Source organism: Lathamus discolor, chromosome 4, assembly GCF_037157495.1.
Source record: "Lathamus discolor isolate bLatDis1 chromosome 4, bLatDis1.hap1, whole genome shotgun sequence".
NCBI lineage: Eukaryota > Metazoa > Chordata > Aves > Psittaciformes > Psittacidae > Lathamus > Lathamus discolor.
In genome coordinates, this window is record NC_088887.1 from 36,962,601 (window position 1) to 37,034,303 (window position 71,703).

The 71,703-nt window shown below is 44.9% G+C and overlaps 2 protein-coding genes across 11 annotated transcripts in view; one reads left to right on the forward strand and one right to left on the reverse strand.

Annotated features, from left to right (window-relative positions):
* Positions 1–32,330: 32,330 nt before the first annotated feature.
* DIPK2B (divergent protein kinase domain 2B) lies at positions 32,331–51,437 on the forward strand. Its single transcript, XM_065677072.1, has 5 exons — positions 32,331–32,720; positions 37,653–37,917; positions 47,315–47,488; positions 49,012–49,300; positions 50,819–51,437. The coding sequence occupies exons 1-5, from the start codon at positions 32,497–32,499 to the stop codon at positions 51,157–51,159; spliced, it is 1,293 nt and encodes a 430-aa protein (XP_065533144.1). The 5' UTR covers positions 32,331–32,496; the 3' UTR covers positions 51,160–51,437.
* Positions 51,438–69,347: 17,910 nt separating this feature from the next.
* The window catches only part of KDM6A (lysine demethylase 6A), a 159,240-nt gene continuing 156,884 nt past the window's right edge, over positions 69,348–71,703 (reverse strand). For 5 of the 10 annotated variants that reach the window (XR_010612231.1, XM_065677076.1, XM_065677075.1 and 2 more), the window contains one exon: positions 69,348–71,630. Coding sequence is in view for 3 of the 10 variants with exons in the window: in XM_065677076.1 (XP_065533148.1) it covers positions 71,601–71,630 (30 nt within the window). In the remaining 7 variants the exon portion in view is untranslated. The other 5 variants (XM_065677073.1, XM_065677077.1, XM_065677074.1 and 2 more) reach the window with 1 other exon arrangement.

The window sequence follows — 71,703 nt, forward strand, 5'->3', positions numbered from 1 at the left end:
TTTATGTTTCACAGACAGCACTGACACCACAATGTAGTCATTTGATGTGACAGGGATCATATGCATTCCCAAAAGCAGCTCCTCGGGCTTACAGTCCTCGAGCAGTCATAAAAATAAGATGTCTCTTGAGACATTTCAAAGATAAGGCTGAAGAGAGAAGGGCCATGTGGTTTACAACACTCCTGGATAAATCCAGAGTAACTCTGTCCTCCCATGACGCACAAAGAAAGACCATTCGTAAAGCATCCAGTGGACAGAAGTGCTGTGCTAGGGGAACAAAATAGGAAGGAAGTATTTGGAGCTTTGGCAGTTCTCCAGAAAAATGATGGTTTTATGAAAATGCACTCATAAATGTCATAAGATTCTATTTTGGTGTTGGGTATTTTAACATGCAGCCTCAACACCCCCACCTCTACCCCACCAGCTTCTGCTCCTCAGGAGGATGGCTGCTCAGGGGCCTGCCCTGCAATATCCTCTCTCTGTCAGAAGGATCACAGACACTATACCAAAGATTTACACAGCCTTGTCAGTTTGTGCCTTTAGGGCATCTGGTGTTTAGTCACACAGTTGTATGAAGGAGGCCTATTAGGCTTAATTTCTGCCAAGTTTGCTGCATTTAGTAGAGATGCTCCTGCTTTTTAACATCTGTGCAAAAGCACATCCTGGAATGGCATTTTGTGTCCTTCTCCCTCACTTTCCCACCTCCTCTCCAGGATGTCCTCCTCCTCTCTGCACTCCCACAGCATCAAGACCCATGGCACACGTTAGCAAGAGTCAGCAGCGCCGGAGTGGCCCACAAGACCTGGGGCCACTGTGGTGGCCATGCCATCTGGGCACCCCTGGCATTGCCCTCCTGGCACAGCTCCCTGCAGGAACAGGGTGTGGAAGGCAAGGCTGAAGCCTTTGATCTGAGATCAGAGATGGAGAAGGATGTTACACATCGGTTCCTTTGCCAGCTGAGGTAGTTAATCCCTACCTGTACCCACAGCAGTAAAAATCAACATTTACATAACACTGGTGGTTCACCTTGGAAGCACTTTGCCAGCGTCAGTGAAGCCTGTCCTGGCCCAAGGTCAGGGGACACCCTCATCCCTGGGAGGGGAGCTCCTTGCTGCCAGGGTGCAACGAGAAAGGCCCCCTGCCCATTTTGGGGTGATGGCCCCAAAATACCCCAGTGAGGGGCTGCATGAGTTTGCCCTGAGGATAACATAGTGGTGGGGATCAGCACCCACCTGCTTGGGTCCTTGCCACAAGGAAAGACTACTGTAGCTACACAGGACTTAAAAAGTTGAATTAAAGTGGTCCCAAAGCAAATCTTTACCGTTTTCCCCCTCCTGTGCTGCAAGAAAACCTTAACGTGTTATTTCTTTTGCTTTAATATGTATATATATATATGCCTAAATATTAAGTCCTGGCTTCCTTATTTCTGCTGTAGGGGTCCTTGGAGAGCTGGGAAATGTGGGAAGCTGCAGCATTGCCAGCATCAAGCAGAAGAACCCTGAGCAATGGGAATATATTTCACATAAAATGCAGCTTGTGTTAACATCTCTTCAGCACAAATGCCTGCAAGAACAGTCCAGGAACAAACTCTCTTTGTGGAAATTTCAATATTGCTGCCTCTTTCTGTGCAGGCAAGAAAGCATTCCTTTCCAAAATGGGAAGGAAAAGTGCAATATTCTGGGTATTTCTAAAGGAGAAAAATAAGCAGGTAGCATTTAAAATGAAGTATTTAAAATATTCACATTATTTGGAATGTGGTATGTATGATAAATTAGTAAATGTTCAGAGAATTATCCAGCCATACAGAGAACTCTCTATGTCATATGTAGGTATGTCTGTGCAGAGATACAGAAAGAAATGCATTCCACAAGTGTTAGGGGGCGGTGTGACACATCGTAGGACGCTGGACTAGAAAGCACAAAGCCTGGGATTAAAGCCTGGCTCTGCCATCGCAGTTTGTTAACATCTCAGGAAAACTATTTCATTTCTCTCTGTCTTTGCTTAAACTGTGTCTCTAAGGACTTTCAATTAACAAGTGTTGGTACAGAGCTTTTCACTGTGGGGATCTCTAGGCACTGCTACTACCCTCCTTGGTTTGATCCAGTTCCCTTTTGAGGACTATCTCTAAATCTGGGAATGCAAACGAGAGACATACATTCCCTGTAGATTTAACAGCTTCCATATTGCAAGTCTAACAGTTTCAGTTCCCTCTAGTTTACAAAAGACTGTGCTTTGAAATGTGAAATTTCAGATTTAAGCAAAAAGCTTATGCCTAGGTAAGATTTAGAAATACAACAAGCAGCAAGTGTTTGTACCCTTATGCATCACAGGCATGCCTATTCGGTACCTCTGAACTGAGTAAGTAAACTCTTTTCACAAGATCAAAAGTAAGAGGTTCCCATGTCAAGACAGAGCTGTAAAGATGAGTGGAGTTTGCAGCACAGAAAAATGCATTCCTGGCCAGCAAGCTGATTTAATTGAGGATGGTTTAAAGAACTGAGCTTTTCATCATGACAGAAGCCTTTTCCTTGTATATCTTGGGAAAATTATTCAGCAGGTTTCAACACCAACTATTAGGAGGTAGTATACTTATTTAATTAACGGTATAGAGGGGGCAGGAGTGTAACTGCACAGCAAGCTCTTGCTAAGGGAACAGCAGGAACCCACCAGGGTCCCTGATCTTTCCCATTTGCTCTGGGCAGACAGATCAGCTCCAGCCTAGCTTTTTGGTGCAAGTGATGACCTCCACCAGCCTTGACTGAGTGGAGGCTGAATGGAGACAGTGCTCTCCAGTTCTACCATACCCATCCTCACAAGGTTTAGCATCGGAGAAGTAGTCCTCCACCAGCTGGGCAGACCTGTTACCTAAGCAGGAGCAAGGACGCAGTTTGGGAAGGAGAGAAGAGATTGGAATGCATATATGAAAATTTAATCCCTGGTAACAATGTCCACATTGAAAGCATTTGTAAGCATACCTTATAGGTGGGGATATAGCAGATAGCAGGGGATGTTTTTATTAATTCTTCCTGAATGCAAGGAAAGCAAAGATAATGGAACATTTATGCAACCTGTACCTGGTTTTGTCCATCTCTTAAAGGCTTAGATATTTAAATTCTAGTAGTCTGGCTATGGATTCTGTATTATAAATGCTTTATAAATTGCTTCAGGTATTTAAATGTTATGTTGTCAAAGACATAGAAGATGGAGTGAAATGTTTGTGGGTATGTGTGGTTTTTTGATAAGGGAATCAATTGTTTATTATGATTCAGCCATGATGCTTGTCAGAGTACCCTGGAGTACAAAAACACTCTGTGTTCAGATATGCAGTTCAGCTCCAACAACAGACAATTCATTTTGTGTATTGATTGCTCCTCTGAAAATTTTCTGGGAGGAATACATCTTCCCCATTAAAAAAACAAAAAAAAAAAAACCCCAAAAAAAACATAACAAAACCCCAACCGACCAACCAGCCAAACAAAACCCCCTAACAACATGCAACTTCAAAATAGTGCTTCAAAATTTCATCCCTGAATGGAGAAGAGCATACATCAGTTTTTCCGAGATACATGTAGGGAGGAAAAATAATTGTTTCTACACGACAACTCCACTCTGCTCAAAATGTCCTTTGCATTTGCTTTTTAGTTTGATTGAAACATCTTCATTTCTCCTGGAATGTCTCCTAAAGGATTTCACTCAGAGTAACTGTAATATCATCAAATGAGGAAAGTAAAAAAGGAGACAGCATATGTCCATATGTATGCATGCACATATATGCATATGTACATTTTGAAATAGCTAACCTCAGTATCTTGATGTGGCAGGGTTAATGGTTAAGAAAACATACATCAAAGGGAAGAATACTACCTAATTAACTAATACAAAATATATTCATTTTCTAAGGCCATATATGTTCCTTTATAAAGAAAGTGTACATATGCTGTAACTTACCCTACCTTATGGTACCTCCTACTTTCAAGAAAAAAAACCACCCAGAACTCATCCCAAATCTCAGGCTAATTCAGAACAGTCTACATCTGCTTCTTAGGTTAAGTACACTTTAAAAACTGAAAGTAGTTCCTTCTTTTGCAGAGCTCAAACTGGCTCCCTAATCCACCAGACTCCTGCCTCCAAGGGCTGAGCAGCAACTTCAGCCTTTGCTTCCCTGAGTGCATCTATTGCTCTCCCAGGCAGCGTCTGCACCTCTTGGACAGGCGCTGCTGAGAGCAGTTAATCAGATGGCAGCCCTTGCCAGCACAGCATGCAGTGTTTAAACGCCCAAGGAGGTGTCCATATTCCCATGGGAGCCAATAAGCCCTGCAGTAGGTCATGTAGCAGCAGGGGAGACCTGTCCAATGCACCCTGGACAACCAAGCATCTTCCCTTCCAGCTCAGGAGGGTGCCAAGCCCCAGGCCAGGACCTCCTTTTCTTTGCCAGAGTCAAGGGGAGCTTCTCAGCAGCTGAGGAAAAAAGGCAGGAGCCAAATACCAGCATGGGAGGGAGAGCAGACCAGTGCTTTGGATGGTGGTGACAAGCTTTGGCGAAGAATTCAAACTTTATGCCAGAAACAGAAACTCCCCCGTTCACTGCAGGAGTGCTCCTTCAAGGCTCATTCCTTTGCTTGCAGGCAAACATGCACACACTCATCCTCTCCCCTGCTGGAGCTCTTCTCAAAGGCAGCTGCAAGGGTGAGACCTTTCTGGTGACTTTGAGCACACCAGCATATTGTGGCCAGCCTGTAGTGCACAGAAGGCTGAGCAGTAGGGGTTGGTCACTTGGCCACTAAAGCAAGATAAGGCATTTTCACTGTTATCATCCAAATCAAATATTGGGCTGTTTGTTCAGATGATTCTCTGCTACTCCCTCTCTTGATTTGCTTCATAGCAAACTAAAAGAACTAAAAGAAAACAAGACAGCAGGAGAGAAAGAAGTTCGCCTCTTGCTTTCAATCTGCCATTTCAATACCAGTTGCTTCTCCACCATCAGCAGCACCCTGCTCTGCCCAGACTCAGATCCCCCAGTCTGCTTGGAACTGCATAATTGCCTAATTTCACAATAGCCTATGGCAGGGGTAAGAAGCTCCCAGGGTCCTCTGACAGGGAAGCGACTGGCTGGTGCCGGGAGCCAGCACCAGTCTTGAGACATGGGTGATCTGACCTAGCAAGAAAGCTAAGCAGCATGTGGAGAAAAAAACCTACCTACAAAGAATGGTATAAAAAAGAAAATGTCAATCTTTCTTTCAGATTACATTTTGTAGCCTGTGACAGTGTTTGTAACAAGCATGTCTTCAGATGGAAAGGCTCCAGGAGACATGGTAATAACATCTATGATAAATGCGCTGTCTGAAGGGCAGAAAAGACCAATTTGCCATCAGAAAGAGGTCTGTTTGTTAGAGAAAAAATGTGAGAAGACGTGGTGAAATAGCTGGGAATAACTCCGTTTGGGGGAAAAGCATTGACAGAGCAAGGGTTCTCTTCCAATTTTATATTTGAATGCAAAAGTTTGCAAGCAGTTTTTGGTCTATTGGGCCCTCCACTCCTAATGGTGCTATCAGTCAAGCTCAGCTTGCAGGAGCCGTTAAGAAAAAGCCCAGGAATGTCCCAGATGTGGCAGCTGATGCTCTGAACTGAAGCTGACATAAAAACCTGGCACTCCCTGAACAGACCTCTTGTGGTGTATGGAGTATGGAAGTCCTTCCAACATCAAATCTTTAACAGCGGTCTCTCCCAAGGAAGTTTCACTTACAGTATTTCCTACACCCACAATAAGGATATTTGTTCCTAATCCCCCTTGTAACTCTTAAGCTCTCTCCTATTATTTTAGTTTAGGCTAATTGCGAGTTAGGCAAGAGACGCAGGGCACAGCACAGTACCTGCCAACAGCACTACAAGCACAATTAGAGGACCGGTCTCCCACAGCTGAAAAACTGGTTTTGAGCCAATTCCTTCATCATTAGTGTCTTTGTACCACACAGGGAAGAAAAAAAAAACAACACTGATAAAATCCTTGCTTAGTGACAAAGTGTTTTCAGTCACTGAGATCCTTCTGCAACTTTTCCACTGACCCTCTAACATGACTTTGTGGAAACCACTTCACTGCTCTGTGCTTCCACTTCCCATGCTCTGTGTTTATACTGCAAGCTTCACCAGGTAACAGAGTGCTGAACGCATGTACCTCTTCGGACCCTGATGTGCTAGGGTGATGCTAGAGACACTTCACAGACTGGTTTGGTGGACATGGCTTAGTCCTTTCTGTTCTCAGTGAAAACAGTTAAAAATACTGCCATTTTAGGCTTCGTTTATAAGCCTAAAGATGGCTGAAGTTGAGTACAAATCTGAGCAACTATTTACTTGTGCAAGAAAGAGGACCCAGCCATACCTCCAACCTTGAGGCAGACAATTCTATACACTGTTTCCAGGCACATGGAGGACAAGAAAGTCATCAGAAGTAGTCAGCATGGCTTCGCCAAGGGGAAGGCATGGTTGACCAACTTAAGAAACTTCTATAATGAAACAACTGGCTTGATAGGTGAGAGCAGTGAACATTGTCGGCATAGACTTCAGTAAGGCATTTGACACTCACAAAAGATTCTCATAGACAAGCTGACAAAATATGGAGGCTCTGCTTGGATAAGAGTGGTTGGACCAGATGACCTAGAGAGTCCCATCCAACCTCAATCATTCTGTGATTCTACAGTCTGAGCCGCTGGCCAGGGGCTTATCAAGACCATCTCAGTGTTCAAGGCCAGGATGGATGGAGCTTTGGGTGACATGGTTTAGTGCAAGGTGTCCCTGCCCATGGCAGGGGGGTTGGAACTTGGTGATCTTAAGGTCCTTTCCAACCCTAACTATTCTATGATTTTATGATTTCAAAGGCTTCAATATTTGGTGTGTTCAAACACTGTGTATCATTCCTACCACTGGCTTCCAGCTGAGGGTGCCGATGTGAAGCATCATTTGCAGTAGACAGTTCACCTGACAAAAATATTGCCATGTTATGTTTTAGGCTGCTCAAATCTCTCTTTTGTGGTTTGATATTATAGCTAAGCTGATCTACTGACTAGCTGATCTGAGAGGGGCAGTTCTGCCCAGAAAGATGGAGACAGAGGGGTTATAAGACATACTCAACCATAATATCCTATGAAAACCCAGCTGTGACCAATAGATCTGCTCTTCTTGAATATCAAGGTGCACCTCAGGCTTCTTGGGCTCTGTCTCTTCTTGACCCTGAAAGAGGCACAGCAGGGTAATACATCATGGCTCTTCCTAGATGTTACTTACTCAAGACACCAAAAAAAGATGTGTCTGGTATTGAAATTTGGATACCTGGCATTTTCTTCTTCCTCTCTTACAGAAACATCACAATGATTAGCACTGAGTTTACAGTATTAGCCCCAGGAACATGCTGAATGAATATTTCAGTGAGGTGAATGGGTCACTTCACATGTCATGGTCCCAAGCTGTCTGCCTTGCTTACCCTAATTTCTCATTTTTGAGGTTTTCCTTCCCAGTCACAGCAGCTGGAACCTTGTCTGTGCTGTTAAATGAAAACAGTTTCCAGAGATTAAGGTTTTCTCCTCAGGAGAAAAGCACAGCTACAGCAAATTGGCATATATGGGTTATTTCCAAAGTTGTTTCCAGTAATTTTGCAGCTGTAAACACAGCATTGTGGTTCAGTCCAGGAAGTACCAGTTCTAATACTAGTCCTTGGAAAAAAGTAACAAAAGAGATGAGCAATTTACCAGCTCATATTTTCTTCATCCTAAATCACCTGCTCAAATCAGAACACTGGCAAGCGGCTTTGTGTGTTCCAATATTTCTACTGAAGGTCAGAAGGAACTGATATAGAACTTAAAATATTGAAATTTTAAGTTTGCAGTCATATTTTGACTGCAATTTTCCATTTGCCTACCTTATTGAGGGACGATCTTTATAAGCTTCTGCCTCTTGTGTAGAGATTAAATTCTATCTTAGTGAAAAAAGTTGCAAAGAAGAATATAAGGAGGAATTTGTGCTGCAGGTCTGAATAAATTCTGTTTAGGGGTGTTGGAAGACACCACTGTTCCTCAACCTATCCCTAGCTGCTTATCGCCACTTCTAGACAAAGGCTCCAGCCCCTCCGACCTACCAGCAGAAGAGGTCATCTGAAGACTCCTTCACCATCTCATCATAACAACCTGGGAGTGCTTGAACCATTGAGTTTTACAACTGCAGCTTGTTTTGCCTGAATCAGGTGAGAGAAACAGCTCTTGTAGCAGAGAGGATAATGAAAAGCAGCTGGAGACCAATCATGACTCACTTCTGGATGCAAACACAGCTGTTTGCTCACCCTGTATAAGGCTTGACTCTGTCACCATGAAGGGAAGGCATCACTTTCAAGACACATCTAAACAATGATGAACACGATGAAAAAGTGGTCCATCACAATCCCAGCAGCAATTGCTGGGCTGAGGCTCACATACAAGCTTCACTTCTGGAGGATTACAGGCCTTATACCCAGCACACTAAAAATATGATCCAAATCCGAATAACCACTGATATCTGGGGAATCCTTTCCAACTGTTGCCTTCCAGGCCTACTCCTGCTATCATTAATCTAATAAATGGTGATAATAGTTTAATTAATAAAAGTAAGAAATTAACAAAGCAAAACACGTATCACAGTGAAAACAGTAGACTTGCTGGATAAAGAAAATTACGTTGAAGGAGTACTGTGAAGTCTGTAAGACCATTCTCCTGTCCTGTCACAGAATCACAGGACTGTTGAGACAGAAGGAACTTTTGGAGATCATTTAGTCTAACCCCCTGCTCAAAGCAGGATGAAATACAACAGTTTATTCAGGGCTATTCCAGTCAGGTTTTGAATATCTCCAAGGATGGAGACTCCACAACTTCCCTGAGCAAGCTGTCCCAGTGTTCAGTCACACAGTAAGAAAATTTTTTCTCCTATGTTTAAATGAAATTTCCTCTATTTCAGTTTGCACCCACTGCCTCTCATCCTGTCATTGGGCACCACTGGGAAGAGCCTTTGAACCATCCCATCGGTTTTTTCTAGACAATGATAATATTCCCCAAGTCTTCTCTGCTCCAGACTGAACAATGCCAGCTCTCTCAGCCTTTCCTTGTAGTAGAAATTCTCAGAATCATTTAATCACCTTCATGCCCCTTTGTTGGACTTGCTCCAGTATGTCCATGTCGTTCTTGTACTGGGGAGCCCAGTACTGGCTCTAGGTGTGTCACCAGTCCTGAGTAGAAGGGAATGGTCACTTGCTGGTGACGTTCTGCCTGATGCAGCCTAGGAGGTTGTTTGGTCTTATCACAAAGGCAGTTTCCTGGCTTGTATCAAGTTGGTGCTCAACAGAACTTCCATGTCCTTTTCTGCCAAGCTACTTCCCAGATGGTCAGCCCCCAGCACATACTGGTGCTTGGTGTTGTTCCTCCCCATGTGCAGGAATTGCCTTTTCCCCACTTTGAACTTCACAAAGTTCCTGTACACACATTTCTCCAGCCTATTGAGGTCACTGTGAAAGGCACTGCAACCATTTGGAGCGTCGGCCTCTCCTCCCAGTTTTGTATCACCTGCAAGCTTGCAGAAGGTGCACACTATCGCAGCATCCAAGTCATTAATGAAAATGTTTAACAGTACTGGTGCCAGTATTGACCCCTGGGTACACCACCAGTGACTCTCCTGCAGCTCAACTTTGTAAAGCTGATCACAACTCTTTCAGTGGATCAGAGAAAACAGTTTTCAGTCTACAATACCAACCATTTATCTAGTCTGTACTTCATCAGTTTGTCAATAAAGACATTATGGAAGATAGTATGGATAGCCTTATTAAAGCCAAAACAGGACATATCTACAGCTCTCATCTCATCCACCAAGCCAGGTATCTCACCACAGGTGGTTATCAGATTGGTCAAACATGACTTCTTCATAAATCCACACCAGCTACTTCTAGTCACCTTATCCTTTGCATGTCTAGAAGTGTTTTCCAAGATTATTGGCTCCCTCACTTCCCCATGGATGGAGGGGAGGTGGACTGGCCTGTAGTTCCCTGGATCCTCTTTCTTGTCTTTCTTGAAGATAGGAGTGACATTTTCTTTCTTCCAGGAATATGATGAATAGTGGCTTAGCCACTTCATCTGATGGTTCTCTCGGGATCCATGGATGCATCTCATCAGGTACTATGTGCACCTTTCAGGTTCTCGAGCCTGATCTTCTTCTACAGGGGGTGGATTCCTGGAAATCCAAGATGAGGCAAGTTCATCATATAAAATCAGATAAAATTAACAGTTGCATTTAAAAATCTCAGACGAAGTCCTCTTTGTTGTAGAGTTCCAGAATATCTGGTGTCCACTTTATTATGAGTGGGTTTTTTTTTTTTTTTCTTGTTTATCTTCTGGGTCTGACTTAAGAAAGGTAAATGAGAAAAGCTCTTTGGCTTCATATATTCAGAATGTGTCATTATCCATACTTGAACAGTGAAACACTTGACTGTGTTAGCACTAGGTAGAACCTGAAGGCCATGATAAAAACAAGGAACAGTGTTCCTGACTATAATTTTTAGTTGCCATGGTGATACATTTGGACAGCAAATATACTTGTTGGTCTCCGCCTGACAGCATGGCACAGAAACAGCCACACAGTCCTTATCTGAGGCATCAATTAGTGAATTTGATGACTCTTTTGCTCAAGAAGGTTGAGAGGACTGGGCTGCACATGATGCATGAGAAAGTATTTTTTAAATGGCTTGCTTGAGTTCTAGTCAAGCAGCTGGGACTGATTCAGTTGCAGAAGCTCCCTGTGCCTGGTTCCTGTGCAACAGCAGCAGGACGAGTTGCACCTCCCTCTGTTCCTGTTTGCAGAATAATGATGCTGCTTTCCCTCACTGGTACTGCCGGTTTATTGGAGAGTGCACTGTCTCTAACTTTCTGTTTACATGGAAGCATTCATTCTGCTTTTGGTTCTAGCACTCATGCTGTAAGAATAAGGGTACTATAATACAACAAAACATTATTGTAAAACAATACTATAACAGCAATATGAGATATTTCCCTACAAGAATCTTTAAACATTTCAAGTGAGCAGAGGGCACATGAAAATATTAATTTTCTTCGACTTGTGTTACTGAGACAAGAAACATACATTGGTAGCTTCTCATATGTGCACTCAGAGGAAGCAGAACCAAAATGACAATACGGCTATTACGTCTATGGGCATAGAAAAGGCAGGCAGGAATTCAGTTATTTATTTTCTTATTGTTGTTCTGTACCTTGCATTTGAGCTAAGACTCTCACAGGAGCCTTCTGTTTGTTGCCAGTGGGGCAGATATCCAATTTTTGCAGACATCACATAAGAGAAGGAAAACTTCAGGTAGAAAAATGGAATCAGAAACCAGTTCTGGGTCCTTGAGAGGCATAGATGGCAGCTGATCTGAGAGGTACAGCAAGGACTCTCTACACAGGCTTCTTCTACAAAGGCTCACAGATGGCTTTACCCTGAGTCACCCCTTTATGTATGGATAACATACACCCCAGTCAGCTGTGCTGGCTGAGAAAGTTTATGATGACCACATTCTTCTCCCAGCACGAAGGATCATGTGTGCTCTCTCATCTGCTCCATGTGCAGTGTGGGGGAGAGGTCTGCCCATGGGCAGATGTCCCCGCAGCAAGCCAGCAGAGGCAGGGAAGGTGGCTGCAGTGTCAGTGGTTGCTCTTCTGCCCATCTTCTTCAGGTTTCCCATCTTCAAACCACATTCAGTCCCACTGGATTTGCATAAGCACTCTTTCCGACAGTGGTTACAGGGACCGTGAGTGAGCAGCACCTCAGCAGTTCTCAGGGCAAAGGGCAGGGTAGCAATTGCAGGGTACAGGCTCTAGTTTCAACGTTTGTCCCAGCTGTCTGCAGAGCATGCAATTGCCACCAAAACACCAAAGGAAGGGTGTTTTGCCCAGCAATGTCTTCCACCACCACAGCCATTTGTTCAGTGAACATCTCTGCCTTCTGCCTTATGTTCCTCCAAACAGTCCAGTTACAACCAATCTCCCTGCTTGCTGCCTAACACTGCTCACCTTGAGTAAAATCAGGTAGTGATTTAGTGATACTAGGTGCAGGCTGGTGCAGATCCTCCTGTCCTTATTCACTGTGAACTGTGCCGTAGGCAGTTCCAGTTCCAGGGATATCAGTGGGATAATGAATACTAATTAGTGGCAAGACACAGTGGGAGAATCTGGGAAAACATGCCCTTGCCCCAGGAATGGGAGTGACTCAGGCCCCTGCCATTGTCACGCATGTCAGGGGCCCTCATGATCCTGTGGAAAGCAAGATTTGAATATTTACAAACAGCATAAAAGTCAGTCCCAAAAATCGCTTTCTCATCAGTTTCACTAAGCCCTAATTATAATGTAAATTGCAAAATTGGAAGGAATTCAGAGATGAGCAACAAATACGACTAAGGGGATTGGAGGATTGATTTATGAGAAAAGATTAAAAGGCCTAAGAATTATGTAGTTTGACTAAATGATGACCGTGGGCCTGATCTTTCAAACTTTCCCAGAGATGGCTCTTCACATTAAAGAGGAAGAAAGATTTAGAAATACCTACCATGTCCTCCAGTGAGAAATTCTGCAAATCAGTATTCCAAGCTAAGGCAGAGGGGAGCATTAGTTTTCATCTTGCAGCTAGTGAAAGCAAATTTCTAGTGTCAAAGCTCAAAGAGTGTTTGCATTTTTTGGCAGTGTTATGCATGGAAAACCCCAGAACTTATTCACAACAGGTAGAAATGTGGGGGTATGTAAATACTCAAGATCTGGAAATGACCACTGTAACAGAAGTGATAGAAAAATGATGCTTTTCACTTGGAAGACTGTTAAACGCCTTTATTTGTAGCGTTCTAAAAATAAAGAAGAAATTTTCAGCCTTCCCCAAAAGTCAACAATCTGAACTGATGAGCTGTATCTTTGCGTGAGTACTCCACAGTTTTTTAATGCTTTCGAGGATCTACTTGTGCTTTAGAAAACACTATAGAGATACAAAGATGTCACAGCACCCAAAACAGTTCAAATTACATAAGAAAGCAACGGGAACATAGGAGATGCAGCACTGCGAAAGGAAAAGGAGAGGCACAAAACCAAGTCTGAAACTGTCCCCTCTCTCCACGGTGTGGCTGCCTCTCGGGGTACTGCTGCTCAGGATGGCCCTGCTCAGGGTTAGGTTTTCCTCACTGGCATTGTACCTGGCAGGGTTCATGAAAAGCAGATTTTGAGACTAACCGGGCAGAAAGCTACTCTTTTTTTCTGATAGAACTATTTTTCTATTTTTTTATTTTTGCTGTTTCTCTCTCCAGACCTCCTTACTATGCGCTTGGCCAAGTGTTGGTGCTGGCACAGGGAGAATGATGGTGCAGCTATAGACTTGACCTGTGGAAGGCAGAGGCTGGCAGCAAAGATCTTTCTGGAAACAGCTAGCTATTAGATTGCCAGACACATCATAAAAGTGCCCAAGTTACCTAGTAAGTCCTCTGATGGTAGAACATAGACTTCTAGGACTGAAAGTATCCTCTTGACTGTTTTGCTTAAAAGGTTTTCTTAGTGCCCTTGAGACAACCAGTCTGTGAAGACCCAAAAGTATCCATGTCTCTGCTCTTGCAGCTCTGCAGCATGGAAAAAGCAAGGTGTAGTATATCACTTACCAAAGCATACTTACATTACGGTTTTAATAATCATCACAAAATAAAAGAAATAGGATTTGTCATAATTGGCAAATAGCTTTTCCTGAATAAAAAAAAACCCACCATGAAGTAGTATTTTTCTTAAACTCAGTTTGAAATGCTTTACTTCTGAAAAAGAAATGTTTTGGGGGGGGGGGGTTTCTTAGATTTTGGAAACATCAGAACTTTCAATTTCTTTTTTTTTCCCAATTAAAAATTAACCTGCTATTTTATAATGTAAAAGTGTTATTAAAGTGTCAGATGAATCAGAATCAAAACCAACACTGAATCAAAAAGTAATGAAATCAGAATAAAAACTAGTACTTGGATTGATCAAAATGCAGTGTAATGGCTTATTCAGTAGTCAAAATAAAAAAAGTTTTGGGTTTTGACTCAATATAAACAAAATCCCACTCATTTTTTTCCCTGTCTGTCCATCTCCAAAATCCATTACTCATCAGACTCTTGCCTGATAGAGAGTCTTGGGTAGTTAATCTCCCTGTTTTGCCAGAGCCTGGCTTGGACACTGCAGCTGTGCAAAATAGGGTCCAAGCAAATAAGGTCTCCTATCTAGGCATAATAACTGAAGAACCAAACGACTAAACCTTGGCCAGAGAGATTTTTAATGTGTGTGTTCATGTTGCGATGGAGGCTAATGACAGGAAAGGATGCTGGTGTGATGTGACATCCTCAGACGCATCAGTCTGCTGCCGAAAGTGGACAGACCGCTGTGGCTTGCACAACATACCTGAGAGAAACAGCGTGTAAGAGACACAGACACCATTAAAATACAGAGCTGCCTACCTTGGGACACACCTGTACCAGCTCTGGAGAAGGCAGTTCCCAGAATTTCCAGGACTGACCTTGGTGATTCAACAGATTTAGATTTATTCCAGCATGCAGAGAAGAAACAAATGCTAGAGAAAAAAAAAAAAAAAGACCACTATCTTAATCCAGAAACCTCACAGCTGCTTATCGAAGCATTTCATGGCAGTGGAAGAAATGGATAAGTATGTCATGTAATGCTGCAATGTGATTTTTAAAGTCAGGCATGATTTCACTTAGGCAAGCAAGGGAAGGGTGAGTCAGCAAATGATTTCATAAGACTGCTCAGCAGCCAGCTCCAACACAGTGACACAGTGGCTATGAGGGTGGCGAGCAAAGCAGCCTGGCTGGTGGGCTGGGTGGTTGCCAGCCATGACCCTAACCTCATATAAGACACAGCCAAGACTGTGAGTCTCCAAAGTCAACATGGAGAGGAGCAACAGCCGAGGAAAACTGCTGAGGGAGGGAAGGCTCCTGTGAGAGGAGCAATCACTGTGACAGAAAGATGCCAAAAAGTCTTCGCAAGCCATGGTCACACATGGTGTCCCTCATGGCTGCTTCCTGTTCCCTCTCTGACTTCCACAAAGCTTCCTCTTGAGAAGGAAGAGGAGGAAGAGAGGGAAAAAGGCTCTGGGAGGCCTGGGAGCTTATATATAAGCTTGGGTTGAGGAAAGGTCTTTGTTACCCCATGGAACAGGGGTGTCTGCCTGCCTATGCCAGCATTTCACCACCACCACTACCATAGTGCTGGGACTGGAGCCAGCTTCTCCATACCTGCCCAGGAACCATGGCATAGAAGATGTGTCCAACCCCCAGACAGTGTTGAGGCAGTCTCTCTACAGCCACATGCAGGACTTCCATCCAGGAGTCAGGTGGAGATGCAGGGGACGGTGCTACAGTGTGTGAAAAGTAAAAAGAAAAAAGCTCAAGTAAAAAGAAAAGGAGCTCACATGGGTCTGGCAAGGAGTAGGTTAGCTCTACAGCACCCAAATGAGGGGCAGGTAGGATGTCAGGGCTTCTCTCTGTCACCATGCTGTATGAGGAGAAAGCAGGAAAAAACGTGGCAAAGCTGTCAGCGACTTTTGTTGTAAGTACTGGCACAGCACCTTCCAAGGCACACAAGTCACCTGTGGGAGGAGGAACTGAGAGGCACAGCTTTTCTAGACCATTGCCACCGGTATAAGCAGTGAACACACAAGTATTCTATACCACGACTGAGGCAAATCCAAGCAACACCTAGGCAAACCTCAGGATACTCATGAGGAAATATGAAAACATCCTCTGTGAGAGAAAAGGAAGTAGTGAATAAGGAACAGCAAGCAAGGAAATAAATGGATGAAGCTTCAAAACCCTATGGATTTGTTCACAACATTTGCTTTCCTAGCAACAATCATTTTTATTGCAATCAATGCTTTCAAGTAAATTTTGCCATGTGAACTCCATAGGCATTGACATCCTAGTCTGATATTGCTGTTCTACTTGATATTTGCTTTGGTTATTCCTGCACACGTTCACACTCACCATTAAATTCCTTTTTTATTTTTTTCCCTTGGAAGAAATTCATAATCAGCTTCCCTGAAAAACTCTGTAGTTCAAGAGTGCCATCTTGAGGTTTACTACATATAAGGACTAGTATGTTGATACTACTAGTATTTGGGGGATTATTAGTGAGCACTTAGCATTTAAAGTATCATTTTAAAAGGCATGAACATATGTACAGAAGGGCTGTTCATCTCTGCAGTGTATTACCTGGAGTTAAGGGATCTAGCTAACAGAAATGTCACTCCCAGTCAAGATTTTCAAAAGCAAATAATCATATTAAGTTCCCTGCTTTGGAGTATTCTTCTTGAAATGCCTTAGGAGATGCCTGGTGTTTAGACTGTGCTTAGTTCCAGCCATTCGAAAATCAATGAACTTTCAGAGTATTTAAAGCCAGGCACCCAAAATGAGTAATTATGATTTTTTTTTTTTTATTTTACATATACATATTATTGGGTTTTGCCTATAAGATGCAGGTTTGCTTGTATTCTTCATTTCAGTTAAAGGTAATGTCAGAGGCAAAATAAAACTATGGCTTTCAAACATATTTAAAATCCATATCCATTTAAAATCATATTGCTTTAGATATTCCCTTGTTTCAAAATAGAGACTTTCATGCTTTGGGGTATAGGTTTAGGAGGTATTATGAAATCATTTTCCTTCTGCAGCATTGTCCAAACACTAGTAATTTATCACAAATAAGTAGATTGATATGACAAATCTTGCATAGGTTGAGAATTTACCATTGAAAGTGGGATGTTGCTTTACATTCTTCCTGCGGCAACTGCCAGGTGGCTTTTGGCTTGGGAAAAGGATGTGTGCCAATACATTCACAACAAAGGGCATTAAGGATGAGGCACCACAGGAAACCAGAGACTCTCAAAAATATGCATTGTTAGCACCACAAATAACCCACGCTTCCTTGTGATATTTTTCATTTTGAAGGTGAGCAAAAAAGTCAGTCTTTCTGAAACCATCGCCCATGATGTATATTCGCCAGGTATCACCATTACCCAAATTGCACAAGCATGTTTCATTCTTTTTGCAAGAATTTTAGATTGTATTAGATGGGAAGTCCTGAACTGTAAATTTGACTGAAGTCTAGATGCAAAGCAATCTACCTCCAGCTACGTAACAGTCAATCTAAAGAAAGAAGTCCTTTTTGTTTTCCAGTGCAGCAGCAGACTGCAGCAGAAGGTATTTTTATCTTCAGCATTTGGTACAGCAACGACACATCTCACAAAAGAAATCCAACATCGGTTCTGATCGTATTTAAACTATCAGGAACTGAGTCATATCCCAGTCTGGAAGGAGGAGTGGGTAAGAAACCAATTTCCCTTTCACAGCAAAAAGAACTATGAATTTAAGTCATTTTTCTTGCTTTGAAGTCCTAAATACCTTGGCAATAAATTGTGCCATCATGTCAGACTGTCCAAATGGGATGGGAGCAGCCCACAGAGCCTACGGACCACGCTTCCTGCATGGACTGCCTCCTGCCTGCCAACCATGGCAGCACCAGGGTGACTTGGGCTTAAAGATATTTGCAGTGATCGAACAGAGGCTGAATAGGACAGCTACAGTCCAGGGGCTTGGAGCAAATGTGGTCTGTCTCCACAACAGAAGACCTTTTGAAGATCTAAATCATGTTAAGTCTATTCAAAGAGAATAATGCTTTATTCTGGAAGTAGCCTGTGTTATTTCTTGAGGAGTAATATGCTACTGAGCATGAACGAGGTGGCAGATTCTGTCTGTGTCAGTAAGAGATAGCTGAGATTGAGCTGTGAGCTGGTTCACTTGGAAACTATTGCTTGGGTATGAGCCAGGTGTCTATTTTGGGTCACTCCATAGGCAGGAGCTGCCTGCAGTCAAGCCGGACTCCTTCCTATGACAAGCCAAAATATTGCTCTGTCTTCTGGAAGGGCAAAGAGCAAGAATAATGCAAGAAAGAAATTAAAATTGAGCTGTCTCTTCACTCTAGGGACATTCAAATAATTTTAAGCTTGCTACTGTAATTTCTATGACAAATTCCCTGTGACAATTGGGAAGCCAATCAAAAGGTTCAAGAAGATTTATGCAAAAGTTAATTCCACAGTCTGATCAATTACTGAAAGATTTTAAATGTGGAAGTTTCAAAAAATATTTAGCCAAATGTTACAATTGCCAAAGAAGGATGAAATTCGTGTACATCTTTGCCAAAAATTACATTTTATACTTTGAACTGATCTGTTAATATTCTTTTGAATGTTTCATAAAATTTAAATCAGTCATTGTATTACTACGTTGACTCTGACGATTTTTTGTTTTAGAGCTATATATCTTACACGGGCTGTAAAAGAATGACATTGTGTCCTGTTGTGTCTTTACATTGTATTCTAAACAGAGGGTTTTGTCTGTTAGTATTACATCTACATATCGTGGGAAATGGTAATTTCTGGAGCCTTAAAATTGCTATTATATTTCTTCTATCAGGCCTCTTGTTCCTTTGTCTTCTTCTGTATTTTTATGAGATGCCTCAGGTACTTGACATTCGTATTTATGACTTTCTGCAAATGATCTATTATTATAACTTAAAAATAATTGCTGCTACCTTGTAAAATAAATCATACATTTAAAATTTAAAACATTTTTTTCTGTCAAAGTTAGAAAACTTTATTTTATGAAGAGATAAATGAATAAAAGGGAATTAAAACTGCCTTCAAAATAACAAAACCTGAGGAACAAGGTCTTTCAAAAAATACAAAATCACTTGCAAGGACAAAAAGTAAAGAAAAACAAGGTGCGGGGGAGAATTCAGAGGGGAGCTTCAGCAGTTGTGTATTGGAGAGAAATCCAAAACTAGACAGCAGAGCTGCTGATCTGAACTAGAAACGTTAGCGCCTTAACACTGCGGTACGGGAAAGCAGCAATTTGAGTCCTAAGACTCCTCTTGCTGACAAGCCCTTGCATCCTGCTTGCCTGTCTTGTGGGCCTCACTTTGTTTTCCAGCTTGATGCTCCCCAGCTGGTGCAAGTGCTCTCCTAGGTCGTAGGATGGGGCAGCTTCCCAGCACTTAGGTCCTTTGTTGCATCTGCTCTGTACCCAAAGCAATGTACGCAGGGACCACTGGCCAAAGACTAACTTGCAACACTGAGCAGGGTGGCTTTCCCAGCTTACATTCAAGAATAAGATTGAACCACACACGTCAGGAGAAAATAATTTTGTTGGAAGGAGGAGAGAGGCTCATCTGTCTTGAATTAAGCAATGACTGTAGTGAATTTGAATGGTAAATACAGGACATTGTATTTGCATATGGTTGTGAGGTAAGAAAACCATTAGCAGTTCCATAGGAGAATTCTGCAAGGGACATGCAAATAATTTTTTCATTTCTGCATGTGTTAAAAATATTTCCAGGAGAATTTAAATAGCATCACTTGCTTGAGAGCAAAGTGTTGAAGCTCAAGTAATGAAAGCATAATATAGAAATGAAAAAATAATAGAAAAGGAAACTGCTGTTTAAAAACACTCTAGCCAGGCACTGGGAAATGAATAGACAGTGCACCATCAGCGCTGCCATCAGCGAGTGCTAACTGCATATTCTGAGTTGCTGTGCATAGCTCTGTGATATACACATATTTCTTTGCAATAAGCAAAGAAACCTTAGAGTAGGACCTACAACAGGAGCAGGACCTAAAAGATGGAATGTCCCTGAATGAACTGTGAAAAAATAATAAAGCCATAAAGAACCTGTATGCAATTTTCTTACCTTTATGTGGTTTTGATCCAATTACACAGCAAGATACCAAGTTCACCTGCCAACAAGCTGAAGGTCTAGAGCTAGAGAAAGTTGGATTTTATTGTAAGCAAAGAGATCTAACCAACCTCATGAGCAAATGAGTATAAAAATCATTATAAAAAGAGCATGCAAGTGTATGGGCACAGGCAAAATTTTGCCACATGAATGGTGGTACATATAAATAAATAAATAAATGCTCCACTGCCCTGAAGGCATGGTTTTTCTAGAGTCAATCCTAAAATTATGTGCACAAATGGGGACTTGCAAGTGTGTGCAGGACATGAATCCCTCATGTTGTGAGGAGACACAATGAGAGTTAAGTTCACCTATACCAGTCATCAGCCAAGCCAACACTACCCAGGATACAAAGCCAACAATATCAATTCAATCCAGATTAAACCAAAAAGCGTAACTGTAAATCTGCCAAAAAACCCCAAAAACAAAACCACCGAAAAAAACCCAACAAGCCAAAAAACAAATAGTATTAAATGCATGGTTCTGTGTGCAGCATCAGTGACTTAAGAAGATCCACTATTTCCAAGTAAAACCAGCAATGTTAAAGCTATCCAAGATATCCAACCACATCTGTTGTGGCAAGGCTGATACCTTCACAAGCACGGCACTTTGCACCAAATCATATTGCAACTGTGGACATGGTGATGGGTGCAACAGCCATGGACTGAGGGCAGAAAGGATAAAACTATACAGAGAGCTCTGAATGCCATTTTCCTTTGCTTATTTTTGATCTTATGGCAAGGCAAGATGTTAAGGTTACCTGTCAGAAAGCTGAAGATCCAGATGGGAGCAAAGCTGCAACCAAGATGTCTGTGGCTACTGTTATTCCTAAAGCAGAGCCATTTAGACTTGTTCAAAACCAGTTTTGAACAGTGTTAAAATGATTGGAGGTAGAGGATGTTTGCTGAACTCTTCTTGCATCATTGGGGCTGATTGATAATAATTGTAGGAAATCAGTGCAAAAAAGCTGCTGCAAACATAGGCACAGCCTCAAGCTATCGAAGTGACTTTGGAACATTATTTTTCTCTGGAGAGGAATGTCCAATCTCCCTGGAAACCAAGTTTGTCTATATCCTCCTTTTGCCCTTCATGTAATGTGTCAATATTTGTTTATAATTGTATTTTTTTCACATAGAGTCAGAATACACAGTAACTCCTGACTGAAGCTTTTTCTTTTTGAAGACAGCGGAAACACAAGTTTCTATGTCCCCTGTCTTTCTGATTTACGTTAAGGTACATCCCCTTTGTGATGGCTCATGTGCTGTCACTTTTGAACAGAAAAGCACTATGGAACTTCCAACTTTGAAATTAATTACAGGAATAAGCCTTCATTGCATATTTTCTAATTATCCCTTTCTTTGTTAATGCCAAATAATGCCTTTAGCATCTTCCTGGAAAAAGTGTCATTGACCCTGCTCTGTGATTATGCTGCTTTTATCTCCCATCTGTGCTGTGAAAGCTACAGACCTTTCATTTTCAATGCTAAAATGTCCAGAATTAAAACCATTAGTGCAAACAATAAAAAAATTAAAAAGCTGTACAGGTATATGATACAAGCTGCACACAAGGCAGCCTTATCCATGGGTGAAGGAGGGGAATAAAAGGATGAAACGCCTTTTATTCTCTGACTGTCCTTATGATCTCAGCTTATGAACAAATTAGACTCCAAATTAACCTAAAACTTTTGCCGACACTGAGAAAATTCACAAGTCCATTGGTGAGATGTCTGGACAAAGATTGCATTCCAGTCAAGGCTGAGTTTTGGAGCAAAGCAACCATGCTGCTTCTTTGGTGACATTTGCTTTGTTAATAGTTGCCTCGGTTGCACATCCACTCTGATTTGCCCTAAAAAATCTTGCACTGAGAAGTAGACGAGGAAGGAGGATCCTGAAGGGCAATGAGCTTGACCTGAGATGGGTGTCAACCTGGGACCTGACCCAGGAAGAAAGGCTGGCTTCCCAACCACAGGGGCTAGGCCAGAAGCACCCTGAGGTGCCAGCTGCAGCAGGCAGAAGCAGCCCCACATCCTGCCTGCTTGCTTCTCCATGCCCAGCATGGGGTACCAGCAGGGATGCGTGTGATCATGTTTTTATATATAATTCAGTCACCATCCAACACTGTCAGGTGCCTCTGGGAAGATGCTTTCACATATAGTGACTTTTGGCCTGAGAACTGGGAAGGGAGATTCCCAGCATAGTGGCACCCTGTGCCCACAGCAAGTGCCTGGCAGCTCCTGCTGCTTCTGCTCCACATACCAATGAGATACCGCCTCCTGATGGAAGCAGTCTCTGCTCCAGGAACAGTCACTTTACAGGAAAAGCAGAGGATATCCTGTATTCTCTTTGGACATTTCCAACCCTCCTGCCACACCATGCTCTGTGCTCACCCACCATCCATCCTGGGGATGGCAGGGGACCAGGGACAACAGCACGGCCAAGCAGGCTGGCATATCGAATGCCCAGGGCAGTGCTGTGGGCACGCTCCACAGTGCCTGGTGCAACAAGGTTGATCTGCCAACGTTACAAAACTCACAGAGAAGTGCAGGCATGTAATTTTTGCCTCAAGGACCTCATGTCAGACCTTGCTCTTTCTTTTTTTCTTTAAACTTTTTACTTAGTTTTGGCTCCACAACTTGCTATTCTTGTAATTTGTTCTCATGATCCCTTGAGTCATGCTGTGGTGCTATGAGCTGTTCGCAGAAGAGCTGGCAAATAGCCCCTATTTTACTCCCTGTGTGATTTAACCATTGCAAGCCGAGGGGCATGACATTTATGCAGGTAAGTGACCTGAAGGCCTGGAAGCACTGGTGCAAGCCTGAAGGCTGATGAATTGTTGTATAATGCAGAATCAAAAGGTACATTTGAGAGTTTAAGTACAAGCACCTGGGGAGCAGTGGCTCTCTCAGTTCTCCCCTGTCCCCCACCTTAAAATGTATGAATTAGCTTGCCATTGCTTCCCTGATATCTTTTTCCACTCCAGCAGAGCCTAAAGCTTTTCAAGGGGAAATATTAGTGAAATGCCATGAGAATTACAGGCAACACAGCGCTGGGTTTCCCCCTTCAAACAGGACCCCAGAAGCTCAAAACCAGCCACGAAGCAATCACATCACAGCAGCAACAGCAGTGATAAATGTCTGATAAAGCAATCAGAGCAAGTTCTTTGAATTTTAAGGCAATAGGTACAGTAGAAAAGAAAAAAGCATTGCCTATGTTTTAAAAGGTTCCTTATGAAAAAAATAAAAAAAAAATCTATTTCTTTTTTTGGAAATTCCTTGAAAGTCTTGATGTTTCTTGGGTTTTCTTCAAAGAAGATCAACAGAAATCAGTCAGAAAATGCACACATTTCTTATAATGCCTAAAATGAACAACTGTGAGGCCCCAGCCCAGGCCTGATTCACTTCTTTAAAATTAGGTTGGCATGTGCTCTTCATTTATTTACTCCCTCAGCAGCCCAAGGGAATGTACTTAGTGTGTGAAGCACGCGCAAGAGCAAATTTTATGTCATTAAAAGGAAAAATGCAATACTGCAAATGAAGAAATGTCTCATTAGAATTGCATTTAATTCCCCACAAATGCCAGCTAAGACTTTTATTTTTTTTAACATATACCCGTACTTCTCGGTTGCAGATATATGCTGCTGCCAATAAATGGCCCACAAGTTACATGATCCATTGACCCCAGGTGTGTTTGAAGCCTACTAAAGAGATGCGTGAAGAGCATGTAAGCAAAACAGTTGTGGGGGAAGAGAGAGGTGAAAAATACCTGGGAACAATACAAATTTATGAGCAACTCAATGAATAATGGGGCTGAGGATGGGACTCCCATCTCTGTCCTCACACAATTTACCACCAAGAAATACTCTTCCCTACGGACAGTTCCACCACAGTAACAGCTAAGGATCAAAAGCCAACCTCCATCCTTGAAATAACTTTCTATTTGAGTCGGTTTTAATAAAATGAGCTTTGGATGAAATTTCAGTTCTTGAAATTACAGCAGAATATTTTTGGTTGGACTCTGTCCATATTTCCTTGCTTCTCCATCCATATTTTGCTGGAAGCAATAGGTTACGGTCAACTTTTATCTCAGTGAAATTTTGCCTTCTCGGATTAGATAAAAAAGAAAGTGGGATGTTTGTTGTAAAACACTGTCAGGAATTCCCCCACATAACCTTCCTTCACTTGTCTCAAAACTTTGAGGCACACACAACTGCTTTTAGGATGGGGGCAGATTGCATATTGCAATTCTGAGAAAAGCACAGCTTTTTCTGAACTCTTGGAGGCAAAGAGTCTAACGAGCCAGCTGCATGGTTGCTTTGCAAGGAGCTGTTAGTTTGGCCTCCTACAGACTAGTGTGACTATTCAAGATGAGAAAAATGTATTTTATTTACATCATGGTGGAAAGTTACAAAATATTTCTAAAAATCAGTAGCTGCCCCTTGAATTCAATCTCTACAAGCATTTGGCAGTTGAAAAAGCCATTGAAACTTTTCACTTCATTGCTGGCTTCCTGCCCTCACAAGCTATCTTCCCGACTGAGGTTAAATAAGGACAAGCCTTTAAAACTCTGGTATTTAAAACAAGTTACCTTGTTTTTTGCTGATTTGGCATCTATTTCCATGGAAACAGAAGCATGAAGTAGAAGCCAGCAGCTGAAGTTGGCTACACCACTGCTCTTGGCTTGTTCTACTTCTATTTCCATGGAAACTGATGTAAGAACAGTGCAAACAAGGCAAAGTTTGCTGCTTTCTTTTTTTCTTCTTTTAATTAATTAACCCTTTCTTGATTTGCCACTTCCAGATTCATTTGGTGCCAGAACTGGAATTGTAAAGAACAGCAGCCCACAGACCTTCATGAATCTGTGCAAGTGTGTATGTGTTTGTGTGCGTATACTCCATTTTCTAAAAAGAATCTTCAAAGCAGTCACCAATTTACTCTAAGGATGCTAAAAGTCACAAGAAAATAACTAATGTACAGGAGAATTAAGGAAGAATGGGAAAGAGCAGCTGGGTATGTCCCCACATTGACAGGATATCTTTCTGCTACGGGTCTGTAGTCTCCTGCGTGCAGAGATGCCTTTTTTTCCCTCCCAATCTGGCAATGTGCCGCAGCACATATCACAAACCTTCAAAGATGCCTATTAATGTGGAGCCAAAGTATTACAGACTATGTTATGGAGTTTGTATGGGCTGCGGTTGACCACTGCTCATGCAGTATAAGCTGTTCAGGCTTTCTTTTAGTTCATGACTGAACCTGATCCAAAATTAAGTCATGTTTAGGGAATTGATTCACTTACCTACCCCGCTTCATTAACAGAGAATTTGGTGCCTATCCTAGAAAATCTGGATCCAGACATGTAAACCCCAATGTAATAAAACATTGAATCATGTACCTGAGCCCTCCACAAGCCAAAACCAACATAATTTATGTACATCCCCTACTGCTTCACACTGTTGGACACCAGATATCAATGCTTACATGAAAAAAAGGTTTTCCAGATTGTACCAATCTTCTTAGACCTGGGGCGGTTTGGAGGAGTCCGCTTCATTTGATTGCTCTTTTTTATAATATGTAAGGAGGAGGCTGGTGGGAGAAAATGGCTAAAGAGAAGGAAGGTGGCCTTGTTCACGTCTGATTACCAAAACATTAAAATTCCAATTTTATAGCCACAAGAGAATAGAAGCAAGGGGTTTAAGAAAGAGATGGGGGGGGGGGGAATCGATACATTCCATGTCTTGATTCATTTTTCCTTATAATTAATATACTTCTAGCCTGTTCATGTTTGCACTGGATGCAACAGCACTCAGTCTGTATCACCTCTGATCCCAGCCAAAGAGAAATTGATATCTGTATATCAAAAATTGTTAATGCATGTGGAAAACGTGTCCACATTTTTATCACCTGCAAGTGTCAGTTGCATGATAACAAGAACATTCAAGAATATAGGTTGTGTCCTTTGTTACACGGGAAAATAAAAGTAACTGTTTAAAGTGCATTTGTACTGTTAAAATTCATACTTGAGTTCCCTAATCCTAACACTGGGTTAAGACCACTCCCAAGGTCAGTCAAAGCAGTCTTCACATGTTTCTCACAAACTGATCTCTCCTTGCATCCAGACGCTCAAATGATACAGCTGATAAAAAAATAGATTACCATAATCCCACTCAAAAATAATTAACTGGAGATTCCAATAGGATGGATAGAAACCAAATGGGACCGAACAACTGGTACCTAGAAAGAGTATGTGGTTTGACAAAGTTAGTAGACTGCCACTGGATCAAATATCTGTCATGTTTTATTCTTTCAGGACTTATTTAAGACTTCTTCTTCACCAGGTAACTAGTTCAGAAGGAATCTTTCCACACCCATATTTTAAATGTGTTTCCCTTTGGTCTCGGAAACCAGGCTACCATTTTAACAGCTGTGGTTCATTTGCCAGCCCATGCCAAGAGTGTCTCCCTGCCACACCGTTTCTATTGCACGTGCCTCTGTTTGTACTGCTTCTGCCTCACAAAGGAATTTGATTAGAAAATCTAAAGTTATAACACAAAGAAGTCTGCATTATTTTTAAACCTTTTAACTGCTGAAACACAGAATCAATAGCACATATCCAATAAAAATATTGTGGATAGGTATTTCAGTCTTTGCTTTCCAGAAAACTGCATGGCATGAAAATACTTCCTGTTCTCTATAGAAAGATTTATTTATTTTCCTTAGGAGGGATGCTTTTGTTTCTCTGCTGCAGTATTGTTAAAGAAAATCACAATGCAGAGAATCAGCAGTGTTTCAACTGCAGTCATGTGGACTTGGACCCCACCTAAGGAGCTGCTTTCCTGAATGAGTGGTCCAGGAGCACACACACCCCTGCCACTTGTATTTGCAAGGCCACTGTCAACAGAGGGCAAGTGCTTCTTGGCAAGGACTTTTTTTCCCTTTCCAGACAGCTCCCCCTCACCTCTTTCCTGCATGGTCTGTGCAGGGAGTGACCAGCCCACCCTGATCTGGTGTGCAGCTAATTTTCTTCTCACTATCATTTTCGTTTAGGCTCAAGATCTCTGTATCTCACTTTCAGTCTGTGGACACTGATGCACCAAAATCCAGGATCCTCTTCCATACTTTTCGCTGCTTGGCACGATCTCCTGTAAATGCTGCAAACACCACAATAGCTGATAGTATTTGTTGATATTTCAGCTTCACACAAACTAGAACTGGCCTTATCTGTTGGCCACAGTGCCTGATGCTTTTCTTCTAGCTGTCTTTTTCTTCCAGCTGCCTACCAGTATGCAAAGGCAGAGATTTCCGAACAACAGGTTTCCTCTGGTGCCGCAGAAGAATGGAGTCGGGAGAATCAAAAAAAATACTACAGCTACAGAACAATACCTATTTTCTTGTATTACTAATAGAGCAGAGTATTGATGCTTCTGATTAATTACATCCAGGCTTATCAAACAATAGAATTGTTTCCTGGTGAAACAAACAAACAAACAAACAAACAAAAGTCAATTTTTTATTCCTGTTTTGATACTTTCATTGATTCAAAATGTCGAAAAATCCATTTCTCATAGTGAATTGAAGTGCAGACATGCTCAACCAGCTCAGCTGTAGTGTTTCACACCACCCACACCTCAGTGGCCCCTTTTTCTGTCTGTATTTGTAGTCTGGGCAGTAGGGTTTGTTTGCTTGCCTTTTTCTCCTCTTCTCTCTTTCATCTTTCAGCAAGAGAAAGGGGTAAAGAAACAGGGTGGGGAGAATAAGAGTGTAAAACAGAAGTTGTCCATTACAAATCCAACTGGAACAAAAATTTTCTGTTGCATATCACTTCAAAACAGATGTTTCTTTCATAAGCATGCAATCAGGAGGGAAACACATTAAAAAGGAAGTGATCGCATCCTCCCAAATGTTAGGTGCTTTGTAGCATTCAAAAAGACACATTTTCCATTTTGAAAAAATTGAAAATGGTTTAAGCCACTCTAGCTATTAATCCACACATCCAGCCTGAACTGAGGCTGAAGTGATAAGAAGTTCGATATCAAGTCTGTACTGGTTACTTGGCAATAGTTTAATGATTATCTTGGATGTGAATAATGAAAAGCACTATTAAGAATAATCATGTTGCACCACACCCTGAGCTGACTTCCACCCTGTCCTCCGAAGCCACTCTGTGTGGCAGCCAAGGTCTTATCCGGGCCCTGCAGGCACCAAGATCCGGGCACGGCCAACCAAGGACCTCAGGAAGAGCAGGAGCCTCTCCTCTTCCAACATAAGTTGGATTTTTCCTCTGTATTGTTTCTTTCCCATGTGTGGCAGTGAGATGCAGCCCTCCCACAACCCACCAGGCAATACTCTGTTGCTCAGCAACCCTGTACTTGCTGAAAAGGCTCTTTTGCAGCAGTAAACCTGGGATGAAGAGGAAAATGAGGTGATGTGACACCCAAAACCTGCCATTTAGGTTGCCCAAGTGGCAAGGTCCCTATAAGAACCAGGTCAGCAGCAGCCAGGACCCTGGCAATGTCAGTTGAGTAGTAGCAGCAACACCAAATCTCCAGTTCCTCTGCATCTGACCTGTTCTGAAGCATTTAGTGGTGATTACCCAAATTCAATTAATTAACTAATTAATTAAAAAGGTTTGCTGCTCAGCAAAGCAGTTCCCAGTGTCCCAGTTAGAGCCAGAACATGGAGATGGCACCATGTTTTGCTTGGGGTGAGCTAGCCAGCAGCTCTGATGAGACGGGGAGAGAGCAGCTGTAAGGCTCTGGCAGCATGAAAACCACCCCTGGGGGCAGCTGGATTTGCTGAGGGGGAGGTGGGCAAGGGACCTGGGTGGAGAGAAGCAGTGAGGAACAGCTGGATTGCATCAGTGGGTCAGGTGAAGTCTGGAAGTTAGGTTAAGTAAAAGGTGCATTTCATCTCATGCATAGTTGGGAAAATCAGCCTGTCCTCCCCTTATCTCCTCCAGAGCTAGCAACACAGAGGGCAGGTCCTCTCCTGCCTCAATGAGGAGTTGGGGACCACAGCTCTACCCCTCCAAAACCTATAGTTATTGGCATCTGCAGAGACTGGGTATTTCTGGGACCTGGAGAGCTCCACTGCCCATACCGTTGTGGCTAAGAGTGGGACTGTGCTGCTGTGTGGGTTTCCACACCCCTCATGGCATATGGAGAAAGGAGGGATGAGGGCACAGAGGCTAAATAAGCCCTTCTACCTCTGTTAGCAGAAACCAATCCAAAAGCTTTTCTGTGCTTGGTCTGCCTGATATGGCACTACATGCATTCTGGTCCATGTTAGAAATTTTTTGAAATTATGTCTAGACAATTACCTAGGTTTCTCTGTTAGGGCCGCCATCTCCACAGTCTTGTGTAGTTAGTGGTATTGTGTGGAAACGCCTTGTTGCAAGGTTTGTGAAGGTCATTAGGGACTGTAGTGACAGGACAAGGGGTAATGGGTTAAAACTTAAACAGGAGAAGTTTAGATTGCATATAAAGAAGAAGTTCTTTACTGTTAGGGTGGTGAGGCACTGGAATGGGTTGCCCAAGGAAGCTGTGAATGCTCTATCCCTGGTGGTGTTCAAGGCCAGGTTGGGCAGGGCCTTGGACATGGTTTAGTGTGAGGTGTCCCTGCCCATGGCAGGGGGGTTGGAACTAGATGATCTTAAGGTCCTTTCCAACCCTAACTATTCTATGATTCTATGATTAGGGTCAACCTCTCAGCATCTCCAGCAGATTCCACTGCTATTAGTGCCCTGAAAATGAGACCTGCTTCTCATGCTTGGCACAAGCAGAAAATCTACAAGGCTACTGCGGACCTTGCCACTCACCACCTGACCACAATACTTACATGTCAAGTTACCAGAAGGAAAGGAAAACAAGTACAAACAAGGTCTGATATTAGTTCCTGAACCACCTCATTAAATGGAGGCTGCTTTCAGAAGTGTAGCTCCCCTTGCAATATACAGCAAGCCATGGTTTCCCAGCTACCATTTTAAGCTAGCTCAGAGGTATGTGTACTCATCTTCAAGCTGTTTTCAGTGCCGTGAACATGACTGAGAAGTTCCTACACGCATCACCTGTGCTCGAGGACAGCCCTGCCTGAGGAAGAATGCTTGACGGAACGAGGGGGCTCAGACCCTGGGGGCAAGTGCAAATGCCAGCAGCAAGCTTGAGGTGGGTATGATGGACTAGCTCCCACTCTTTGAATACAAAATGGCTTTCATAACACTTCAAGGTGATGCAGGTGTGATACACCATCAAAAAACACAATTACAAATGCTGTTCCTAGGGGGAGATGAATATTGCTTTGCATGTGCATAAACTACACAGAAGCGCAAGAACAACACAGCCATTAAGGCATCATAAACAGAACAGAAACCCTGCTATCCATCTAGTGGTTTTTCATGCCAAAGCATGAGGTTTGCTGTGGGAAAGGCCTGGTTACCAACTGTAGAGGCTGAAGCCCTCCACTTTCCATGGGTCACCATGAAGCAGTGCAGGCTGAGGCACTGGGAGACAGTAGTCTGGGTCTCTGCTCTTAAAATTACAACAGAAAACTGAAGACTAAAGACAGGCAATTAAATTATTAAGGAAACTGAAGGATATGTATTTTATATATTACGTAATGAAGATAAAGACAGATTGCTGGCGTTTAATTTTGGTACTATCCAGGGAATAGCTGGGCAGGGAGCAATGCGAACATGGCCAGTGTGCAGAGCTACTGGCAGGAAATAGTAGGAAGCGCTGATTTCTGCAGAGGAGAAAGGAGAAATGTGCTGGCAACAGAAAATGGCGGGGATAAACTTCTGGATGTGGGAAGTGGTTAAATACTGTCATTTAGCTCTAGTATGGCTCCTTCCACCAGCCTACTTTGAAGAACTTTATGCTGGAGTATAAGGCCAAATGTGAATATGGTGTAATGCAGAACTATGCACTGAATGCACTTGCTGGCATACGGGCGCTGGCCAGCCCCGCTTGTTTGCAGCACTGGCAGGGTTCATTACATCCCCTTTCTCTCTCAGCAGGCTTGTTATCCTCTTCTCTCTGTCTGCACCCTGTAGTCAACCCCTAAATGTCACTATCTCCATTTTGTGCACAGAGACACACCAGGAGATGAAGCAAACTCCCACAAGGGCATGGAGTCAAGGAGAGACCCCAGATCTCCCAAGTGTCACAACTAATGAGCATCTGTGCTTGAAAGAGCTGCTTTGTGGTGTCAGGATCACCTTCCTTCAGCAGCCCCTTCAGAAAGCAAGGGGCGATTGCAGAGCCCAGTGTGCACCCCTGTGGCTCGCACATCCCTTAGTCCCATCAGGCTGCGGTTAAATGCTGAAGGGATAATAAAGAATGGCTATAGTGCATCTTTTTTCCTTTAAAAAATGTGCTAGTAGGAAGTGGCTTGCCCATGTGGTGTAAGTAGTCCAGCTGGGGGGATGAGAAGTCTCCAAGACCTCAGCTTCCTCCTCACTACTCCCAGGGTGAGATACAGCCCAGGAGAGCCTCCTGCATCAATCAAAACATGACAGCTGGGGACAGGAAAGGAGCAAAGCCTGGTGCATCACAGTAGCATGCTATGTGCTGCACCACCTGGGGTAGCAAGGTACAGCAAGGGACAGCTTCAAGGCCTGATTTTCCAGCTTTGAGCAGCAGCCTGCCAGGGCTCACGCATGCACCACAGCCACTCCAGCTTGGGAGAGGCGAGATCCTCTCCCCAGCATCCAGGCCAGAACAGTTAGCCAGCGGCTTCCATAACTTTCAAGTCTTTGGCCTAATGAGAACAGCTTTTGGGGATTACTGCAGTAGTTTCTAAGTGCATTTGTAACCTCTGGCAAGCTTCCGCATTAGCCCGTCCCCACGTCTAGCTTCTTGCCAGTGCCAAGACCATCAGGAAAAGGTATTCAGAAGCATGCAAGTCTTGCTGAAAAGCCCCATTTTTCAAGAATGGCTTAGAGGCCTAGCAGTTATGTCAGCTGGATGTTTTGGAAAGCTTCAGGCTATCCTGCTTTCCATGACATGACACAGTGTGGTGCAACCTCTTCTAAATGATGTTTTCAAGAAACAAAATGGCAGCAATTCCACCTGACGGTCTTTTCAGCACTTTTGTGAGAAGGGGAAACTGAGCCAACAAAGCATTCGAGAAGTCAAGGACGTCCCATCGCAAATCTCCAGGAATAAAGCAACAGTAAGGGTCTGGCTTCTGGTAAAACATGCGTTTCTGTCATACTATTATTCCTTCCAAATCAGTTTTTACTAAGTGTCCTGCATATGCCCTTTGCTCCAGCGACAGGATATCCTTCATTTGTCTGCCCAAAGTGCAGATGAGCACTTCTTCGTGTTGTTTCCCAAGTCGGCTGATGGGAGGGTCAGCAGGGGCCGAAGCAGCTGCACCAAGTAGAGGAAAGGTAACCATGGCAACCCAAGTTATCTGCATCCTCCATGTACTTCCTTCTCCCCACCCTACATCATATCTTTCCCACCCAAACCTCAAGCCAATAGAGCCAGTGACCAGCTGGCAGGATGGAAACTGGAGCAGGGTCTCTCCTACCCAATGTGTCTTGCTGTGTTTTGGGGCTCACCACTGAAGGTTGAGGTCATCAGAAAGAGATCAAAAGCATAGAGAGGGGTAACTTGCAAAAGGCAGAGCTCTCCGCTACTGTAGATGGGGCGCTGGATATGTTACATTTGCTCCAGAGTTGCAGATTCGTTGATGATGCTCCTGGTTTTGGCTCTGAGCTGTAACCCTTCCACAGCAGCAATAGCTTCTCCGTCTGCACCCCACGTCAAACCCAGCTACAGCTTTGGCCGGACTTTCCTGGGACTTGATAAATGCAACGCCTGCATTGGAACATCCATTTGCAAGAAATTCTTTAAAGAAGAAATAAGGTCAGAAACTCAGCACAGTAATTTTTAAAGCATTCTGTATAATAGCTTGAAAGTTGCCTGTTAGTATTTCCAAGTACTTTAATGAAGTACAATGCAAGCAGTAACTTAGCACCCGCTTACTATTACAGCACCTGGTATTTTAATTAATGTCTATAAACTGCTGCTTTGTCTCTTTTCTTTTAAAGCCATACTAACATAATCAGCCCTGAATTATAATCTGAAAGCAGAAGTAAAAGGCACAACTTTCTGCATAGAGAGTGGCATTGAAACAGCTCAAGGCAGTGATGAAGGAAGGGAAGAAACAAATAATCTTGTTTAGATGTACTGGAAATATTTCATTATGAATAACTGAGTAAAGGCAAAGGGGATTTAGATTTGTACACTCCCAATGGACTATGTTAACTACAAACATATAAACATGCTACATAATTTCGTACCAGGTGCAACAACACAAATGTGCAGAATTTCATGTGTGTATTAAGATCAAAAGTGATCTAAACCTGCCTGAGGCACAAGCACGTTTGCACACCGGGTTACCTACACGCTCAAAAATAGATGGGGCTAAATTATTAGTACTCTTCTGGGAGGTTTCCGTAAGAACTTTAAGGTAGAGGCAGAAAATTGCATCTGCCTCAAAGCTGATGAGACACATGCTGCCAAGCAGTCATGAGACCAATCCAATCAGTTTTAGGCTCAAAAGCAGAGCGTATCTGACGACAGCAGGGAAAATGTTGCCAGTGTATTTGAGGAGAAAGTTAAAGGCAGTGCTTGGCAGAAGAAGGTTTTATTGGGTCTGATATGATTTATAGAGTCATATGCATTTTCTTTCATAGATATAAAAGCCTGAGGGAGAAGAAATGATTGTAGTAAAATTGTATTTTTAATGCTATAATGTAAGTAGTATAATATTGGACAAATCACCATTTTTATCTTAAACTCTCCTCTAAAATGTAGCATACTAAAACCATAATGTTTTGTCTGGAATGGACTTGTAATACTGAACATCCATCCTTCCCTTGCTGACGCTGCAAAAGGCAGCATGTGACTTTGCTGTGCCAGAACACCCCTTCCATGGCACACCAGGGGTCCCAGCCCTTGGCACTTTGCCCTCTTGGGTTTCTGATTCCCCCAGCTCATGCTGAAGGTGACACCAGGGCATGCAGAGGCACTAAGAAGGGCCAAGCCAGCAGTGCTGGGTTTCTCCCAGCCCAGCCTGGGCTCCTGTCCCGAAAAGCAGGATGGATTTACAATCAGCATGTTCAGCTGGCTGACATGGGCTGGTGTGGGACTGCAGGGGCTGGGGGTGCATTTGGGATACGGGCTGTCCCACATTTTATGCTCTGCAGCAGGGTGACATGGGAGCTGGCTCCTGCTCCATGCCCCAACCTTTGCCACTCACCTGTGCAGGGTTTTTAGGGAACTGCCGCCGGGTACGAAGCAGCTTCTGTGCATGCAGCCTGTTGCAGGTGCACCATTTCAGTTACTTGTGCTTAGCCACTGGGGAGGCCAGGGCCATGCAGCTTCCCTCAGCCCTGCTGAAAATAGCAGTAGCCTTCAGCAGCAAGCAACTGCCTTTGGCTGGCTGGTGGCCAGCTGCATGCTGCACTGGGGCCTCGGAGAGAGGGGCTAAGTAAGTAAAAGCAGGAGGCTCCTGTGCTGGCTTTCCTCTGGTGGACAGCAGGAAAGGGGTGCTGTGTGCAGAGAGTCGAAGGGGGTCCAGGAGCTCAGAGCCACGTACATGTGAGAGCATGACGCTTCTGCCTCAAGAAAGGCAGAGTGGCATTGTAAAATAGAGGGGGTTTTTTGTCTCCTGCCATGCCAGTCAGCTTCCCGCAAGCAGTGCAACACACAAGTGATATCATACAGTTCTGCTCTGAGCACTTTGAAAAGAGTAACTTAAAAACTTCTCTTTAGCAGTCAGTCAGCTTCAGACTTTTCTTTGGAGGGGTTAAACTTGTTTTCCCACTTGATTTCTTGAACAGCTAGGATTTTTTTTGGCAAGTGGAAGGCTAAATGGCGGAAATTTCAGTGGCACTTACACTCTTTGATCCACCCGCCTGTACCTTTTCACATATTCACTAAGGTGGATGGCACTTGGCCTTCTCTGTGTTAATCCTAATTAGAACATGCTTCATTAATTCTCCATGATTTCCGGGAGCTGTGACATGCATTCTCACTCAACTAAGGAGTAAGAATATGTGGGTTTTGTTCCCAGAACGGCTGGTGACTCATCTTGTGCTCTAATGTTCTTTACTTCCCTTATCTTTGCCCAACTTTATCGATCTGTAAATGAGAATACCAAAGCTTGCCTACCAACTGTCCAGAGAGCAGAGTACAGAAAAAGTTTTTGTAAAATACTAGATTTTCAAAACACTGTGAAACTGAGCTGACCAAAACTATGTGCAGAGTTGTGCCAACACTGGTGATGAGCTTTGGCCAAAAGTAATGGGAAGGAAGTCTGAAAAACCTGGAATGCTTCAACTTGATGGGGGGTTATATGGCATTTCTTTATTTTAAAACTTCACTTACATATTTTTTTTAAAGGTATTTCACTCCCAATGCAAACAAAATTTATCTGGCTAAAAGAAAATACTTTGTATCATCCACTAAAAATGAAAAAAAAACTTATTTTCTTCAGTGTTTAGTTCTGAGTTGATCTAAAATCTGTAATCTGTCATGCAGTTACTCACACAGATCTTACTGAAAGTCTTAAAGCACATTTGAGCCCTTAGCTAAAAGGCTTCATACAAAAGTGAATTATTGTTACAGCACAACCTGATGATGGATCTTCAAAGTATCTAGCAAGTGTGCTAGGCCAGTGCTGCACTGCCCAGAAACGATGCCAAATACAGAATTGCTGCAGCCCATGCTGGGTTCCCAGGCCTGCGTGGCTCTCCCCTGGGAGCTCTGTGGAGGAAATCGTTCCATCCAAGCTTAAATTAACGCTCAGTCCTGGATTTCACACATCCATGTGCTGCCTGCATGCAGGAGGCGGTGCTTTCTTGGTATTTGCCTGACTTGAGCTCCCCCAAACACACACACTTGAGCCAAATCACAAGCACATTTCTGCTTAACAAGAAAAAGGAAAAGGAAAAAGAAAAAAGGAGAAAAAAGAAAAGAAAAAAAAAGAAAAAAGAGAAAAGGAGAAACCCAGCCAATAGCCATCTCTTACTGTACGTGCCTGGCACACTGTGCCTGCAGATTAGGCATTGGGAGGGGTTGGGATGCACAACAAATCATAGTGAGGCACAGCAATTATTCTCTGCTCTTCAGTCCCAGCTCAAAACCAGACCAAAAACCAAACCAAACAAACAAAAAAACCCAAATAAACAAAAAAAAAAAAAACCACAAAAAAAAAAAAACACAAGCAAGCTACCAAAAAAAAAAAATAAAAAAAAACAAGCAAACCAAACCAAAAAGGTTTATTTTTATGTCAGACACCCTAATAATAACGAAGCTTAAATTTCATATTGGGCAAAATGCCCAAACGATCGAAATGCCTGAACCTCCTCTCAACCTGTTCGTGCAAGGGGCCACTTCTGGTCAGCCTGTATCTCTGCAGCAAATTTTCTGAGGGAGGCACATGGTTAGAGCCAAAAGCCGAAGCAGCATTTTGGGGAGACCATCTTTCCCCTGTCCTGGGCACTCAGGTTTGCCCCAGAGCTGAGCTGCACAGGGTCTTTGATGCGGAAAAGGAGAGAAGTGCTGCCTTCAGGAGGGGTCATGGGGAGCAGGCTGGTCAGTCTCTGATCATTGAGTATCACTGAGTCAGTTATTTGCCTGAAATCGGAGGAAATTAATCCCCCCCAAAAAATCTTCTGTGCTAATTTCCCAACTGGAAGTTGAAAGGAAATACCAGCTTCAGCTATTAGATTTGTTAACGTCTTCATCTAACTCCAGCTAGTTGATCCTGCAGGGAACTTCTTGCCTCTTCTCTTTCACTTCTGAACCAGTGGCTTTAATTTATGGTGAGATTAAATTAGGACATGCTTTCTTACGTACCTGGGCAAGGAGGTAAGGGCAGGAGGTTTTAGAGGCAGCGAATGCATGACGTTGGCCGAGCCAAAGGTCAGAGTTTAGTTGCTTTCCAAGAGCAGGTTACAGACATACTTCCAAAACAGACACCACGCTCCTCAGCTCCTGCATGTGTGACGTCTGTGTGGGCAGGGCTGAGGGGGCTGCTGAAGCAAAAAAAAAATTACCTAATTACCCAGCCCATATGCTCCCCTCCTGTGCCTGTGTAGGGGAAGCAAATCAGTGCAAGATCTCCATGGCTACCCCTTGTTCCACCCCATCACACCCCAAACTCTGCTGCTGCCTGGGGAGGTTGTGCATCCTGGCTATGAAAACACAGCCAGCAATGTTGGGGGCCCCTGTTGACCCCAGTACCAAGCAAATCCACCACCTCAAGACAAATGGTTATTTTAATATTCCAAAATACATTTATTGTCATGAGGTTTTGTTCTGCAGGGTCCCTTAAAGTGTTGAGTACTCCTTTTCTGGGCCCCTTTCTCCAGGATTAACTAAATTTAAGAATGACAGGGATTCTCCATGAATCAAAACCCTACAGCCCTATTCTTTCCCTCCTTTCCTCTCTCTCACACTCTCCCTGTGTGGTCCAAAAGATCCCATCTGAGTGTTTCACCTCCTGCCCCATGGCACTGTTCACGACAAGGGATGGTTTAGGTGGGAAGCAAAGGAAGATACACATTTCCTCCAAACTGCATTTCCTTGGCTGATGGCTTCAGTCTGCTTGACTCACCCAGGTACCTGGGGCTGCCAGCCTGGAGCTACTCAGTCTTTGTAGAGCAATGGCAGAAACCCCAGGCGTCTGGAGTGCGGTGGAACAACCGCGGGTGGTGCTGGCACTGTGCAGCTGTCCGTGTGGCCTCTTAACCTGCTCTCCGTGGGGCTCTCGTTTTGGTTTGGCAGGTTTGACACCTGGCTTTCTTCTCATTTAAAGCTGCCCCCCAGCTACCTGCTCAGCTACTCAGGCAACTACACTGACGATGCCAAGAGCTGGCGGATGGTTGACATCACCCGGCTGACCTCCAAGTACCAGCATGACCGGGCCGACAAGCGCATCTGCACCTCCCTGCTGAAGACAAAGACCTGCAGCCTGGAGCATGCCCTGCGCCGCACGCAACGCTTCCAGAAGTGGCTGCGGGCGAAGCGCCTCACGCCCGACCTGGTCCAGGTCTGTGCCCCATGGACTCTGGGCCCCATACCAGCAAGGGGAAGAGAAGGAGCCCCAGGGGGTCCCATGTGGTTTTGGGAGGGAAAAAGGGTCTGAAGGAGACAAATCTGTGACCTGCTTGGTAAAGGACGAGCGGTGGGCTCAGCCCTGGAAAAGAGGGCCTGTGGGAAGCTGTAGCACCCACTGACTTCAGGCACGGGGATAGCATGGGCTATGCATACAAACAACAGATAGGACAAGGAGGAATAGCTTTAAACTGAAAGAGAGTAGATTTAGATTAGATATTCAGAAGAAATTCTTTACTGTGAAGGTGGTGAGGCACTAGAACAGGTTGCCCAGAAAAGTTGTGGCTGCTCCATCCCTGGAAGTGGTCAAGGCGAGGCTGGACATGGCCTTGAGCAACTTGGTCTAGTGGAAGGTGTCTCTGCCCATGGCAGGGGGGATTGGAATTAAGGATCTTCCAAACCAAACCATTCTGTGATTCTGCACATCCAGTGTTGGAAATCATTAATAGTTTTGAAAACTGAGGACACTTCATCACTGTGCTGTGACTACAGCAATTAAATGGGATTTGGAAAATTTGGATTTAGTCCTAGCTCTGCCCCTGGCATACGGTGTGGTCTTAAAGAAGTTGGGCAATCTGCCTGAGATTCATTTTTGCAGCCTCTGCCCTGAACATGACTTTGCTCAGGGCTGGGGACTGGGGTAGCTTAGACCCCTCTGCTTGCAGCTGGCAGGGCGAGCAGCACAGGCAGTCAGAGCTGAAGCCTTGATTCCTCACTTGCCTGCCACCTATAGCAGATGATCTCAGGCACAAAGCAGCGTGCTGCCCTTTCAGCTGCAGTCCTGGGGTGTCACAGGCAAAACCAGGACAGGCGCACTGCAGGAGGAGTTACTGCCACCAGTCATATGGGCAGCAATGGCATGGGAAGATGGACATGCAGGAAGGCCTGGAGGAGGAGAGCAGGCAGGCTCCAGAGAAGAGTGCTGCCTGCACTGACGTATACCACAGGCAGCTGGGGACAACCATGGGGAAAGAGAGTGTGTTTAGCAGCTTCTGGCTTGCATCCGAGAGCAGAAGTCCCCTCCCCAAATGCATATGCATACTCTTACCCCAGCCAAACAACAGCACAGCATTGTGATAATCACTGTCAAGGGGCAGGGGCCAGGGTGGAGGCTGGATATACTCTAAACAAGACCCTGAGAGGCAAAGAATTCTCCCTTTCAAGAAAAATGGCTGCGAAAAAGGGACTTTTTTTTTTTTCCCCTCTAGAAAGGGAACTGCTTCCTCCTGCTTTGGGTGCAGACAGTGGATTCCCAAGCGCCTGCTAGCCACCACTGCCCTCCAAGGCAGCAATGCAGGGAGCTAAGGGAGGGCCAGCTGGGGGGGCCAGGTCCTCCAACCTTGCTTTGCACAGGTTTGTGCAAAACTGTGCTGCCCCCACAGCAGCGCAATGTGAAAGAGGAGTCAAGAGCTTAAAACTTCCACTTGCTAAGCTGGGTGAAAAAGTACATGGAGAAATGTGGCTTTGTGCAATGTCAGATCTGCTGCAAAGTTAAATCACTAGCTGAGCCCAAATCCTTCTCCTTAAAAGGCTCCCGATGTGCTATACGCCTTTCCTTACCCCATCCTCTCCCAACTCCTGGCTGAGCTGGCTGGGTTGCAACGGACATATATCATAGAATAGAATTGTAGAATAATTAGGATTGGAAAGGACCTTAAGATCATCTAGTTCCAACCCCCCTGCCATGGGCAGAGACAGCACACACTGAACCATGTCACCCAAGACTCTATCCAACGTGGCCTTGAACACTGCCAAGGATTAAGCATTAACAAGGATTAACTTCCTTGGGCAAACCTGTTCCAGTGCCTCACCCACCCCCCGAGTAAAGAACTTCTTCTTTATACCTGAACTTCCCCTGCGTTACCCCTTGTCCTATCACTACAGTCCTTAAAGAAGAGTCCCTCACCAGCATCGTTGTAGGCCCCCTTCAGATACTGGAAGGCTGCTATAAGATCTCCATGCAGCCTTCTCTTCTCCAGGCTGAACAGCACCAACGTTCTCAGCCTGTCTTAATATAGGAGGTGCTCGAGCCCCCTTACCATCCTCATGGCCCTCCTCTGAACTTGCCCCAGCAGCTCAATGTCCTTCTTATGTTGATGACACCAAAACTGTAGTCTGAGGTTTCATGAGAGCAAAGTGCAGGATCACCCCCTTTGACCTGCTGGTATGCTTCTTTTGACGCAGCTTACATACAGTTAGCTTTCTGGGCTGTGAGATCACACTCAAGCCAGCTCATGTTAAATTTTTTATCAACCAACACCCCCAAGCTCTTGTCCTCAGGGCTGCTCTGAATCTCTGCTCTGACCAACCTACAGCTGTGCCTGCGACTGCCCCGACCTGGGTGTAGGACGTTACACTTAGCTTGGTTGAACGTCACAAGGCTGCCATCGGCTCACCTCTTAAGCATATCAACGTCCCCCTGGAAGGCATCCCTTTCCTCCAGCCTATCAACATAACTACATAACTTACTGTCATCAGCAAACTTGCTGAGGGCGCACTCAATCCCACCGTCCACGTAGCCGACAAATACATTGAACAAGATCGGTCCCAACATCATCCCCTGAGAGACACCACTTAGTCTTCAGCTGGACACTGAGCTATTGACAGCAACTCTGTGTGTGGCTATCCAGCCAATTCTTTATCCACTGAGTGGTCCATCCACCAAATTGATGTCTCTCCAATTTAGAGACAAGGATGTTGTGCAGGACAGTGTCAAACACTTTGCATGAGTCCAGGGAGATGGTACCAACTGCTTTGCCCCATCCATCAGTTCTGTAGCTCCATCACAGAAGGCCACCAAACTGGTCAGACAGGGTTTCCCCTCAGTGAAGCCATGCTGGCTGTCACCAACCACCTCATTGTTTTTCATGTGCCTTTGCATGCCTTCCAGGAGAATCTGCTCCAAGATTTTGCCAGGCACAGAGGTGAGACTGACTGGTCTGTAGTTCCCTGGGTCATCCATTTTCTCCTTCTTGAAAGCTGGGGTTATATTTCCCTTTTTCCAGTTATCAGGAACTTGACCTGACTATGATTTTTTAAATACAATGGACAGTGGCTTAGCAACTTCATTTGCCAGCTCCTTCAGGACCCATGGATGGATTTCATCAGCTCCCACGGACTTGTGCACATTCAGGTTCTTAAGATGATCTTGAACCTGATCTTCTCCTACAGTGGGCCCAAGGTCTTCATTCTCACAGTCCCTGCAGCTCCCTTCCAAGACTTGGGTGGTGTGGTCAGAGCATTTGCCAGTGAAGACTGAAGCAAAGAAGTCATTAAGAACCTCAGCCTTCTCCAAATCCAGGGTAGCCAGTTCTCCCGTTAGCTTCCAGAGAGAGCCCACATTATCCCTAGTCTGTCTTTTATTCACTACATACCTAGAGAACCCCTTCTGCTACCTTTCACATCCCTTGCCAGATTTAATTCTAACTGGTCCTTAGCTTTCCTGACCTGGTCCCTAGCTTCCCGGACAACATCCCCTAATTCTTCCCAGGCCACCTATCATCGCTTCTACCTTCTATAAGCTCCTTTTTCCCCTCTAAGTTCCCTCAGAAGCTCCTTAACCACCCATGGAGGTCTCCTGGCCCTCCTGCCGCACTTTCTTCTAGTTGGGACGCAACACTCTTGAGCTTGGAACAGCTTGAACATCATCCAGCAATCTTGGGCCCCCTGACCTCTAGGGCTGTATCCCATTGCACCTTACTAAGCAGGTTCCTGAAGAGGCCAAAGTCTGCTCTCTTGAAGTCCAGGGCAATGAGCTTGCTGTGTGCCCTTCTCACTATCCTGAGGATCGCAAACTTGATCATCTCATGATAGCTGCAACCAAGGCTGCCCTGGAGCATCACATTCCCAACCAGCCCTTCCCTGTTGGTGAGCACAAGGTCAAGCATGGCACCTCTCCTTGTCGGCTCCTCTATTACTTGCAGAAGGAAATTGTCTTCCACACAATCGGGGAACTTCCTGGATTGCTTGTGCAGGTCCATACTATCTCTCCAACTGGTATCAGGGTGGTTGAAGTCCCCCATGAGAACATGGGCCTGCGAGTGTGAGGGTGCTCTTAATCTGTCTATAAAGCGCTTCATCCAGAGAGTCCTCCTGATCAGGTGGTCTGGAATAGATTCCCACAGAGATGTCCCCCATCGCTGTTCTCCCTTTGACCCTGAGCCACAAGCTCTCTTTTGACTGTTCACCTGTGTATTTCAAAGTACAGTCACCCACGACTATGACCTGCCATGTTTTTCTGGAGGTACCAGTAGTGATCCTCTTTACTGGTGCATCAGCAGGATGTTCATGTGGGTGAGGTCTCTGTTACCTCATCAGCCCGCTGCAGAACTGCAGAGCGGTTCTGGGTGGGGACATCAGATTTTGCAGAAAGCCCCTTGCTTTTAATTGTCCTCTTCTTCCCTTTTTTGTTGGTTTTTTGGTTTAGGTTGGTTTTGTTTGTTTTTGTTACTAGCTCCCTGGGTTACTGCCCTCCTCCTTTCCTGTATGCGCTATGATGGACGCCTCTGGCCCCTGCACAGTTCGGGCCCGGAGCAAGCAGCCCAGCTCCCTCCCAGCTTCCCCGACACCTTCCAGCCACTGACAGCGCCCCGCGGCTCAGCCCCTGCTGCAGGAGGGCCTCCCGCAGGGCACCGAGCGCAGCGCTGCCCGTGGCGCGCCCTCCCCTCACGACCCCGGTGCAGGCGCTCTCTGCCCCCGAGCTCCGCGCTGCAGCCTCCCCTCCCATCGGCTCTGCCTGGGGCCGACGCTGACTCCGCCAGGGCAGCCGGGGCAGAGCTCCCTGAGGCGAGCGCTGGCTCCCCGCGGAGGGCGCTCCCCGCGGAGGGCGGGGCCGTCCCTCCTGGCTCCGCCCCCTGTGAGCCCCTGCTCGCCTCGGCGGGGCTGCGGCTCCTGGGCAGGGCCTGGGGAGGGCTCGGGGCTCCCTCGGGGGCTCTCGGCTCCGAGCCGGGGCTGCGGGGCGGGGGGGTTCCCCCTCGCTCCGGGGTTGAGGGCTCCTCTCTGGATATACCTCGCCGAATCATACGTGCATGCCTACGTGCATGCCTACGTGCATACACGTGCACACACATGCACACACATACGTACACACAGCACCACGCAGAGACTTTGGCTGGGGCCCTCTGCCCTTGCACCTATCAGTTTCTCCAGGGTGCTTGAATTTCCCCATGTGCAATGGGAAGCTGAGCAGACTCCAGCTCCAGGACACTGCTGAAGTGAGCTGGGGGGCCAGCCTCGGGGGATGTGCTGAGGGACAAACTCCCTGGGACATTTCATCAACCCCTGAGTCTTTTTCAGTTGCAAAAGACTCAGAAGGATACAGGGGAGCCCAGACCAGGCACAACAGCTTCAGGATTACTCTGCTCATGTTTTCATGGCTCTTTTGCTCTGTAAATCAAGCAGAGAAAAAAAAATAAACAGGATATATATTCCTTCTAACATCATATAGGCTTGAATAGAGAGAAGAGCATAGTGATCCACAGCCCCTGGAGCCTAGCCCCCCACCTCCAAATGTGGCAGTAATCACTGTTGGCGATTGGGCATGTGCTCTACAAAATGGCTGCTGGTCTGAGGGGCAAGGGCAGCAGCAACATTACAGTCATGCAGTGTGTGTGAGGCACCACAGGTTATGGGATGACCCACCAAGCCATCCAGCCCCACCGAGCTGGGGATCCCCTTCCTCTCTGCTCATCTCACCTGCCCTCCTCAGAGCTGAAAGCCACAAGAGCACCTCTGCCTGCACGCCAGCCAAGAGCTGCGTCCCCTCTGCGGTGTTTGCTGGGCAGATACACATTGGTAGCCCAGCAGGAGCTCTTATGGTCAGGGTTCTTGTGGGTATCGTGCATTGCTCCACTTACTTGCAGCACTGCTCTTCTGGCTTTCCATATGCACACAAACTCTTTTCAGAGGTGTTAACAACACACCTCTCTTGACGCCTAACATGGTGCTCCCCCTATTTCATAAAGCTGCAGTCACACAGAGGTGTCTGTACTCCTCTCCCTTCAGTTTTTCCTATATAGCAGCACTGTGGACAGATAATGGCTCAGGTAATTTTGTCTTATAGAGCAAAGAATTACAACAAACCATAACATCCTTGAATCAAAATGACAGACCATGAAGTAATGTTTTTTCACTTTACGCTGCCTGCCCTGCCTGACCCAACCGTCAGCTGAGCTGCCTGCCACAGTGATTATTTCACCCGCCACAGTGAATATTGGACACAGCGAAGTCGTCAGTGGTAAAATCCAGCCCACCTCAGAGATGAGCAGGATTTAGCTGGGGCTTAGCCTTCATGGTAGCTCCAGCCACCTGCTGCTTCACCCAGGAGCTCACTACCTCAAACCATGCTGCATGCTTTTCCTGTTGGAGGGGAAGAACAACAAAGCGGGTTAGTTCCCTCACAGATCATGCACAGGGCAGATTTACAACCCTGCCTTCAAAACACAGCCTAGACAGGTGAAAGCAATAGCAAGGTGAAAAGCCAGCCATTTTCAGCCCCTCTGTTTAGGACCTACTGTTTGAAACTACTGACCTCCACACCTGCCCTTAGCAGGTGTGCCAGCACCATAGTTACTTGGCCTTTGAGTCCAGCACACATCGCTTTGCTTGCAGCACATGTGCAGCAGCTCACTGAGCTGGCAGGTGGTCCTTCTTAGGGAAGGATGGGTGTTAGGGGGCTCCCTGAGCCACCTCCCAGACCTGCTATCTCTTTGACCTGGTACCTCATCATCAGAGAGGTGTTCGGTAAACCTCCTGGGAGTGGAGAAAAGCTCCACAGCTTCACAGGGCACCCTTAGTCTCTTTCTTTTGGAGGTGAACAACCCTGTTTGAGCTGCAGGTGTTTTGACACCTACCCACATCCAAATGTTTCCTCCTGGAGCCCACCCTAAATGTGGTCATTTGTGAAGCTGCAACCATGTGCAGCACATGGGGCAGGAGGTAGCTGTGCTCCTAATCTGAGCCATCCCTGCTTGGCCTGGCTGAAGAGAAAGCAGAGTGAGGAGAAGTTGTCTTCCAAGAGGTCATCTTTACATCAGAGTGAATTGTGGGTGTGCCCGCACTAGGCACACATACATATGCATAGGTGGGAGTTAAAAATGTATCGTGTACTGTGCAGCAGGGAAAAGAAAATTTGAGTGCAGGTAGGCTTTTCAGGAACTACTCACTATCAGATACAAAAATGTGGGGTTTTAATCCAAGTAAATAAGAAGCGGTCCGTATCAATCACAAACAAGATTTCAGGCTTTCAGGTCTTATTCTCTGGCATGATGAGACGCTGCAAAGGACTTAAGATATTCTCAGATAAATCAGTATCTCCAGTGTTTCAAGTATGTGTTCTTCACATATTCAAATATTTTTTCCACTGACATTTTTTTTTCCTGACAGTTTTACGACTCTTGCTCCTCTTATGCTGTAGGGATGTTTCCATCAGTCTGCTGGAATGGGAGGCCTCACTCTACTGAAACACTCCAGGAGGTGCTGAAGTTTACCCTATTGCCTAACTCTGGCAAAATCCAGAGACCACTCTCTCAAATTCTGGTGGATCAGGGCTTCATTAAATTGCAGGAGGTTGTACCAATAGGTGATATAAATGTGACGGCACCCAACCCTGCTCCTCTGTTCTCACACCGCCTTTCATACTCCTGAAATGGTTCCTCAGTAAACGAGCAGGTGTGATTACCACGTGCAGGACATGCCCACATCCGTGTTAATAGGATGAGCTCTGACCTTGGAAAAAATCCTAATTACAACTTTCATGCATTCTTTGCCACCATGATTTCTGTTTCTACTATATACTCTTAAGGGTTTCAGCTTTTGCATTGCAGACTCCTGGAGGCAGCAAGACTTTCTAACGTTGGCTGGAAATATCTGCTTACACGCTGCGCTGCAAGAGACTTTCACTACCATTTATCTCTTATTTAACATAGTTCTGTTCTGCTCATTTTTTCTCACTTCTCCTCCTAAGGGAAAGTGACAGTCAGCCACAACGTGCCTGCAAGTGCTGTGAGACAGAAATCCATAAGCATCCCTTCCCCCAGCTCCTTCCATGGTTTTAGACCATTAGTGAAAAAATATTTCCTTGATAAGCCTACGTGAGAGGAGAGGAGTGTAGGAAGACTTGTAAATAGAACTGAGGAGAATTATTTTTGACAAATGTTTTATTTTCTTCGGGGGGGGGGGGGGAATAATGGTTCTTCAGTTGTTGCAAAACAACGGTCCAGTTGGACTTGAGTTTCTCAAGTAGCTTTGACCAGCTGTTGGCATTCAGGGCTTGTTTCGTGCAACCGATGGCCGAGGAGGGAGCGATTGGGACCTCACCAGGACCAGCATGGAGGCAGAGGAAGGGACATGGGAGGTCCAGTGCTCCCTTTCCACCTCCAACAGGGAAAGCAGCGCACTCCTCCTTTCCTTGTTTCTTCATCTCTTTGCCATGGCTGGATAAGTAAGTGTTTTACGCCAAATGAACAGCTCGCACAGGAAGGGCTGAGAGAGACCTACCTCAGAGTTACCAAATGACTTGGGGAGATCCTGAGTCAAATCTTTGCTCTCAGCATGAAGAATGGCAGGGAGCATTGTGAGCTCCAGTGCCCTTTCCTCTGAAGCACATCTCCCAGCCATCAAATTATAAAGAAAAACAGAATGAGTAAATTTGGCTGCTGGGATCATTTGGAAGAAAAAGGCTCAGCAAAAACCTGATTCCCTTCCCCAGCAGAGGCATGGCAGGGCAGCATTTCTGTGCCACTCCTTATGTCTGCTCTCCTTGGCTATGAAGGAAGACTGACCTCAAAAAAAAAATTGTGTTTTGACTATGAAGGTATAAATCTCTATTTTCATTTGCTCCAGCCTTAGATTGCTTGTGCAATTTACAAGCCGAACCTCCAAATCTGAAAGGTAAAATAGAGTGACGGTTGACTCCATTCACCCAACAATTCTTTATTTGTTGCTGTCATTTAAAAAATATACGCACAGGCTATTCACATCTGATTTTAATAGTTAATGTACAAGTTTGTCAGAGAGAGAATATGTCCTGTGCTTGTACCCACATACAGTGTTTCTTTACTCTTTTAAAGCATGTTTACTGACTTTAGCAAATAGTATTTCCAAGAAAACTGCGCACAGGTTAAGCAAATAGTGAAGAGATCTGAAGACATTATTTAACAAGGGAAGTGACTCACCAGCTTAATCACAGAGACACCTCCACCAGCAAGCCAGGATGCCAGGGCTGGGAAGAAGTGCAGCGGGGAGAGTACCTACAACATGGACCGGGGGCTGTGATACTGTGGTATCTCAAGCTGAAAAATAAACATCTTTGTCATGTTTTTGCCTCTCACCAGGGCCTGTCTAGCCCAATGCTGCGCTGCCCATCCCAGCGTCTCCTGGACAGGATAGTGCGGCGCTATGCTGAGGTACCAGACGCTGGCAGCATTTACATGGACCACCTCACTGACCGGGACAAGCTGCGCTTGTTGTACACACTGTCAGTGAATTCACATCCCATCTTGTTACAGGTACATGCCACCTTGACTGTCTTGAAACACCACCCTGCAACCCCTTGCAAGCGAACTATCGCATGAGATGTGCTCCAGGCCCCAGCTGCAGAAAAGTGCCGGCTCTGGCCTTTTCAAGCTTTCTAGCCTTCATAAAGCATGTTCCTTCTACAGGGTTGGATGGCTGAAGCCAGGCAGACTCCTGTGGTGCACCTTGCATCACCCAGTGAAGTAGTGGAGAAATATGAATGTCCAGCCCCTTAAATAAATCAGAGCCTAGAGGGGTTGTAGTGCTAGCGCATTGTGAAAGCCAGGGTTTTACATGTCCCTAACACTTCAAAGCGTTATGTTTGCGTTGCTAATGTATTATTTAAAATCACGGCCTGTTTATAAAAGAGAAAGAGCATGCTTTAGTGTGGGAGAACCAAGATGCAGCATAGAGGTTGAACATTGACTTGGGAAGCACTGATTTTCCAGGCTCCATGTGCCAGTGCTGTTTTTTCCAGTTGAATGCTGCTGGTAACTAGCTCCATGGCAAAGCGCATCTTTGCAGAGGTGCTTGGTGGAATCCCAAATACAACTGAGCTCTGAGTTTTAAGGTAGATAGCTGGGAGGCCTCACACCTCTTGCCTGATCCCCTGCAGGCATGCCTGGCATGTGGCTCCTCTCTTTCCTTACATGTGTCTCCAGAAGAGTATCCTCACTTTTTGCTCACTACCACCCTACCTTTAGCCCTCACTGATGTTTCTTGCAACCCTTTGAGATTCCTCTAAAAAAAGAGGGAGCAGTAGCATCAATCTCCTGCCCAAGGCCAGTGCTTGCTAAAGCAGTGCACATGGCTTTGCTCAGTCCTAGGGAGGGGGAATGGTTCTGGGAAGCTGGGGAGACAGAAAAGTTAAAAGCGGAAAGCTTTGTGTTGGCACAGCTCAGTAGTCATGCAGTTTGGTTTCTACCTGGGATAACTGCACTGATAGCACAAGCTGCAGTGATGCAGGAAGCCCAGCCCAGGTGTCCCCACCATTACAAACACCCAGCACTTGAGTCCCTGGGACTGCAAAGTCTCTTACAAAACAGCCAGGCAGTTTTTACAAATTAGCAAAAACTGCTTTAGCCCCATCTCACCTCCAATCTGTGACTTCAGCTATGCAGTGCTCATGAGGAACCCATCAAAGGCTCCATAAAGACACCTAAAATTAGCGCTTCTGTGGCTAAAATTTCATTTAATTTGAAATCTATTATTATCTTGGACTTTTGGTTAATCTCCCACATGAAATAAGACTTAAAATATCAGTTCTTCTTCCTGAATTAAAAGGGAAAAAAGAAGCAAAAAAAGCAGCATAGCTGCTCCAGGATGGAGCAGTGCATTCTTGGGCTGCTGGGGCAGGCTGAGGTGAGCAAGGGTTGTGGGCTGATTTAGAAAGCAAACCATGACATTGGCACTGCTGCTTGAAAAGCACTTGAAAGTCCTCTGGGAAGGACATGGGTCCATGGGCATTGTGCAGAGACCAGTGGGGCAGTTCTCATGTTCCTGCTCTTCCTGGCAGATCTTCCCTGATGTGGAGGGATGGCCCTTCCCACGGTACCTGGGTTCCTGTGGGCGGCTGGTGGTCAGTGCCAGCACCCGGCCCCTGCGCGACTTCTTTGGTGCAGCCCCCGAGGTGGCCGCTGACCTGGCCCTCCAGCTCCTTGCTGTCCTCCGCTCCATGGGCACCAACGACCTCAACTATTTCTTCTACTTCACCCACGTGGATGCTGGCACCTTCGGTGTGTTTAGCAATGGGCATCTGTTCATCCGGGATGCCAGCACGCTGGGGATCATCGACAAGGAGGAAGGTACTCAGCAGGCTCCGTCTGTCGCTGGAGTTCTTAGCAAGGCAGGGGAAACAAATCTTTCACCTGCTGCGCTTGGCTCTGCTGATGATTGTTGTGGTTTTTTTTTTTTGCAATCAGCCAAACATCACTTGCTAAATTAAATAATGAAAAATTCACGGGAGATTTTCTGACAGCACAAGCATCAGCAGCTCCTGCCATCCTGGCTCTGGATCAGGAAGGCTACAGGCAATTTATTTGTGCAGTCAGTGGTTTAGTGACCAACCATGGGCCCTTTCGTCCTGCCCCGCCATCTCTGCGCTGGCATCAGCATTCAGTGTGTACAGTGCTCAAGGCTCTCATTTGAAGTCCTCCTAAATCACCTCTTCTAAAACTTTTGCCACACAGGTGTCAGTATTTGCAAGTAGAAATTTCATAACTTCATTTGTTTTGGGTCAAATCATGGAATGGTTTGGGTTGGAAGGGACCTGTAAGATCTAGTACCAACGCCCCTGCCATGGGCAGGGACACCTTCCACTAGACCAGGTTGCTCAAAGCCGTATCCAACCTGGCCTTGAACACTGCCAGGGATGGGGCAGCCATAGCTTCTCTAGGAAACCTGTGCCAGAGCCTCACCACCCTCACAGTAAAGATTTTTTCCTAATATCTAATCTAAATGTACCCTCTTTCATCTTAAAGCCATTCCTCCTTGTCCTGTTGCTACATGCCCTTGTAAAAAGTCCCTCTCCAGATTTCTTGCAGGCCCCTTTTAGGTATTGGAAGACAGTTATAAGGTCTCTCTGGAGCCTTCTCTACTCCAGGCTGAACAAGCCTGTGAAACTCTTTTTTAGGTGTATTTATCACATTAACTACAAATAATAATAATTATTATTATAACAACAAAATCCCCCCTTTGTCATTTTTATACAAAATCAAGGGTTGCTATTCACTTTGCACAGGTTACATTTGTCTGCTCCTGAAAGTAGAGCTAGTCAGACTATTCCTCCAATAATTCATTCTGAATGTTCAAATTTTGAAAAGGCCTTTGCTCAACTTGCACATTCAGCTGAGCAGATCTCAAATATTCAGAAGCAGCTGTCAGAGAATTTTCCACTGGGTTTCTTTTTCTCATCCTAGCAGCTATTACTGTGAACTCCACCTAGATGAGCTGTTGTTGCAATTTAATGATTTTGGGTAACATGGAAAAATTATGGGTCTGGCTATCTGTGGTAATTTTTGTAGGAACTCCACTTTTTAGGTTAGTATTCCAGTTCTCATTTTTTCTGCATCAGTTTGACTTGAGAGACTCCAAATCTTCTGTCAGGCAGTTCTGCAGAGCTCCGTCATTCAGAAAAACATATATATTTCAGGAGTGAGGAAATTGGCCCACATAGAGCTATAGCTCACAGTACTGCGTGGTGAAAGATAGCTGTATCCTTCAGATAGTAACTAACCCCATGTTAATACAGAGGTACAGACATATGTGATTATCCAAGATTTCACTACTGTGTTTCTAACAGCTGCTTTAATTGTCCCTAATAGGGAGCCATCTGATTGACGACCAACAAGAATATAAAGATATATTTAGCTGTTTGACTGTGGACTGCCAGTCTGCATTTGTGTCCTGTAACTCCATTGGAGAGAAGCACAGCCTTGTCATGGTGTGTCAAGAGCTTTTGCCTAAGCTCCTGAAGGGGAAATTCCTGCAACCCGTGCAGGAGAAGATAGACAGCTTCCTGCAGCACTGCGCCGATGGCCTCGCCGATGACCAGGGTGTCAGTGGGGCGGTTGCAAAGCTGGCAGAGCTCCTGAAACCTCTGCGGTCTTGTGATTCCCGTTTTGCCTACCGCTATCCTGACTGCAAATACAGTGACAAATACTGATGGCTTTGGAAGAGTCCCCTGGGAAGGACTGGGGCAGTGTCAGCCCCTTGCCAGTGCGGGAAGCAAGAAGGAACCAGCATAGCAGGAAGGAGCTACACCGAATATGGGACTTCCTTATGAAGGCACAGGAGAAGGAAGCATAGTGCACGAGGGATTTATTGTTCATCTCCCAGAGATGCATTTGTTACATGGGATGTTAAACATGATGTAAGGTGTAAGGATTATTAGCATTATCATGAGTGACAGAGGCTACAGGATTAATAAAACTCATGCACATATTTCGGCCTTGGAAGAGTTTTCCATGCTATTCATTAAAAAGAAACCTTCTGAAGGCAGCATGGTCACAACTAACTAGATAGAAGAGCTTTACTGCCAAGAAAGTCTTTCTGATTGAGATGATATATACATAATGTAGGATGGATGGAAGCATCGAAGACTTCCCTTGTGGGGATTTTTAATGCCATAGATAAACTATTCCATCACCCATCACAAATCACTTTTATAAAATATTTAATTTTTTTTACTTTTATGGCACACAGAACAGGAAGATGCAACCAGCAGCATTAAAAAGCTGTAAGGTCCCATGTCTCTTAAAACATAATTTCTCTAATCCCCAAATATAATTACTTTTAGTCTTTCCCAAGCTGATTGGCAGTAAATTCAGTAATTGGAGACTAATAAACGTTTTTGGTTTAAGATCAGAAAAAAAAAAACAACCCAGAAACAACTCTGGGATGTGATTGTCCAGCAGATACTTCATATTTTTCTCCCTAAAGAAAACTGGAGGAACCATTTGCACAAACCCGTTCAAATAGGAAAATTACCGTAAGAGGAGAAAATACACAGGCAGAGGATGAAAGGTGAGTCTATCCTGAGCCCAATGAGATTTGCTGAACACTTAGTACTCCACTGTAGGTACTGGGGCACCCCCCAAGAGCTGGGGAGGTCAAAGTCCTGACCAGCAAGAGATGCCGCCAACCTCATCCATTTGCCTTTCAAAGGAGGAATCAGTAAGGCAGTCCCCGAAGGAGTGACTCAGGCACATGATATTTGGGGTGATGGACTCTTTTTTCATAGCAGTGGCCAACACAGGGCTAGGCACACGTGCCTCATTTTGTTGGGGAAGGTTGCAAAATTTGTGAAGTGCAAACCACAACTTTCTGCACAAAGCATCCCAACATCTGCAACAACACCCAGCATCTGTCAGTCCCTGTCCCTGTCCCATGTTATCTTTGTGGGATGTCAGAGGATCACACGAAACCTTCCCTCATGTTTAGGGGACTGTTAGACCTCACTCGGGTGTGGGGCTTTCTTCTGCGATCCAGGTGCACAGGAGTCACCAAGCAAATGTGGCTGAGCTGAGTCAGAAACAAGACTTTCTGGATCCCACATATTTTTATCATGGAAACACCCTAGCTATGGTTCGAAAAAGAAATTGGTAACAGCATAAAAGCAGAAAAAAGATGTGAATGGATTTGCTTTGCTAATTGTTGTATAGAGTTACCAGAGCAGGAATGCAAGTCAAGTTTTTGTGTTGGCTGTGGAGGGGCTCTGCACACAGAGCGCCCAGCCTGGGGTTCAAGGCAGGTGTTGCAGACGCTAGGCATCCAAAACCACATGCAGGTCTGATGCTGAGAAAATCTGACCCAGGACATTTATTTTGCCTTTCCTTCTGGCATAAAGTATTAAGTGCACCTTTCACCTCTTAAGAAGCAGAAACATTGAAAATAATTTGTAGGTAAATTTAGCTCCAGGCCCAGATGGTCTGACAGCAAAAATGTTTAAATATACAGCCTAAGCTATGGCTGCAGCCCTCTTTCTTGATACAATCTATTTCTACATCATGGCTCTCTTCCAGTAAGAAAAACATGTCCTTTGCAGAGATCCATAAGGCTGTCTAACAATCTGTTTTCAACAGTTTTTCTTGAATCTGTCTGCATCTTCAGTCACGGGCTGTGATTTTACCTGCAAACTGGGTGCTAGCCCTGGCTCCCTTCCTCTCCAAAGAGGTCCCCCCCCCATGATGCTGGCTGCCAGCTGCCTTATGTGGGCCTGGAGGAGCTCCTATTTCACCACCACTCTCACTAGGGTCAGTGGTGTGGCATTGCCCACCATGGCCAGAGAGCTGACAGCACTCTTTCAGTGCCAGAGGGCAGCCTTCTTCATGCAGTTGTTAACTAAAAATGCACACTACAAAATGCCAAAAAAACACTAAGATGAAGAACTGGCCTGTTCGACTCATGCTCCAGCAGAGGTGGAATGGATTTGCAAGCCGTGTGCCTGCAGAGATGTTTTTGCAACTGCTTCAAGACTGAGGCTCGCCTCTGATTCAGTGGTCTCTGGCTTAGCAATGGCTTGACTTTGCAACGTGCATGGTGGAGCAGCCTTTGCAACAGGGCTCCACTCTGGTTTCACTGATCTCCCATATGTCCTGGGCATTTTCCTTTCCACCATGCACATTTCGCTTATGGAAACAAGCCATTCATTTACTGAACTGTTCTGTGGAAAATGTCTCCTGGGCACTAGAGCATCTCTCTGCTATCAAACCAACTTAGAGAAATGCAGAGAGGATGCAGTTGCTCAGCACCATAGAAGATGGCAAGAGCAAGCCCAGATCTCCAGCATTGGGCAGAAGCACTGAGAGGTGTCACACAGGTTTCAGCCATGCCCAGAGAACTCAGAATGGTGGGTATATGAAACAGAGGAGTCATGGTCTTACTTTGCTGCTTGGACTCAGTTGGCAAGACTGCATCAGAAGTCTTGAGGCATGTGGTGTCTATTTTTACATGGCTCGATTCAAGATTTTTGAAGCTGAGAGGAGTCTCCCCACTGCTTTCAATAGACTTTGATGCAAATTTAAATTAAAAAAATAAATAAATTAAAAATAACAGAATCATGGATTTAAAAATTGTCAAAGTGTTGGGAGCTGTGTTCACCACCAGTTTACAAAGTCCAGGCTCATATAAGATTGTGACTAATATGCCAGCCATAAAATCAGTCCATGGCTGAGAGAACAATAATTTTCCTAAATTAAATCTCATTTCCCTATATTTCCCTGGCCTTTTATTTCTTCATTGCCAATTATTTCTCTTAATATTTTCCCTTTTCTTGGCAGTCAGGTCCCAGAACCAGTGCCCATCCTCTCTGCCAGCTCCAGTCAAGCCTTGAAATGCTAGTAGGCCAAGCTCCAAAAGTATGTAAAATTAATTTATAAATGGCAATTATTTAAACCTAATCCTTCCCAAAAGAACTCTCAAGCAATTTTTTCCTCTCTATGTTTAAGTTATTTCTGATGGTGGCTTTCGTGTGAGCCTTTACACGCTGGTTCCTGGTAACAACTCACACCATTTCCACAGCAGGACAAGGATGGCCAGAGAAGTCTTCCACCACTCCTGCAGTCAGCCTCAGCACTTCCTTTATTTGCAGATAGTTTGCATCTGCCTTTATATCCAGCTGTTTAGGGTGTGATTCTCTTGCTGCCCCACATCCTACATATTGTGAAGTTTTCACAGCAAGAAGTTTGTAAACTATTTTCTGCCAGATATTGTCTAGGGTTATATATTAACACCGTCATTTTTTAGGGGATGGAAGTTACATGTGGGCATGGCAAATGAGTCTCAGTTTCACCTAGCATAATTCACTGCTTCTCTGTGTCTCATCTTCAGCCAGCTCCTTTGCACATGTCCATAGTGCTTGTACTGCTGCTCCCTGACCCACACAGCCCCTTGGGAAGAAATGGCAGACAGCATTGGCATTAAATTGTATTTTTCACGCAGTTCTCCCCCAAAAGAGAGAGCACCCTGGCAGTGTTGGCTGAAACAGGTCCTCATCATGGAAAGTGGAAAAAAAAACTGGCTCCCTTCCATGAGCAATGCATTGGGTGCGTATTCACTCCATACCCTCGTCTGCATTCAGCCACCCTCTTTCTCCAACATGGCTGATGCACAGGGGAAATGGCACAGAGACAGAGACTCTGAAGTGGCTTTGTGTTCTCAAACATTGCAGGTAGGTCTGTGCCCCTTAAGTCTGGGCTGTTCTGACACCTTCTGGTACCTCCTGACTGCTGCATGTCCAAAGGGAAGAGGGCATGCTGTGTTTTGCTGGGAAAATCCAATCAAGTGTGTGGAGTCAAAGTGTCTGGTAAAACACAGAGCATCCCAAAGCCTTCTAGCAGGGGGCACTTTCACTATAGCTGGTCCTGGCATGGTTGGAGGTCCAGGTTTTCCACTCCATGGCTTTTGTAGGTGATAATTTCTTGCCCCACTTTGTACCACTCCCAGCTTCCCACAAAGGGCCACCCAGAAAACATCACTTTGGAGAACTGAAGATCAGCACTCAACAGCTCCTGTCCACAGGAGCAGCCAGACAAGCACATTTTGTGCGAGTGTCTTGCCAGCAAGCTCAGCTAACAACAGTTGTTTGCAGGTGCTTTTTATCTGCCTTCTGGTTTTCTGAGACTTTAGGATGCACTTTGGTCCTGTTTGCCAATTACTCTCTACAGCCAGGTGCTTTAGATGCTTTATTGGTAATTCTTCCTAAGTGAAACCTCAGCTTCTCCCATTATCACATGAATGTGGAAAGTAGATTTTAAACAAAAATATTGAATGTCATGAGATGTTATGAAATCACAAGAGCCAGCACCATGGTATTCTGAGTTGGTTCACCAAGGAACATTAATTTGATTAGTAGGTGAGTCTAGCTGCTACTGTATCCTGTTTCTGTAATTCAGTGCTGGAAGAGCTTGGTAGCCATCCTGAAATTAAAAACAAACAAGCATGAATTTCAAGGAAAGGAAAATTAAATGAAAACAGCTGCTCATGGCAAGGCCATTGCAGGGGCTGGGAGAGGCAGGAACAGATTTTTCCTTATGGATTAAAAAAATGGCCAGACTCATCTGCTCTCCTCTGCATGAGGATGTCCTCAGGCAGAGCGTGTTGGTGGGGTTTTAGCACTTCTCCTGTAGGAAGACTTGAACCACTGACAAGAGACCCCAAAGGAAGGGTGAGGATGACCCAGAGGTCCAGAAAAAGTGAAGAGAGAAAAAAGACAAATGGAAAGCTAGGGAAAGACACCTGATAAAGTTGTTCAAACAATTTAAAGAGAGAGCAATTAGAGGATAGGGATAAGCTGTTCTGCACGTGAGCTTCCATAGTAGTGGGCTAGATGGGATGCAGTAGGAATAGCATGGAAATGGATAGGGTCTACACCACTGGGACACTTGAAGGAAGACTGATGTGGCTGCAGATGGCACTGTACTGGGCAGGAGGCTGGCCCTGAGATTGCTGGAGGTCCTTCCTGTGCAAGGGGTGGACACTGAGGTGCCTGGACCTCTTTGCTTCAGTTCTCTCTGTCATGTGCGATGAGCTGTCAGCCCTTAAAGCTGTGGTCCATGCACCTCTCATGGAGGCAAGACCTCCTAAAAAAGGAGAGGTTAGAGGTGGCTGTTTGGTGGCTGAATCCAGAGAATAAAATGGTGGGGTTACCCATCAGCGCACAGACCACCACAAGTGAAGGGACAGGAGCCATAAGCTAATTTTCTCATTGAAAAAAGTAAACCCTTTGTTTCTGTCATAGCTTTACTTGTGGCATTTTGCAGTTTGCTTTTCCGGAGCAATGAAAGGAAGTGTCCCTTTTTCCTCAAGTCTCCAGACTTGAATGATGCCTGCACTGTGAAGTAGCCCCCACTGCTGCTGCACTCGTCACTCCTGTCCTAAGAGCCATCAAAATCCCATCACTTTTCTCTACCAGCAGGGTGGATTGGGGCTGGCTACATGAACCCCATCCTCCTCCTAGCCTTTGAAGGGAAAGAGCAGGCAAATGTTTCCTCAGTGGAGGAAGGACGATTAGCTGCAGGGAGAGCCAGAGCTGCGGAGCTCTGCCAGCTCCCCCTGTAGCATCTCTCTGAGTCCCTCACTTCTTTAGGGATCATCTGCCTGTAATTAGTGGGGTTTTTAAAGATCAAGCTCTGTTCCTTGCAACATAGAGTACAAATGGCAATAGTTAGTCTAAAGCAAACTTTTCAGGTGTTTGAAGAACAAGAATACACCAGCCTCTTCCCTGAGGACATGGAGCTTTAAGGGAACAAGTTTGTCTAGTTTTACAATTTCATAGTACTACTCAGCAAGGATGCATATAGCTACAGCCCTTGCCTTACACAGTTCATTTGCCACATTGCATGTAAAGATAGCTTTGTAGACTAACACCTACAGACACATGTAAAGTTCAGCCTATTATGTGTTTTAAAAGGACCTTGTCAGTCATGCTGGATTACTTCTTTTCCCTTCAAAATTTAAACATTCATTTGGATAAAGGCTTGTCAAATCCATACCTCTAGCGATGCCTTAAAATAGTGAGTTTTTTCGTGCTCTAAGAAAATAATTAAGACATTAGGAATAGTTTGAGACTTTCCAGAGGGATGAAAACCTCCCTCTGTGTTCTTGGTGCAGAGAGCAGGAGAGATGATAACCTTCGGGTTTTCACTCTGCTTTGGCTGGAGCAGCTGTAAACATTTACTCATTTTTTCCCCACCACTTCAAGCTGGAGATGGAGAAAAGAAAGTGGCTGTAAATGTTTGCGCAATTTCTACTAGCAAAACAAAGCAAGGATTTGGGTACAATTCAGGTACTGCTGAAGGAGGAGAAAGGTGCTGGAAGAATGATGCTGCTGGGAGGAAGTGCTGGGATTAAACATCTCTTTTTCCCAGTCAGGGCACTTGTCACTATTTCATTCATCCCTAAAGAGGGTCCCTGCATCACCACTGGTTTTTCAAAATGGAAATCCCTTCAGCAGGTGGCCAAGGGAACAGTTTCCAGGTTTCAGGAAATGAATTATTTATCCCTTCCCATTTCCACTCATGGCAGTGCTTGCTCTGTCTTTCCCCTTCCACCAGAGAGGGTGACCCCACTGGGCGTCTTTGCCATGTGAAGGCTGCACAGAATTAAACCTCCCAAGGTGCCAGAGGGCCACAGCAGTCACCTGATGAGCAAGGCCAGGGGTGATGCCCAGTGCTCAAGGACTTTCCATCTAATGGCTGTATTGCCTGGGGGCAAACATTGACGTGGGTTTCTCTCTGTCTTCAAGGCTGTGAAAGAAGAAAGCTGTATGAGAAGGAATTTTGTTGAATTCTGTGAGCAAAATGACCAGAAAATCTAACAAACAGCTATTCACTTGCTTTCTCAACATTCTTTGAGAAAGGTTCTCCAAAGTTAAACTGTTTGGTGTTTTTTTCCAACAGTAGTGTTGGGGTTACCAACTGACCCAGTATTTTGCTTAACAAGAGGGAAGGCTGGGATGCAGGGAGAGCAGGAAAAGGCTGGCCAAGCAGTGATGAACTTTATGGTTGCACATCCCCAGTTAAGAGCCAAGCAGAGCTTTCTAAAAATACAGCCTTTGGATGGCTGAAGGACTGTATATATAGCAATGTAAAGTTACCCGGGAAGGAAGGCAAAAAAGAGTAGCTTCTGAATGGAGGACATGAGAGGACCTTGAGGTTCCACAAAAAAAACCACCAAATATATATTTACCTAAAATAAAAAGCTCTAACCCCTCAGCACTGGCAAACCAAGGAAGAAATATAAAAGGCCGGAAGCTGTGGAAACAACCAGGACTTTTCTAACTGGACCAGAGTGTTCAAAAGATTGTCATCCCCAGGGACATCTGTGTTCGTGGGAATTGTGAGGAGGGTTGTTCATAAATCTGACAGAAACACAGACTGAAAAACAGGACAGAGGACTCTCAGTACTACAGAGATCAAAATTAAGAATTACTGGAAAAGCTGTGACTACAAAGTCTGTCTTTTCCCCAGTGCAGATCTGGATCTGTGAGCACACCCATTCCTGCTCTGAAACATCCAGCTTCTGGAGCAAGTGGGGACAAAGGCTCTAGGTGCCTCTGGCCCCCTAAGTCACCTCCTGCTGCCAGACAAAGATGGAGCGGTGCAACATGGCAGATGGGTGAACTCATCCAGAGGGAAGCATGCCTGTGGAGGCTGGGTCTGCAGGTTATGAGGACAGCTCTGAGCTGCTTCTTGACTGCGTTTTAAGCCGGAGATGGAGCACAACAGGAAAGCCTGATCTGCTGTGATGTCTGCCCAAGTTTTTCTTGAAAAGCCCTGCAACAGTAGGATCTGTTTAAAGACACCACATTAGAAGTTCAGAGTAAATGTGTACTGACAATAAATAGAAAAAATATATACACACACACCCCAGGTGGCTGAACAGCAGCACAACACAGTGATTCAAAGCAAACAGACACCCTTCAAAAAGTAGAAATCAAGTGCAGAAATTAGGCAAATTAGATGCAAGACTACAATAAGGCAGCCCAGAAGAGAAATCCAAGGAGCTACTTGCTAACAGAGTGGAGGCTGACAACAAACCCTTTCTCAAACACATCAGAAGCTGAAAGCCTGCCAGAAAAACTGCTGTGGCCAGCACTCGATCTCAGCACAAGGAGGCCCAAGAAACAAAGAAATCAGTATTTTGTGATATTCACGGGCAGTATCTCAAAGAAGAAATAGGAATAATAGTTTAAGTGAATCTGTTGAGAGCAAAACCAGGTAGAACCCACCCCAGTCTCCCCATTTGTCAGGGTAGGGAGCCTGCACATGAGGGAGGGTGGGAGGGTCACGCGTCTCACCTCAGCGAAGACTTTGATGCTGCTCTGTAGGAAAGCTGGCAAATAATGGGTCTGATGGAAATACTGCCCAGTGGGTGCAAGTGAGGAACCCTGCTCAGGGTGTGCAGGACTCCATTAAAGGCAGACGCTCATCATGGGGAGACAACTAGGAGCAGAGCCTGCTAAGGGAGTCTGGAAGGAGCTGGGTTTTCAGTGCAGCACAGAGGAAAACAGGATAACCAGATGGGCACAGGCATGGCAGGATTTTCCTGAGGGAGGTCAGCCTTGCAAGATGTCATGAGCCTGTAGAGAGGCAACTGCGGAGGAAATCCTTGCTTCAAGGATTGTGGGGTAGTGAGAGGACACCACAGGATAAGGATTCCCCTTCATCTTGTTTCTTACATTCCTCCCCAAACACAGCACTGGAGATCTGGCCCAATGTGTCAGCCTAACTGGATTTCAAATGTCACAGGAGCAGCCAGGAATGAGGGCTGGGGCTCTGTGGTGACGTCCCAGCTCATGACCAGCTGTGCACTTCCAAAGTCCAAGGAGATATGTTCCTCAATGAAAAAGGAGCCTTTAGCTTTGTGATGTCCATAAAATTAAATATATGAATAATTTAACAATATTTATGAATAAAGCTATGCAGTATTTATGAATAAAGCTATTTATGAATAAAGCTATTGCAATATAAGTGTGACTCACTGTCTTCTCATGGAAACACTCTACTTTTGCACTGTTATCACCTTTGGGAGGAAAATAAAACCAACCAAACAAATTTGAAGGATCCTGATCCAGAGGAGCCAGCAGCCATCTTAACACCAGTGTTGTGAGTGGGAGTGAGCACAGCATAATGGCACATGGGAGCTTTGAGATCCCAGATCTATTAAAGCATTCATTCGCCAGCCTAGCCGCTTTGCTCATTCAGAACAAACCTTCATCATAATCAAGAGCAAGTCATCAGACAAAAATGAACCCATTTTAATTCTAGAGGGCAGGTAGGCTTGAGAGACCTTTTATTTCGACATCTTGAAACAGCTTTCACTGTCTGTATATGGATTAATACAAGTTTCTCTCCTCTCATGGATTCAAAATGGTCCAAGAGAGTCGATCTGCTTTTTTGCTGGCTTTTTAGGGTTTGGAAACCTCAGGCTCAGAGAACTTGCTTTCCTCCCAGGTGAAACCTGGTAGCTTTGAGAGATTAACTACCATGGTCGTGCTCTCTGCATCTTACCCAAACCAGCTTCATCTCTGGTTGTAAGGCTGCTTTTTCTTCTAACCATTCTCCTCATTTACTGAGGCCGAGTCGTTTCTCCAGGATGGATGACCTTAGAGACCCCAGTCTCCTCGCTAAGGGGCAATTACTCCAGAAATTGAGACCTTTGTGTTTTCTGAACTGAAACACGCAGTGGTACTCCCCCAGCTCTACCTGGGGGCAAGCAGGTGGAGAGAACTCCTTTCAACACCGTGAGATGAAGCATAGCTATCACCCTGTTTGCTCCCAAGGGAAGTCCTCGCTGCCATCCGCACTAGCTGCCAGATGGCTGCTGTCCCCCAGGGGCCTGGCTGAAAAGGAGCTCTCATGGAATCATAGAACAGTGTGGATTGGAAGGGACCTTCGAAGGTCATCTAGTCCAAACCCCTGCAATGAGCAGGGACATCTTTACCTAGATCAGATTGCCCAGAACCACATCCAGCCTGGCCTTGAATGCCTTCAGGGGTGGCGCATCCACCACCTCTGTGGGCAACCTGTGCCAGGATTTTTCCACTCTCATTGTAAAGATTTTTTTCCTTACATTCAGCCTGACTCCCCCCTCTTTCAGTTTAACACCATCACCTCTCATCCTATCACAACAGGCCCTGCTAAAAAAGTCTCTCCCCATCTTTTTTAAAGGCCTCTTCTCTGTACTTAAAGGCTGTGATAACCTGGGCTGCTTTGGCAGCTTGCAAGAGAGAAGAGAAACCATTCCCTGGAAGTCACCGCAGCTGGAGAGGTGCCAGGAGAAAAACTTTCTCTGCATGCACCAGAGGAGACAAAAGCAGATCGTAAAGAGAAGAATTAGGGAAGAGTCGTTATCACCCAACCACTGGGTCCTCCAATTTTGACTTAATTAAGAGAGCATGGTGGGGCAGAGGACCCTGTGGCATGAGGTGCTGTGCTTATGCCAGTGCCACCCCACATCAGATGAGAAAAACTCTGCTGGGGGGAACTTGCCATCCAAACAGATACAGCAGATACATTAGGGAAGGCAGAAACTGTGAGATTGGTTTCACTGCAAAAAATGCAAATGCAATTCTCTGCAGTCCATTTCCTATTAATTGGAACACAATTTCCTTCCCCTGCCGGCCTGATAACTGCTGCAGACCTCAGGGGAAAAGGCCATGATAAAATAATGTCCCTCCAGCATAGCTCCTGTCCCATGGCCTCTTCCCAAGCCCCCTGAAAGCAGCAGATGCCCCTGTGCCTGCTGACCTCAGAGTTCATCACCACCCGTCAAATGCACATCACTAAATTGAAAGATTTGCCACGTGAAGTCACCTAAACCCAAGCCAAAACCTAGGGGACCACGTCAGGAGCACCCAGAGATGATCAGCAAGAGGAGTGAGATGCTCTCTGGTATGGAGTGGACAACCCTGGTGCAAGGGTTACAAAGTCCAGCCAGAGTGGCATTAGGGCAGCAGCCTCCCATGGGGTAGATGTGCGGGCTGTAGCAGAGAAGGGGAAACGTGACTGTGTGCATGTGTGCAGAAAGACCATACAGGTCCAGCTGAAGAAGTGAGGATGAAGCATATAAATTTGCAGGTCAGTAACTTGGATGGTAAATTATGGAGGCAAGGGAAGGAAAGATACGACCTGTGCATCAGGCAGGCTATGATTCTGGTCAGAGCATTTTAGCATGGCAAGAGGCAAACGTGAGTAAACCAAATAAAGAATCACAGAGTAATTCAAGTTAAACCAACATTTAAAACAGCATTTCAGCAATGGGGACTAAGGTGGAGGGACATTCAGCTTTCACAGTTTATAAAACCTTGAGACACTTCATGCTTTCTCAGACAACTCAACCAAATGGGTCAACGAGACAAGAAACACCTATTTTTAAAAGAATTGTTTTTCATGTATCCCAGTGTATTCACCACTGTCAATGCAAAATTGGGCATTGAGCTAATGGCTTTATCATATCCTCTGGCCTGGAAGTTTCTCCTAACACAAACCTGCTCCTCAAACCGAAATTCTAGTTGGCCTTTGAGCATTAAATACACTGAGAGAAGGTGATGAGCATGGCTGAGACACAAGGAGTGTCTCAATGCACAGAAAGGCTCCACTAAGGATGCTCAGCAGTGACAGCATGGAGCTAAATGTTAAGAGAAGGTGATGTATTTTGATGAGAGATGAGCACACAACCACTAAAAGCACCGAAATGAGCACATAAGGCATACAAGACATTTGAGAATCAAAAAGATATGCCAGAATAGAGAGAAAGAGCGCTTCTTTTATGGCAGATTGATAGCTTGCCAAAGTAGCTGGAGGAAGAAGGAGGTGCAAAAACCAAAAAGTCGCAGAGCAATGAGCAGCTCTCCTTTCTGTGTAAGATTTTTTTCCCCTGTGTTTTCAGGTTTCTGGAAGCAGACCCACCATCCAGCTTCTGGAAAATCAGATGAAATGCTCTTCCCTTCTCCCCAGCCACAGAAAAGCCCACTTTCTTAACTCTTACATCCGCTGCTGCCCTGTACCCACTGCCCCTGAAGATTGCTAGGGGTTTGCTCTGAAGGCAGAAATGCTAAATGTGGATAATTGCTGGCAGGAAGGAAAGGAAACAGAGAAGCAAGATGCTCCACCCCTCTGTCCTCCCTCCAGGTACTAAAATCTGCCAGAACGAATCTCCTTATCCTTTCCCAAGACCCTTTTCCAGCAGAACTCGGTGTTTTCCCCCGTGGGTCTCCATATTCCGCATTTGCCTGGCAGCACCCATTGACCTGGCTGGTGGTGAGCAGTGAGGGGAGGAGGTGTTGAGTGGCCCCAGTGCCTTCCTCAGCAGCCAGCAACTCTGCTGCCGCTGCTCCCGCTGCCTCCAGCCTCCTCCAGGCTGAACTGCTGAGAAGGAGGGGATGGGTGGTGGGGAGGGGACTGGCCTTTGCTCGAGATCAGGACTGGGAATATTTCCATGCTTGGGGCCAAACTGACTTTTCCAACAGTCTGCACGTTAATGCACAGCTTAGTATTGTCCAGCATCACACCCAAAACATCTTGCGGCTACAGCCCAGAGGGGGGGAAGGCACGGGTTGTGCTAGGAGGCCTCTGGGCTCTTACCCAGCAGAGTCCAGTGGGACTAGCAAGCTGCAGAAACACCAGACAGCACTGAAATAGCCAGCTCCTGGCACGCATGGGGCAATCAAATACCTATTCAAACCCAGCAGCACTTCATTCATACGCTCTCTTATGTTCTTCCATCTTGTAGTTGCGTAAATAAGCCATAAGACAGCATTATCCGTGGTACTCTTCATAACGCAGCAATAATTACTAAAGGCTCCATCAAGCTCTGTAAACAGCACCGTGCACCAGTATTGAAAATTAGGAGCTGAAATTGCGCATGTGGTAATGGCCAAGTCGTCTTGCTCAGTGCTGGGAAACTCGTTCCACCTTTGCTTTTCCGTTTGTAGGTGCTAAAGGAGCGGCTTTTGAAAGGTATCATCGGCTACTGACACGCGTACTGTTTCTCTGTTAACCAGAACTGAGGATGGATCACTGACCTCTTGTTCAAGTGGTATTTTGCCTGCCCAGATTTTTGCCCTGCTAGGCTTTGCTCCTTTCCTTCTTAGTTCCTATGTTTAAAAAATTGTGTATTTGCACCTTTAAGACACTTTTCATAAAAGTTGTGATTTTTTTCCCCTTGTTCTCTTTTTCTTTTTTTAGGGAAAATGTTTTCTGCTGTATCGCTCTCAGAGGCAACCCTGTAGGATGCCTGACTGGGGCACACAGATAAAAGCTGAAAGCTGCTGAAGTAGGATTTAAATGTCAGGCTGGCACTTTACTTATAGCCACATGGTTACAAACACGGTTCAGTACACGCAGACACAACATTTTCCTTCATCCATGTTTAGGAATACCACAATCTCATGTTGCATTTGAGTGCTGTGATAGATAATGATGAAGGAAACCTAACCCATGTGGAGCCAGGGTCTTTTTTTCTCCTAAGATAAGTTCTTGGCCATAAGTATAGTATTGTACTGCAAAACACAGCATCATGCCACTTGAGCGCTTGGGATGGCACCCCCATGGGGAACCACGGGGCTGAGCTCATACTGGCATTTCTCAGTAACATTATGTTCAGTCAGCCTGTCGCTGAAACCAGTTTGGGGTTTAGTTTTAAATCTGCCAGCCAGGTATCAGGTACCTGCACCCTTATCTGATGTCTCCATGTCAGCATCTCTAAGCTGTCCAGGCACATCTGCCTCCTCAAGCGTAGCAATGATCGCTTTGCTACCTACAAACTCACCTTCCCAAGTGCTCTGACAGTGCTTTCAGGGTTGCATCAGCCTGGGCAGCATAAGCAGATAAAAGGCTGAGAAGAGTCTTAAGGAGCAACAGCCCTAAACCCCCTCCAACATGTCTCAAACCTCCTACTGATTGGTGTCCCCGGGCTGATCTAGCCCCTCGGGATGTGGGTTTGCACTCATCCCTGCTGTGGGTCCCCCTCAAACTGCTGCGCTACTGAAGGACTCTCGGCAGCATTGGACTACTGGAACCGAGCTGCAGTAGATGCTCTTCTTGCATTGAGCTGGACTCGTGCCCAGTGCTATTACTCTCAAAAACCCCCTCCACATTTCCCCCCTCCCCAAATACCCCACCCTGTGGCAACTGTAACTGGCTGCTAGTTATTTTCTTTGGCTTTTTTCACAGCCCCTGTGAAGCCATCCCTCCACCAGCCAAAATTCACTCCTGTGTGAGGTCCGCTTTGGTTCTTAGATAATCTTTGTACCCACCTGAAACAGGCCTGCAGACAGGAGGTGACCCAGCCCTGCCGGCACCCATTGCCCACCCCTCAGCCTCCTCCACATGCTGGGACAGTCCTTTGAGTTACTGCTGCACAGGTCAGCCAGCCTGCGGCACAGCCCACTGGCAATGATGTACTGAACCCCTAGAATTTCCATGTATTATAATTGAACATACTAAAACTCCAGCATCAGCCAGGACATGAACTGCAAGTTGAACTTTGTGTGTGGCACTGAAAGCTGAAGATGTTTGACCACTGCTACAAGGAAAGTCCAGTTTCATCGAAGGACTACTCAGTTCCCATTGCTTCGGTGCTGAAAGTGCAGAGGAAGAAAGAGCTGAAAATGTTCTTCATTCCTGTTCATCTTCCTCTGTGCCCCAAAGGCTGATATTAAATGACAGCCCAGCCGCACGCCATTGGACATGAGGGTGGTGAGGCACTGGCATAGGTTGCCCAGAGAAGCTGTGGCTGCCCCATCCCTCCTGGCAGTGTTCAAGGATGGGCTTGAAGCAACCTGGTCTAGTGGAAGGTGTCCCTGCCTATGGTACAGCCATACCAAATTTCAGTGTTCCCATGGACTGTGGCAGTGGCTGGTTTGTATGCCTTGGCTTCAGGTGGGATTCTTTCAAGTATCTCCCAGCTCCATGAATTAAAGGAGTTAGTGCTTTAGCCCATTTGTTTAACCATTAGCCCATCAATTAACCATGGCCTGGGCTTTGCTACTTTGAAATTGCTATCCACTGTGTTCATTCAGGCTTGGTCTCCCTTTTCACCACCTTCAGTTCCAAACCATGTGTTACTCCCTATATCCTGGGCAACAGCACACACGTAAACCAGGCCTGAAAATAGCTCCTACCAGAGACAAATTGTGGGATCCATCATTTGAAAGCAGCGCTTCATCCTGCTGGAAACTGGATCCTGCTGCCTTCAGCGAGAGATGAACCATGGCCCTTCAGGAGCTCAGGGGCAGGACTGGAGGGAGGCAGTGGGCTCTAATGATAGACCCATTTCCATCCCGCCTCCACCCTCCACAAGTGTGTCCCAGCTGCTGTGTGCACACAATGCTCTGCCATTGCCCAGGCACGAGCAGCAGCAGTTGGATTTTAATGCTTTATCAACAGGAAGGTGGCGGTGGCCTGTAAAACCCTGTCTGTGCTGCCCGAGTGATGAAGCTGGAAGCTGAAACCTCACTGCTGTTTTCACTATGAGGTACACCTCTTCCCTTCCTCTATCGCTCCGGTAGGTTTTTATGGCTTCCCAAAATAAGTAAGGAAACATGCACTTCCTCCTGTACCTAATCTTTTGTACCTTTTAATGGCTGCTCACCTCTTACCAAGCCATCCTTCCCCCTTACTACAGGCACTGATGCAGCAAGTGATGGAGAGCCCAGCACCACTCCTCAGAGCAAGGCTGCTGGCACTCACTCCAGTTCTTCCAGCCTGTGGTGGCAGGGTGACAGCGCCTGTGGGTCCCAGCCTAGACCCCATTTAACCGCCAGCAGCGTGGGCTCTGCCCCAGGGCCAGCGTGGAGCCCGCTCTCCCTCTCCACTGGCCATTTTCTTTAGCTTTGCATGTAGTCCCTGGCACCACCAAGGAAATGTGCCATGTCATCCCACCTCAAGTATGTCCTCCTTTTTGGAGGAATGCCATTATTTTCCTGGAATGAGGGTGCCCTGGGGCCTGGTGGACCCCGTGCCCGCATTGCTGCCTTGCTAGCAGCTTTCTCCCTGGCATCCTCTGCCTTCCTCTGTGGGGCCCTGCAGGTAGAAGCCCTGTACTGAGGTTGCTTGAACTTGAGCTTCAGCTTTGTCTTCATCTTGAACTTGTCTGGGCATCACCTCCATCCCCCATTCTTCTGCTGTTAGCACCAGCACAATGGAAGCCGTCAGTGCTGGCTGGCTTTGACCTGCACCACAGGTAAATTGTCACCCCCATCATCAGCCTTTTCGCTGTGCTGCATTGCTTGCTGATCTCCCGACGGGAGTACTTCCTCTCTTTGCCTCCCACACTGGCTAAAGCAGCCATGAAGATGATGCTTTCCCACCACCTTCACCTGCTGGCCCCATCTCAGCCAGTGAATCATTGGGCCATGACTCCCAGCTATGGGTCCTGACAAAATGGCTCTGACCTCGGGAAGCTCAGGCTTAAAAATCCTCTTGCTAGCCCTCTACACCAAGTCACATTTTCACTTCAGCCCCCTCCCAGGATCAGGGCAGCAACCAAGGGTGAGCACCCTCTTCCCTATCATCTCAGCGGAACCCTCGCGTTTTTCATCTCCCAACCCATAAATGTGTGTGGCCAGGATATCACCAATGTGGAGTCCCCACACCTTGCCCACCTTTGATCCAAGAACCTGCTCTACTGTGCTGAACTGAACCAACCTGCACCCATTTAAGGAAAGCCACATCAATTTAATACTATTTTTAAAATCCTCCCAACTCGAAAGGCAGAGATGAAGGGTACTTTGTCTTTCAGATCAACAAGTTACCTGCCTTATCAATTCGGGACGTTTCGGGAATTTCCTGTCACTACATACTTCTCTCACTCTCTACTGACCTTTCTTATACGGCTACCAACATCATTACTTCCCAAGTGCATTGACAGGACTTCACTTCGCCAAGGAAGCAAAGAGATACTGCTCCCAGGTTATGTACCTGATGGAAAGCTTACAAAAATCCAAAGCTTTGTTGAAGATACTTATAGAAGAACTTAAATTAAGCTCAGAAACAAGTGATTATTCCCTCTCCCCCTTTACAGATTCCCTTGTTGTCAAGCTCTTCCAGGACACTTCTCAGTTCTTCTATTCTTTTACTTTTCTTTTCGAACACCCATTTGTAGATCTGCTTTTACCCATCCCCTAAACATGCCCTTTGTTCTATCAGCTTGTACTTTTACAAAATTCTTGCAATGAATGCCACGGCTTTGGCCATTTTCATCCTTTGAGTTCTACCTTTAATTTGCCTGCTACTATAGCTTGTAGCCACAAGTAAATCAGAGCCAGTTGCAGTATGGGGCTTAGCTGTGGAGCTCAAGGGCTCCAACAGCGCAGGTTCCTCAGAAAGCAAGTCAGTCCCCTCCACTCAGCTTAGGACCCCCATCTCCCCCCGCCTGCCCAACTGCTAATGCTTGGAAATATGCAGGGATTCCAACTGTTCAACTTGCATCATGTGCTTCATAATTTAAGAAGCAGAAGTGCTCCGTAATAACTACAATTGATAAAATATTGTAACTTGTGCTTTTTTAATAAAATGGAACAAAAGCATTCTAAATCATAGCAGCTTATAGATCAAAACTGTCCATCGGTTAGGAGCACAGTGTAATTAAGAAGTATGAAACCTGCGAAATATTAAAGCCCTGCAGCAGTTCAGATTCATGACAAAACCTTCATGCAAAATGAGCAATACTGCCTGACGCTCTACTGATCTGGTCTACTTGGTCATCAGTGAAACATGGATTTTCTTCCTTGGTAACGGCACATCCTCTTTTCCAAATGGGAAGGAAGGTACAAAGCCCTTTTTGTTAGCGCACAGTAGCTCTTTCCCTAGTTAGCAAAATTCTGTTACAGCACTGAGAAACGAGGACTTTTTGTTTACCATTAGTTGAGGTAAGTTATCTTGCTTTTATTTGGGTTTAAGACTACTGTAAAGGAGTAGCTTTTCAGTTGCAGCATGGTTTGTCAAGATTACAATGTTTATGACTGCATGAAATACATAAGTAAAAAATTATGATTTGTAGAGTTTGTTATCAAGAGCTGAGACTTACATCTTTACAGAACTGCAAATCCTTCCTTCCTTACTGCTAGTTGGCAATTTTGCTGGCAAGAGCATTTGTTACGGTTTTCTTTAACCTCTATACCCTTCTGTCCAACTGCTGTAAGAACTAGCAAGGAAGTCAGTTATAACTACAGTTAAACTGTCGTAACAGCATTAGACAAGCTGTACTGATTCTTCATTAAAACACCCTTCGTTTGAAGCTACAATGTAAGAGGCGATTCTTTTTGTTCAAAAGAAACTATCAGCATGCTCTGTGCCTTTAACACTTCACATTGATTACAAAAAATTTAACAATGCAATCACTAACATACCCCACTAATGAGAAATGATGAGAAACTGTTCGATGCAGAACCTTCTGCATCAGTCAACTCTGATCGATCAGAAAGCTATCAATTTTGAAATTTAGATTTAATGCATTTTCAAGAAGCTAATGAGAAAGGAGCAACTTAAAATAAATACCATCATTAAAACTGCAAACTGTTACAATGATATATTATAAACTTGTCCTAAATAAACCTAGTGCTTCAAAAATTTACCAGTGAATTCGTATTACAAAATATGTGAAAATACAATAGAATACCACAAAACAACGTCCTTTTTGGAGTCAACAATGACGCCAAGATGATTCAGTCTTAACTTTTTAAACTGTTAATAGAACATATTGTAATATAGAAGTTGCCATTTGGTTGAATTCTAGAGAATATCCCCACCCAGAACTCAAATTCACCTTTTTCATTCCTCCCCTAAAACTAGTGCCAAACTTCCTGTCAAAGCCAGTATTTTCTCGGAGAGCTTTAAAGTTTAGCCTTTACTTATTTTCTACTACTACATTTTGGCAGCAACTATTTATTGGTCTGTTATTGCAAAAAGTGCAATTTAACAATAAACCAGTCTGAAGGTCATTCTATGTCTTGAGGATACATACCATATATTTCTTTAAAAATAATCATACTTTTGTAAGCAATACTTTACAGTAGACACCTCAAATCTACCATAGATGTAAAACTTAAAACGAGAAAAATTTAGTCTCTAAATCTTTATACACATATTTATATTCGAGTTTCTATATATATTATATATATACACAAGCACAAGAGTATATATAAAATATATATATCAGATCAAAAAAGAACAAAAACTGGGCACTGTACATAAAATCTTTTTAAAACTCAAACAATAGAAAAACTTTAAACATTAAACAATTTTAATAAAAGTTTCTGTACAATGCTAAGCAGTTTTATTTACATATAGAAAATGTAATAGGAGTAGTGTTTGAAATTACAGAACTCCTTAAAATTTCAATGGCAGGTAATCTGGAAAAAATAACAGCATTCCATTCACAAATATTTTCAAGCAATAAATATGTATTTATAAATAGTGTAAATTTACATCAAGATTAGAAACAAAAATCACAAATCTGAAGTTTATTCCTTAGTCTATGTGCAACCCATTTATCTTTGTGACTTGGCTGTTAATTGTTTTTAAATTTTATTTAGGAACCGAAAGTGTAACCGTCATGGTTTCAAAACAAGACAGAAAAACATAAAAGCAGTAAAAAAATTTTTATCACCTAACTCTTCACATTAAAAAAAAAAAAAAAAAAAAAAAAAAAAAGAAAAGAAAAGAAAAAGTTGCCCAAAGAAAGACTTAAAATTTCTAACTACCTTACAAAGAAATGGCCAGCTAAGCTAGTACTTTTTCCAAGGGAAATTCTGAAGGGGAAAAATGGATGAAACCAACTCATCAGCCCAGAAACAGAGAAATACAAAAGAGGTGGTCTTCAAGTCAGTAGTCTGTATAATGTTGCCAGTTTTGTCAGATATATACAAAACATGGAATTATTTTTTTGAAGTACAGCTGGATGAGCTTTATTTGTTTTGAGTTCTGGAGTAGGAGGCAGTGCTCTCTCCTGTCCAGTTGGTTGACACTCCGCACTTGGAAGGTTGCATAGACACAGCTTTCAGCCAGCAGCCTTACGGGATAGCTACAAAAATCAGTGGTGCAGAACTGGGTCACTTCCTGAATATCAGAAAAGTTTTCATTTAATGTCCATGAAAAAATGTCAAGATGAGGAGGATGGCAATGGAGGAGCCTGAAAAAGAAAACATTAAATTACCTTTTCTACAAGGGTGTAGAACTCTCTTGTTTAACCAAAACCTGCATAA

Coding starts and splice junctions, on each gene's coding strand:
- DIPK2B (XM_065677072.1), top strand. CDS start 32,497: ATGGGGCGCTGGATATGTTACATTTGCTCCAGAGTTGCAGATTCGTTG. Junction 37,918..47,314: donor TCACGCCCGACCTGGTCCAG/GTCTGTGCCCCA, acceptor GCCTCTCACCAG/GGCCTGTCTAGCCCAATGCT. Junction 47,489..49,011: donor CACATCCCATCTTGTTACAG/GTACATGCCACC, acceptor TCTTCCTGGCAG/ATCTTCCCTGATGTGGAGGG.